The 72,089-nt window shown below is 38.7% G+C and overlaps 1 protein-coding gene across 8 annotated transcripts; it reads right to left on the bottom strand.

Moving 5' to 3' along the window:
* Positions 1–29,701: 29,701 nt before the first annotated feature.
* On the bottom strand, positions 29,702–70,210 carry Fmr1 (fragile X messenger ribonucleoprotein 1). Of its 8 annotated transcripts, XM_059250130.1 has the most exons (18): positions 69,918–70,210; positions 60,455–60,507; positions 56,793–56,886; positions 54,184–54,255; positions 53,621–53,769; positions 51,029–51,122; positions 50,826–50,942; positions 48,507–48,677; positions 48,319–48,397; positions 44,502–44,611; positions 42,514–42,648; positions 41,971–42,033; positions 39,688–39,774; positions 36,987–37,182; positions 35,322–35,504; positions 34,571–34,653; positions 33,929–33,965; positions 31,918–32,010 (listed from the first exon to the last, which is right to left on the bottom strand). In XM_059250130.1, the coding sequence occupies exons 1-17, from the start codon at positions 69,966–69,968 to the stop codon at positions 33,963–33,965; spliced, it is 1,740 nt and encodes a 579-aa protein (XP_059106113.1). In that variant the 5' UTR covers positions 69,969–70,210; the 3' UTR covers positions 31,918–32,010; positions 33,929–33,962. The 8 variants fall into 8 exon arrangements, with proteins under 8 accessions (XP_059106109.1, XP_059106111.1, XP_059106108.1 ...); XM_059250126.1 differs by lacking the exon at positions 33,929–33,965 and having other exon boundaries at positions 29,702–32,010; positions 35,322–35,468; positions 69,918–70,208; XM_059250128.1 differs by lacking the exon at positions 33,929–33,965 and having other exon boundaries at positions 29,702–32,010; positions 35,322–35,429; positions 69,918–70,208.
* Between the last annotated feature and the right edge of the window lie 1,879 nt (positions 70,211–72,089).

Genomic DNA, 72,089 nt, shown 5'->3' with positions numbered 1-72,089 from the left:
GATTATATGCCCTGTTGCATAGAGGTTGTGCAGTAACAGCCTTGCTCTTACCCATTTCCACTCCCTCAAAAAACTGCAAGGTCCATTGATTCCTGCACTATGGGGACGCCTATGGTGCTTGAGTCTGGAGAGACATTCCCTCTCGGACCTTTTTTCACAACCTTTAGAGGAATAGGGCCTCTGTAATCCTCCATGCAAAGCCTCTTCCAGAGCCCTCATTTTAGACCATTTGAACCTGGTTTATGTTGGCCCTTAGATTTATTACTAAGAAGGGGGAGATGTCAGGGACAAGGATAGAATCTCTAATTAGTGGAAAAATACAGACCCCCGATAAGACAGGGAACTAGATCATCTTACAGTCAGGTCGCCTAGCAACAAGACATTGAGTCAGAGCCCTTGACCCTTTCACCCTGTAAACATCCTATATAAACATCCTGTTAGCTTGCCCCACCTTATGCAGATGACAGCTTCTTGCTCCCCCCCCCCCACCGTGCAGGAACTATATAAACCCTCCTGGAGAAAAATAAAGTTGCACCTTGATCAGAATCTATACTTGGTGTATTTCCTTTGTATCTCATGTCCCTACATTCCTTCCTTAGGGTGGTCGAGTAGCCATTGTAGCCCTGCTGGCTGGGGCATGTATGTGTCTATTGATTTAGCTTATGGAAGAAATTTCCAAAGGGAGCATGGAATGCATTTGATAGTAGTCTCATCCTAGCTTGATCAAAGAGTGATGCCATTAGCAGAAGCTCATGGATTCTACACAAAAGTAGATTATGTTCATCAAAAAGCAGAATGCTTTATTTCCCAAAGCACCACTTGAAGTTCCATCTGTTGTGTAGAGCCGGTATTGCCATGTATTTTTAACACCTATTATCATTATGAAAGTTGCTTTAGTATTCCATTGAAGTATTTTTCATCATGGAGGAAGGCCATATCATATAATAAGCAGACTTCTTCATATGGTATCAAGTCTCAAAATTGAAAGTCCTGTTGAGCCTGCAGCTCAGGCAAAGCAGGAAGTAGAAATAACATAATATCCACTGGATGGGCAACCACTTGTCATTGCAGTTGGTTTGACTTCCATTTGAATATACCATTTTATATCACATGTCTTCATCTTGTCACCTTCTGTCAATTAACTTCATTTCTCAGTAACAAACTGTTCTAGTTTGATTTCTGTTGCTGTGATAAATAACATGACCAAAGGCAACTTGGGGAGAAAAGGGTTAATTTGGTTTATATGTTCAAATCAGACTCTATTATGAAGAGAATTCAGGACAGGAACCTGGAGGCAGGAACTTGAAGGCAGGAACTGAAGAAGAGGCCATGAATGAACATTGTATATTGGCTTGCTTAGCTTCCATTTCATACAACTCAGGGCCACCAGCCCAGGGATGACACTTCCTACAATGGGTTGGTCCCTTGTATATCAATGATCAATTAAGTAAATGTCCCCACAGACTGTGTACAGGCCAATCTGATGGAGACATTTGCTCAATTGAGGTTTCCTCTCCCCAGATGACTCTAGCTTATGTCAAGTTGACAAAAAATGAACCAACACACAAACGTTCCTTCTACAGCCTGATCTTTGAGGCTAGGGCTGGGACTCTGAACCTCAAATTTCTCTCTCACCAGTGCTTGGTTAGGTCCTGTAAATACAAAATTCTAGAACGTTGAAAGTTCCTGGTTCTTCACCTTGATAGGAGCACTTGAATACAGTTTCTGGATGATTACTTCATTGTTACCTCATACTCTTTGAACCAGTCTCATCATACCTCTTTAGACACTAGCATCAGCCCACTGGCTGTCACCTCAACCTCAGTGCTCCAAGTCCCAGCATCAAGAACTTCTGTCTTCAAGTTACAAAGGTACTGTTAATGCCAATCAGACAGTGTATGCTTTCCTTCCTTCCTTCATTGCTTCCTTTCTTCTTTCCCTTCTTCCCTCCCTCTCTCCTCTTTTCCTTCCTTCCTTTCTGAGACAGGGCCTCACTATGTACACTTGACTTGTCAAGAACTCATTATGTAAACTTGGCTGATTTGAACTCATAAAATCTACCTGCCTTTGCTTCTCAAGTGCTGGAATTAAAAGTATGTACCACCATACCCAGCAAGCGCCTCTTTCTTAAAGATCTGGGTCATAATTCTATAGGCCCCTTCTTTGAGCTTTGGAGTCCTCATATTTAGCTCCTCATCCCTTTATTCTTTTAGGCTGCAAGTTGGGAGACACTTCTTGCAATTCTATGTTACTTCAATGGTTCTTGGTCTGCATTTTTAGCCTCTTAATGTATTTTATCCAGCACCTATATTAAACTATTTAAATTAATGGTATTCTTTGTTTTCTTACTTGTTTAAGATAATATTTGGGATATTAATTCCTTATTAGATGTATAGTTGGCAAACATTTTTTCTCATCTGTAGTATGTCTCATTGTGTTCTTTCCTTTGCTTTACAAAGTTTTATTTTTTGTGGGTAAGTCCATTTGTCCATTTTAACTTTTGTAGTCTGGACTCTTCAAAAAAATTTTTTTGCAGCTCTCTAATTGAATCCAGGTCTTTTCACATGCTAGGAAATCATACTTCTACTAAGATTTATCCCCAGATAGTCCATATAATTTTGAGGTTCTACATAAAAAATGGCATGATGGATTTCCCATAACTTTATAGTTTTGAGTCTTACATTAAAATATTTAATCCACTTTGGTATGTATTTTTATCTAAGAGATAAGAGTCTGACTTTCTTCTTTACTACACAGAATTCCAAGTTTTAAATATTCCCCAAACATCATGTATTAAAAAGATTAGCTTTAGGGTCTAGCATGGTAGTACATGTTTGTACTCTCAGTGCTGAGGTGGCTGTGGGAAGAATCACAAGTTTGGGACCAGAGAGTAAATTTGTGGCTAGCCTAGGCTATAAAGGGAGGCTGACAGTGATATAAAATAGAAAGGAAAGTTAGCCCTTCTGTGCTGATATATTGTGTACCCTAATAAACTTGCTTAGGAAACAGAGGACAGAGCCAGCCACTAGTTTAGACATAGAGGTCAGGCAGTGGTAGCACACACCCTTAATCCTAGCACTTGGAAGGCAGAGATTTGTCTGGATCTCTGTGAGTTCAAGGCCACACTGGGAACAGAGCCAGGTGTGGTGGCACACACCTTTAATCCCAGCACTTGAGATCTCATGTCTTTGCTTGGGAAGAACACAGGTGTTTTTGTTTTTTTTGTTTTTTGTGGGTTTTTTTGGTTTTTCATGACATGGTTTCTCCATGTAGTTTTGGTGCCTGTCCTGGATCTCGCTCTGAAGATCAGGCTGGCCTTGAACTCAGAGAGATCCACCTAGCTCTGCCTCCTGAGTGCTGGGATTAAAGGTGTGAGCCACCACTGCCTGGCACAAGGACACACATCTTTAATCCCAGAAGTGATGTCTGGGCAGAGAAAGGTATATAAGGCATGAGGAAACAGGAACTCTTGCTCTTGAGGCTGAGGTTTTCATAGAGGTAAGAACGTGGCTGGCTTGTTCTGTTTCTCTGATCTTTAAGCAAGGTTTATTGGGATACACAATGTATCACCACACCCATCTCTAATGTGTGTTCTTGGTGCTTTGGTAAAAGATAAATTAGATGTAAGTGTTTGGATTTATTTCTGGGTTCTCTATTATGTTCCATTGTTTCTTCTATGTTAGTACCATGCTTTTTTTTTATTTTTGAGTTGTTAGAGCTTTGTAGTATTTAGAAGCTATGTAGTATGATGGCTCTAGTTTTGCTCTTTTGACTCAAGAGTGCTTTGAATATGTGTGGCTTCACATGAATATACACGTACATCACCTGATGGATAAAGAGCTAGGTATACGTATGGAGAATATTTCAGGAAGAAAAAGGAAAAAAATCCTGTTACTCATGGCAAAATGAATGGATCTAGGAACATTAAGTTAAGTGAAATAAGCTAGGCACCAAACAAGTGATCCCACTCACATGTGGAATGTAAAATAGCTGAATATGAAAAAAAAGTATAAGCATGATTAGTAGAGGTTGGAGAGAGCAGGAAGAAAGGCAAATAGAGAATGGTAGACCAAAAGACATGTAATTATAGTTAGATTATTAAGAGAAATGCATTTCAAGAGATGTATATATGGTACAGCAATATTATTATATATTGTGCACTTAAATGTAGAGTGGATTTAATGTGCTATTACCCAAAAAATAGTTAAAAATTATATGATGTGTTAAGCACCTAGAATTGACCCTTTCGTAAAAGGCACATATTTCAAATTATCTTATACATAACAAATGTTATCTAACCACTTGAAAAACATAAACATTGGACTGGCATGAAAACTAAGCAGGAAAGGGCTTTACCACCAGTCCCAATGATCTAAGTTTGATGGTTGGGTCCCACATAGTGGAAGAAAAGAACTAACTCACACAGGTTGTCTGTTGATCTGCATTCACATGCTGTGGTGCATGTGTGTTCATGTGTGCATACATATACACATTTAAAAAACATAAAAATTATTGATGTGATTTATCTTCCTGATCAGATATGATCAGATTCCCATGATCTGATCCTTCCTGATCCCTATGTCATAGAATTTGACTTAGTAAACTTATTGCTGGTTGGAATGTTGGATAAGGTGAAGCTAGTCACAGATACATAAACACTAAGGGATCAAAATAATTGGGGATAGCAGGTAATGTTTTATGGTATTGATTGTGAGGATTCTTGGCACAGGGGTCTCTACTTAAATTTGGCTACCAGTGTGGTAAATTGGTTCACATGTTTGAATAACATATCTAGGTATGGATATACTGTTTCTGATACCTAAAGAGAACAAACAGGCCACAAGCCTTGTTTGCAGCTGGTATCTTTGAGGCTAGTAGTTTTCCTTTATTGGGCTATAAAATATCCCTTCAGATTGCTGTTTCTATAGTGCTTAAATATGAGCTCCAGTGGCCTGACTCCAAGCTCTACCCTCATTTAGCTTCCAACAACATGTAGACAGCCTTTAAAGTGAGAGAACATACATCACAGTGAGAATATTTTCCTAGGTGAGGGCCATTGTCAAAGCATCATCAGTGTAATGGAATGTGCTCATGCATGCCATTACTGGGGCATTGGCATTAAGTATTGGGCACACACTTTGAGAAGGTTGTTTTATCAATACAGGCTTACATAACAGGCTCCTTAGTTTGGAATCTGCTAACTTACTACAAGAACTTCAGTCCATTAATAATAAATATACAAACAGATTTGATTTTATTGATAGTAAATGTGAATACTTAATGGATATAACAGTAACTCTCCAAGGTGATGACATTGCTGCTCAGACACTTTATAAGGAAGAAAGATTATCATTAACTGATAAAATAAGGTCTATGGAGTCATGTGTTTCAGAAGAACATAAAAAAGTTCTATGATTCCATGAGAAATCTGGAATCCCTTGAAAGAGAGGAGGTTCACTCCCTAGAACAGACCCTAGGTGCTTGTTTGCAAGCCCTGGAAGAAACTCTCAGTAAAGATAACAAGGGACCTAACAAGCAGAAGGGCAAGACCATATAGGTCGTAACATTTCCAAATGGCTCTCATACAATGGCTTATCCTGTCATCATCCAGCAAATGAGAGATTTTAAAACTATGAAGGAAGAGATAGTTATATATTTAATAAGACTATTTAGAAATTCATCTACAGGCAACTCCTATGAGTTCTGAAGAGGCTGATTCTGTGATTACATACCTATTAGAAGTTATGGCCATCATGGGAATACATGTACAAATTAAGACTGATAATGCCCCAGCATTTGTTTCAAATAAAATGAGTCAGGTTTTTTTTTGCATATTACAATATAAAGCATATTATAGGTATAACACACAATCCTACAGGCCAAGCAGTCACAGAAAGATCTAATCAAACTTTAAAGGATATACTAAATAAACACAAAAGGTAACAATGACTCCTAGAAATAGATTGCATAATGCTTTATTAACTGTGAATTTTCTCAATGCTGATGAGAAAGGGACAACAGCAGCAGAAAGACATTGGACAACAACAACAAAAAACTCCTGAGCTAAACCAATGGATTTGCTTCAAAGATGTGTTGACCTCAGAATGGAAACCAGGATACATCCTACATTGGGGAAGGATTTTTGCTTTTGTTTCCATGGGAGAAGAAAAGCTATGAATACCTTAGTTGGTTTAGTTATTAATAAAAATTTGATTCAAACAGAACCCCTTGATGAGGAGAAGTAGAAGTTCACCCACAAATGTGACATCTCTACAAGTTGTAAGAAAAACTTAACATGGGTTGGGGCAGGGTTCTGGTTTTTTTTTTTGTCTTACAGGATAATAAAAATACCCATCTTCCAAAAATCATAAGGCCTTGGATACCCAGACATCTACAGCAGAAGAAAATAATCTATTGGTACCAATCTACATAGGATAAAATATCACTGCCTACCATCTATATCTCTTTAATTCTAGAAAAGTTGTGGTCCCGATTCAATTATATATCAAGCTGGCTTTGGAGTTGAAATTTGTCCTCCTCCTTATCTAAACCCAAGCATATTGCTAAAAGAAAAAATCAAGAGATTCTATCTCATATCAAAAAAGCCACCTGATGTGAGACCAAAAAGACCAATAAAAAAAGACCATTGTCACCAAGATTCTATTTCTCTCCATACTTATTCTTGATTTCTCAGAATTCTTTCTTACATTTCTTCCTTACATTAATTAAAGATTACATGTTATGTCATCTTTAAATCCAAACTTTCCATTTTAATATTAATAATGTTCAAGTTTTTCACAGTAAAATAATTAAGTCTTCTCCAACAGCAATCTCTGAAGTCTCCAGAAAAAAAATGGGGCCCCACAAAAATGAGAACTCTATCTAGTCCAAAATAATGCCATGATACTCACAAGCATTACTCAGTGATCAACCTTGGAATAAATACTCTTCAAGACAGTTCTAAGATGAGATGGTCCATTATACTACACTTTGAGCCAGAATCTCACACAATCTTATCCATTTTGAGACTAGTGGCAGACTCTATGGCTAGCCCTATTGAGACCTAACAATCTGAGCTTTCTTACAAAACCCCACAGAGTATTGCCCCCTAAACAGCAGAAAATAATTATAAGAAAATGACAACCCCTCCAAAATGTTTCATTTTTCTCAGGGTTATGAGTGGATGGTTGTACAGTTGGGGGTGAAACAACAAAATTTGGACTCAGTATTCTTTTTTTGAAAAGAAAAAGGGGAATGGATAGGTATAGGATATTAAGGTAGATTATTGTATTTACTAGCAAACTAATTCAATAGAATATCAGCCATAGATAATTCGCACTGATATGGATTATTATATATTGTTACAAATGTAAACTATTTTTGTATTCCTATTTAAGATAATTTGTATATTGATACAGATATAAAACTATATTTGTTGTATTGTATACATATTCCTACTCCTGTTTGAAGTATTCTGTATTTTGATACAAATGTAAAATACTTGCCATACTATATGTATGTTCTAGCTCTGCTTAGTATATTTTGTATATTGATATATATTTAGGATTATTGTCATATTGTATATTGCAATTGTGTATTTCCCGAATGCTAGGATTAAAGGTGTGTGCCACCACCACCTGGTGCTTGTCATTTCTATAGTTATGTTAGGTTCTTCAGACCTACAAAAACATATGTCAGATGGATAGGTAATCTTGAAACACTTCATAGACCTAGAGAATATGGCATTTAAATGTTTTGATAACTTAGAATTCCATTGATGTGAGACATGGTTGCTTCTGGCAGCACCGATCTGATCCCGAGAGAATGTTGGGCTTCTGCGACATTTCCGTTTGATACAAAATGGCCTACTGGGCTAAGAACTGCCCTTGCTTTGACTGCTGACAGTATGAATACTGTCCCTTCTGAAAGAGCAGGACACAAGGAAAATCGACTATTTGAACTCTGCCAAGACAGGGTAAGATAGTCTTTCAAAAAACCTGCTTCTGAAAATGGTCTGACAGATACTCTAGGCCTGTAGCCAATTTGAATGCGCCAATGGTACGTAAAAACTATAGGTCTCCAGTCTTCCATCTGTCTCTGTCTACTCTTGCAAGACTCCTGAAAGTTGCTTGCGACTTTCTCCCATTTCTCAGGTGTTCCTTCTTAGGTCTTTGATGGGATTGACTAACAGTTATAATTACAAACTTCTTGTATCTTAGCTAAAATTAGATTCAGGTTCTTCAGGATAGAACACCTTTTAGAATGAGCTCTGTAACATACTATTTACCTATGCTCCAGACTACTCTGGATTTTAGTATGTGTTTCTTGTTTGGTGTTGTTCTTGTTGGTTGTAGTTTGTCTTGTCTAGGTAATTACCTCTTATTCCTTCTGGACAATATTTGATAATCGTTCCTATTGTATATAGTTTTGTATTAGGTTAGAACTTTCTTACTTAGACAAAAGGGGAGAAATGTAGTGGATAGCTGTTCCAGCTTTGACCTCGAAACACTGCCCCTAGTGTGGCAGCAAGTAACTGCCACACCTGCCTACGACCTGGTCCTAGGGTGTGGCCAAGAAGGACCACTTAAGACCCAAGATACATATGTGTTCGCTCTCTTAGCTCCTCATGGTCCTGGAGGCTGAATTTTCAGACCAAGTCAGAGTTCCCCAGAGAACTATGCTTGACTGTATCTCATCTCTCCTGGCTCCTGTAATTGACCCCTTATTGGTTGTAAGTTACCCCTGAAATAAACCTCTTTTAATTACCAGATAAACTATGTGGAATTGCCTCGTTAAATTTAGCAATAGTGAGTGTCAATGTGTGGCTAGCTAATGGCTTAGATTTCTCTTCCAGACTTAAAGGAAACAAGCTTAGGTTGATTTCATTACTTGGCTATTTTGAATGGTTCGGCAATAGACTTGGGAATGTAGTTATTGTTTCTGTATTCAGACTGCATTTCTTTCTGCTATATACCCAAAACCATCATTGATGTATCATATGACAATTTTGTTTTTGGATCTTGGGGAACTTCCAAATTGTTTTGTAGTTGCCCTACTCACCCATCAACAGTTTGTAATGGCTTCCTTTACTCTGTCTTGGCCAACACTCATTTTGTCGTGTGTGTGTGTGTGTGTGTGTGTGTGTGTGTGTGTGTTACATGTGCATATTACAGATGTGAGCACCTCAGTATGCATGCAGAGGCCAGAAGAAGACAGCAATGTCTTGTTCTATCACTCTTCACCTTGAGAAGGGGTCTCGCACTGAAACTACAACTAGGCTGTTGGCCAACAAGCCCCAGTGATCTTTCTGTCTCCAGTCCCCATAGCACTGGGAGTCACAGCATGTGCACAGACATGCCTGGATTTTTCACAAGTGTTTGAGTTTTGAACTAAACACTTCATGCTTGTGAACATGCTTCATGCTTCCTTATGGATACTGGAAGCTGAATCTAGATCCTCTGTAAGAGTAGCAAGTGCTCTTAATCACTGAACCATCTCTCTAGCCCCCACAAAATACTGTTTAGAAAGCTCAATATAAATACATTTGTTTTATGAATAAGAAAAGGAAGATCAGGCATGATGTGCACACATTTAATCCCAGCACTCAGGAAGCAGAGATAGGCAGATCGCTGTGAGGTAGAGTGGCCACCCTAGTCTTCATAGTGAATTCCAGCATAGCCAGATAGCCAGGGTTACATAGAGACTCTATCTCGAAAGAAAGAAAGAAAGAAAGAAAGAAAGAAAGAAAGAAAGAAAGAAAGAAAGAAAGAAAGAAAAAGGAAGAAAGGAAGGAAGAAAAGAGAGAGAGAGAGAGAGAGAGAGAGAGAGAGAGAGAGAGAGAGAGAAATATTCAGACTCAGGCCTGGTACTGTAAACCTGATCAAAAGCCTGCATGCTTAGATCATAGGCCTGAGGGAGAAACCTACTACCTAAATGATATTCTGTCATACTGGCTTCTATATATTTATTGTTTATACCTATAGATTTGTGCTGTTTGCAACCTTGGTAAGAGATGTTTCTTTTCCCATTGAGTAGTAGTTGATTTAGAGATTCATTACTGGTCAAATTCCTGAGAATAAGCAAACTTGAGTGTTCAGCTGTACATGGGAAATCTATATCAACCCTCCCCTGACAAAAGGTTCTGGCAACATTGTGGAAGCACACACAACATTGTGTGCTGGCTAGTTTTATGTTAACTTGACATAATCTAGAGTAACCAGATTAAAGAGAGCCTCAATTGAGAAAAAGCTTCCATAAGATTGGAATGTAGGCCTGCAGAGCATTTTCTTAATTAGTGATTGATGTGGGAGGGCCCAGTCCATTGTGGGAGTGGCCACTTATCTGCCCCAAGGCAGGTGGTCCTGGGTTATATAAGAGACCAGGTAGATTAAGCCATGAGGAGCAAGCCAGTAAGCAGCACTCTTCCATGATTTCTGCATCAGCTCCTGCCTCAGCTCCTGCCTTCAGGTTCCTGCCCTGTGTTGAGTTCCTGTCCTAACTTCCTTCAATGATGGACTATGATGTGGAAGCATAAGCCAAATAAATACTTTACTTTCCAACTTGTTTTGGTCATGGTGTTTTATCCCAGCAATAGTGACCCTAACCAGGACAAGGAGAGAGAAAGAACATAGGAATCAGAGAATGGATAACAGTGCTGTGAAATGCTGCTTTCAGGACACAGCATAGCCATTGTGCATATAAGCTCATAGCAGTTGTGGCTGCCTGTACAAGACCAAGCCAATAAATATTTTGATATAAATGGAGGAGAGGCTCTCAAGCCCCCCCCCCCCCCAGCTGAGGACCCACTCTAGCTCTTGGCAATTGATTGCTGCTGCAGGAGTGAGAGTCACATTTCTTTGGGGTGCTGCCACTGGTAGGTTCTCCATCCTCCAGTGGATGACCCCCATACTCATGCACACACAGGCAGTATCAGTTGGACTCAGTTGATTTTAAAATATAAATTAATTTAAAAAGGACATGAAGTTGGAAGGGAGATGTAATAGGGGAACCTGGGGAAAGTTTGAGGGGGAGTGAGAGGTGGATAAGATATATAGTATGTCTGAAATTATTGAAGAAGAAAATTATTTTTTTCAGTTTTAAAAATTTAAAGGTTTTCTGAATTTTTAAAAAAATCAAAATATAGCCGGGCGGTGGTGGCACACGCCTTTAATCCCAGCACTCGGGAGGCAGAGCCAGGCGAATCTCTGTGAATTCGAGGCCAGCCTGGGCTACCAAGTGAGTTCAAGGAGAGGCGCAAAGCTACACAGAGAAACCCTGTCTCAAAAAACAAAACAAAAAAACCCCAAAAAAACAAAACAAACAAACAAACAAAAACAAAAAATCAAAATATTATTTCCCCTTCCTCTCTTGCCCCATGTACCACTCCCCACTTGATCCCTCTCAAATTCATGGTCTCTATGGTAGTTTGAATAGGAATGGCCCCCATAGTCTCATATATTTGAATGCTTAGTCACCAGGGAGTAGAACTCTTTGAAAGAATTAGAGAAGGATTAGGAGGCATGGCCTTGTTGGAGGAAATATGTCACCATGGGTGGGCTTTGAGGTTTTGAAAGCCCATGCCAGGCTCAGTTCTCTCTCTGCTTGTCAATCAGGATGTAGCTCTCAGCTACTTTTCCAGCACCATGCCTGCCTACCACCATGCTCCCTGACATGATGATGGACTAGTTCTTTGAAACTGTAAGCAAGCCTCTAGCTAAATGCTTTCTTTTATAAGAGTTGCCTTGGTGAAGGTATTTCTTCATGTCAATGGAAGTGACTAAGAGAGTCTCCTTTTTTTGAGACAGTCTCTTTTTCTTTAACAGTTATTATTACATATATGCATATCTATAAATGCAGCCTCCAGAGCCCATTAATTGTTGCTTGTGTGTATATATTTTTAGAATTGACTACTTGGTATTCAATAACCAATTAGGGAGTCATGCCTGACTGGTTCTCCCTCTCTCAGGAGTGGTTAGTTGCTCACAGTTCTTTGCCAGGAGGTAAGCTCCATGAGATTTCCCCCTTTCATGATGGCATGTCTATTAGTGTTGTCATTGTTCAGGTCCTGTTTAGGCAGCCATATTGTTGAGGTAGCATGGGTGTAGTTTCCCCATCATTTCAAGGAGATACAGTTTCATAGGTTTCCCGGTCCTATGGCTCTTGCAGTCTTTCCACTCTTCTGTGATGTTCCTTGAGCCTTGGGCATAGTAAATACAGAAGGAGAGGGGCGAGGGAACAAAAACTAATACTAAGGATGCTTGAAGAAGTCACATTATTTTTAGTTACCTAAATTACATATAACACACGTGTGTGTGTGTGTGTGTGTGTGTGTGTGTGTGTGTGTATCCCCGTCCAGTCCACCTGTATGTGGCTTAAATGACATTGTACCATTTTGCTGCTGATGTTATCCCTACAAGCCATAGACTATGTAACAAAAACCCTAGTACTAAGCACAAAAACACCCCTCTCAAGTTGTTGATCAGGGAAGTCCAAGAGACTTCCCTAAACAATATAAGCTATTGCTGCTACTCTTGGTTACCACTCAGAAGTTGAAGGTTAAGTCCCTATTGCTGAAGACACCAAGCATGTTGGACATAGGATCAAGTTGGATCTGACCTGGAAGCCTCCTCCCTGGAGACTAGCTGTCATAGTACCAAGAAGGTACTATACAAGCTGCCAAGGGAGGGGAACAACCAATAGTCCCACCCAGCTGTGATGCCTATGAACCACAATGTCCTGCAAGGTGGTATATTCTTAAAGGTGCAATAGTGGCACTCATATCTTGTCAGGAATCAAGAACAGTCTAGTGGAACTGGTAACCAACTCAACCAGGGGTTGTGCTCCTGAATGCCTGAAGCATCCAATTCAGAAACAGCTGCACTCATATTTTGCTGCAGGCCTCAGGAATATATCATAAGAACTCAGCTGGTAATGGCAAAATGTAGATGAACAGTCTTATTAAATAAGAAACACAGAGCCAATTGCAGAGTTAAAAGCCCAAGAGGTCAGAGCCGAAGCTGAGAGCTGAGACTTAAAACCGCCTTTCTTACCCTTAGCTGTCACTGTCATCCTTCCCCTCAGAAAGAGACCTACTTCCTGTGTGTCTGTCCTTGTTATTGACTTTCTGTTCTGCTTTCTCATTGGTTGTAACCCCAACCACATGACCTCCTCATCACTGCCTGTCTATACAGACCTCCAGGTCTTCTATGGTTGGTATTGAGATTAAAGGCATATGTCTCCATGCTGGCTGTATCCTTGAACACACAGAGATCCACCTAGCTCTGCCTACGAAGTGCTGAGATTAAAGGCATGCGCCACCACTGCCCAGCTTCTGCTATGGCTTGCTATTAGCTCTGACCCCAGGCAACTTTATTGATTAACATACAAATAAAATCACATTTCAGTACAAAAAAAATCACCATATTTCCCCTTTTCTATTTTAATAAAAAGAAAAAAGGAGAAAAGTTATAACTAACATGAGAAAAACTATATACAAAAGTATAATAACTAAAAAAAAAAAAAGTATAATAACTATATACCATATATACAAGCAATAAATACCTAAACAATAGCTAGTTCATTTGCATTTGACAAATTCAGAGAAAATAATTCCATTATCTATCCTATTTTGGTAAGTCCAAAATGTACCTGATTCACTTTCTATCCTAACTTATATTACTAACAGAACTATCTTATAACGTCTTTCAAATTTTTCAATCTTTCAAGGGTGCAGATCTTGCCTTTAACAGCCTGATTATTCTCTTGCATGCTGTATTCACATTCTCAAAAGCCAAAGATTCGATTATTATCTGGCTGTCTTCTGAATTCAGGACCATTCTCTTTACTGCTGAAGTCAGTCTTCGTAAGAAATCTGTGAAAGATTCCTTTGGGCCTTGTATAACCTTTGTATATGACTCAGTTTTCTTTCCTGGTTCCTCAACTCTTTCCCATGCATTCAAGGCTGCCATTTGACATAGAACTAGGGTTTGGATATCATATAAACATTGTGTTTGTATTGCAGCATATCGGCCTTCTCCAACAAACTGATCCTGGAAGATTTGTGTACTTTTATCCCTCCATTGTTTTTCTATGTTTTTAGCTTCCTCTTTGAACCATATTTGCCACTGTAGCTGTGCTCCGGGTTCCAGAACAGAATGTGCCAGCTCCCACCAGTCCTATGATATAATCCTATTATAAGTTGACCATTAGTTTAACATTTGCTTTCATATGGGGAATGCATGCCATAAGATACTATTGCCTCCTTAAACCTTTGTAAATCTAACATTTCAACTGGAGTCCAAATATTTTGTGCATTCACTTGACCAGGTAGCTGCTGTACGGTTACCAGATAAATTAAGGGTGATTGTGTGAAAACAGGCTTTCTTTCTGTAACCTTATAATCCAATCCTGAAACAATTTCAATGTTAATTTCTTCTGTCTGAATCTGAATTTCTCTATAATTCATTTTAACAGGTTTAACAGGTTTTTCTACAGCTTTTATCCTGGCACTTAAATTGACTATCTTTTTAAATAGTAAAATAAAGATAAGAAAAGTAATAATGTGCATAATCCCATCAACATTAATCTTATATAGTTGTTCCATTTTCAGACTGCCTAAAGTGTTATCAAAGACCAATTTTCTTCCAATGTACAAATAAAACCCATTTTTTTTAAACGTGGAAAAAATTTATCTTTTAAATAGTGTTTTTCCTTTAAAATATCCGATATCTTAATTGACTTACCAAGTCTGCATAGATCAGTAGAAATCCGACGGAATTTCAAAACAGCTACCTAGTGTCTGAGGTGTGAATCCAGGAAGAGCGAGAACGAGAGAGAGAGAGAGAGAGAGAGAGAGAGAGAGAGAGAGAGAGAGAGAGAGAGAGAGAGAGAAAGCAAGAAAGCGTAGCCATGAGTTCTGGCTAAAAGCTTAAATCCAGCCATGTGTTCCCGCTTGAGACGAGTCAAGCCTGGGCTCTGGCTTCCTTAAGCTCTGACCACGTGAGTTGTTGTTTCAGCCAAAAGCAGCCTATCTGCAGTTGCGTGTAGCTACTGCAATTAGTGGTATCTCTGGCAGGCCTGAGTTATTTGTAGCACTGGCTTTAAGCAAGTAGCTCCAGCTGCGGGTAACCACTTGTAGCTACAGTCAGTTGGGCCTTGGGCCTAGGCCAAGCTAGGCCTGAGCTAGGAAGCCGGGCCTGCTGACGTGGGAAGCCAGGCCTGCCGTCAAGCCAAACTAAGCAGTTTTTAATGAATTCTTGCCATGTGGGTGCCAAATGTAGATGAATAGTCTTATTAAATAAGAAACACAGAGCCAATTGCAGAGTTAAAAATCCAAGAGTGTCAGGGACCAAACATGGACCATGGAAAAGTACTAGCTAGGCCAGAGAACAAGCCCCTGCCCTAAACCAGATGCCCCCAAAGATAAAGAACAGGTCAGGTAGGTCAAGTAGCATAGCAACAGAACAATGGGCCCTGACCAGTGACCTTATCACCTAGCACAACATCCTGCAACTTCCTGCAACCTCATGAATTACACATCCTCCTTCACCTGCATGTCTCCCCTCAACTGCACTCCTTCCCTCCTTCCTGCCCCCTCCCCCTCCCATGCTATATAAGCCTTGCTGAGGAGAATAAAATTTGCAGCTTGATCAGAATACTGTCTTGCTGTCTTCTTTCGTGTCTCCCCATCCCTTTCATTCTCAACCGCAGGTGGGTCGCCCCTGTTAAGACCCCACTGACCAGGGCAACTGGTGCCCGTGGGGCTTGACCCTTGCCTCATCGGGAGTTGAACGTCCTTCTCCAGGGAAGTCCAGATGTCTGGTGGAGATATTTTTGCTGATCGTCCGTTGAGACTGCCCAACTCCACGCCCTTTCTTGACGATCCAGAGGAGAGCGAGAAGAATGAGGTTAGTCTAAACTTAGACTTAACCATGGGACAAGGAAATTCTTCACATGATCTTTTCATTAAGGGCATTAAAGAGGCCTTCAAGACACGAGGAATAAGGGTTCGTAAAAAAAGACCTGAACAAATTCTTTAGTCACTTAGAGGACTGTTGTCCCTGGTTTCCCCAAGAAGGGACAATTGATAAAAAATGCTGGAAAAGGGTGGGCGACTGCCTTACTGACTACTACCATGTCTTTGGCCCAGACAAAGTCCCTGTTGTAGCCTTTTCCTATTGGAACCTTGTTAACGATATCCTCAGGATCCAAAGGACCTCCCCCTCCCCTGACATCGAGTCGGTTATTTTTCAGGGACGAAAAGTCATGAAAGAACAGTCTCATCCCCCCTCTCGTGCTGATTCACATCCTCACCACTCCCCTCAACCCCCTTCGAGAGAGCCCTCTATACAGGAGATTAAAAATATGGAAGAAGGAGCCCAATCACCCCCACCTCAGACAATCTACCCCTCCCTCCAGGATCTTGACCCTGTCCCCCTTAACCCTAGTGATGAGGTCGGTCAAAAAAAAAAGAGGCCGCCAAATATAATTCTGATTGGCCACCTCATGCATCCTTGGCCCCCTTAACACCCGTCTCACAAAAGCCACTCCCAACAAAGACACTATACAATCTTACTCAGCCCCCTCCTTATGATGCCCCTCCCATTGCCCCCTTTTGTGCCCCAATCATTGAGGCCCCTGCAGGTTCACTACCACACTCCCAATGCCGACCCCTGATGATCCAGAAATCCCCCCTAATCTTGTAACAGAATTACAGCACCTACAGGACACACTTCAGGCCCGCAGACAACACCTGGCCCTTCTAAAGGAACTACGCTCCCTTGATCAGGAGCTCTCTGAGCTCTACCTGGGCAAAACCTCGGCCTTCCCCCACATTTCCCTCACTCAAAAAACCTCGGCCACAGCCAGTTTTGGCTTTTCCCGTTACCTGAAGCCAGGCGAGTAGATCGGATCTGCCAAGTCTTCCTGAGATGGAGGAATTGCCTCCCCTTGAAGAGGAGGAGGGAGAGACCCCCCACGAGGAGGAGCCCCTGGTTACAGGCTCCAGGGCCGATCAGGGCCCCCACCCGGTCAGTCTTACCAAAAACTTAGCTTTCGCTTTGTTGAGCGCCTTAAATCAGCCTGTGCTCAGTATGGCCCCACCGTTCCCTTTACCCTTGCATTGCTTGAAAACCAGAGTAAGGCCTGGCTTACGCCAAATGATTGGTATTTTTTGACCCATGCTGCCCTGTCTGAGGGCGATTTTGTCTTATGGAAAACTGATTTTTCAAAAAACTGCTGCGAGACTGCCCAGAGCAATGCTGATGACCCTTCCTCAAAACATTGGACCATTAATAAACTACTTGGAAAAACTCCTTATGACAAAAACAATGTCCAGGCCACCTTTCCACCCAGCTTATTGGCCCAGATTCAGGTCTCCGGCCTTCAAGCCTGGAAACGGCTTCCCCAAAAAGGTGCTGCTACCACCTTATTGGCCAAGGTGCGTCAGGGACCAGACGAGCCCTATTGCAATTTTATATCCCATCTCAATGATGCTGCTGAGCACCTTCTGGGCTCAGGGGAAAGCGAAAGCACATTTGTTAAACACCTCGCCTTTGAAAATGCAAACCCAGCCTGTCAGGAGGTCCAACGCCCCCACAGAGATAGGGCCCCCCTTTCTGAGTACATCTGCCTTTGTGCTGGATTTGGCTCCACCCATGCCATAGGTTTGGCTATCGGTGCAGCCCTAAAGTTGGTGGGCGCCCAAGATTTGAGATCCCAACAAAGTCACCTTTGCTTCTCCTATAAACAACTAGGACATTTTGTGTGGGAATGCCCCAAGAGGATCCCTGCCCCCTGGGGGGGCACAGCCGTGATGACCCAGCCTGGGGTCACCACTCGGCCACTACCAACCACCCCATGTCCTAGATGTGGCCGTGGCCTTCATTGGGCGAGGGAATGAAAATCTAAAACCAAAGCTCATGGTTGCCCGCTCCCTCCCCTGCTCCCTCCCCGCCTGTCGGGAAACTTTCTTCGGGGCCAGCCCCTGGCCCCTCTGCTCTGGGGAGCACCCCATGGGGCCTCGCAGGCCGCTCCCCAACTGTCTGCTCTCTCCAATGGGCAACCCCAGGTAGCGCAGGCTTGGACCTCTGTGCCACTACCGACACAATACTAGACCTGTCCCAGGGCCCCCAAGTCATCCCTACCGGGATTTGGGGCCCCCTACCCCCAGACACCCATGCCCTTATCCTTGGCCATGCCTTATCCACCTTAAGGGGTGTCCAGGTCTACCCCAGAATTATTGATAATGACTATACAGGAGAAATTCAGATTTTGGACTCAGCACTCCAGGGTCTTGTTGCCATCCCCTGCGGCACTCGTCTTGCCCAGCTAGTTACCCTCCCCGCACTTTCCTCTGATAACCCCATTCAGTCCGCCCAGCCTCGAGGAGCTTCTCAGATTGGCTCATCAGAAGCTTATTGGATTCAGCCTATTTCCCACTCTTGACCCACACTTACCCTTAAGTTAGATGACAAAATATTCCAGGGAATTCTGGATACTGCTGCTGATGCCACTGTGATCTCCCAAGACCACTGGCCCATCTCCTGGCCCCTCACCCCCTCCCTCATTGACCTCAAGGACATAGGTCAATCCAACAATGCCCTCCAATCCTCTAAAGTTCTGACCTGGTCAGATGAGGAGGGTAACCAGTGTACTGTCACCCTCTTTGTGGTCCCTGGGCTCCCTGTCAACCTTTGGGGCCGAGATATTCTCTCCCAAATGAAAGTCATCCTCTGTAGCCCAAATGAGGTGGTTACCCAACAAATGTTACGCATGGGCTTCATCCCAGGAAAGGGTCTCGGTAAAATTCAACAGGGCCAAACCCAGCCCGTCACTCCCACTAATAAGACAGACAGGCTCGGTCTTGGTTTTGAGGTTTTTTTTTTTTATTATTGGTTTTTCGAGACAGGGTTTCTCTGTGTAGCTTTGCGTCTTTCCTGGAACTCGCTTTGTAGACCAGGCTGGCCTTGAACTCACAGAGATTCGCCTGGTGCTGGGATTAAAGGCGTGCGCCACCACCACCCAGCGGTTTTGAGGGTTTTTAATTGAGGCCACTGCTCCCCCTGTACACCATGCAGACAAAATCACTTGGCTTACCCACAAACCTGTGTGGGTAGACCAGTGGCCTCTGCCACAAGAGAAACTACAGGCAGCGGAGATATTGGTACAGGAACAGCTCGCCACCGGTCATATTGAACCATCTAATTCCCCCTGGAATATGCCCATCTTTGTCATAAAGAAAAAATCTGGGAAATGGAGACTTCTCCAAGACCTGCGAGCCGTTAATAAGGTTATGCAACCCATGGGCGCCCTCCAACCAGGTATGCCCTCACCCATCACCATCCCTGAGGCCTATCACAAAATGGTTATCGATTTAAAACATTGCTTCTTTACCATCCCCCTACACCCCAATGATCGAGCTTACTTTGCCTTTAGCCTCCCTCGGGTTAATTTTCAGAGCCCCATGCTCTGCTTTCATTGGCACGTCTTACCCCAGGGAATGGCAAATAGCCCGACTCTCTGCCAAAAGTTCGTGTCCCAGGTGGTCGATCCCATACGCCAAAAATGGCCCTCTACTTATATCTTACATTACATGGATGACCTTCTTTTGGCCGCCCCTAGCTCCTCCATCCTAGAAGCAACCTTCCAAGATCTGTCACAGGCCCTCTGTGCTGCTGGCTTACAGCTTGCCCCTGATAAGATCCAGGGCTCCATGCCCTTTAGTTATCTGGGCCTTGAATTGCATGTCAATCGAGTCTTAGTCCTGCGCATCCAGCTGCGCACAGATAACCTTACCACCCTTAATGATTTTCAAAAATTTCTCGGGGACATTCAATAGCTTTGACCATACTTAAAACTCCCTACCGCTGATCTTCTACACCTCTATGACATTCTTTGGGGCCCCAATGAACCCACCTCCCCCCTTCAATTGACCCTGGCGGCTGCCCATAAGGCCCTGTCACTAATCACCAGGGCCATTTCCTCCCAAACCTCTTTTCAGATTGATTAGTCCCTCCTGCTGGTTTTTGTTGTCTTATCTACTTCCCATGTACCCACTGGGGTCCTTTGGCAGAGTTCCCCTTCCACATTAAGGGCCCAAGATAAACTTAAGGGTCATTCCCTCTTATGGATTCATATGCCTGCCAGTCATACTAAGGTCATTCTCACCTATCCCCAACTTGTTTCTTCCCTAATCATGCACGGTCGCCAGACCTCGCACCAGATCTTTGGTAAGGACCCCGATTCCATCCTAACCCCCTACACCCGAGGACAAACTCAATTTTTGTTCCAGACACTGGATTGTTGGGGTGTTGCCTTCTTGGGGTTCCTGGGCCTTCTTGACAATCACCTCCCCAATGACCCAGTCCTTCATTTTGCATGCACTCATCCCTTTATCTTCCCAAAAATCATTTTCCCCAGCCCCTTACTGAGGCCCCGACCGTCTTTAACAATGGGTCAGCCAATGGCACTGCAGCTTATGCTTTTCAAGGTCACTCATTTCCTTTTCCTTCACCCTTTCATTCAGCTCAGCTGGTTGAACTCTTTGCTGTTCTGCAGGTTTTGCAGGATTTCCATGATTCCCCCCTTAACATTTACACTGATAGTGTGTACATCGCTTATTCAATTCCCCTTCTTGATACAGCCCCCTTCATTCAGCCCACCTCCAATGCCACTCCCCTTTTTGCTCAAATTCAACAAAAACTTAGAGAACGCCCCCATCCTGTTTTCATTGGCCACATTCGTGCTCATGGGGAGCTTCCTGGCCCCCTCACAGAGGGAAATGCCCTGGCTGATACAGTGACTCGACAGGTTTTTCCAGTCCTACAAGAGCCCATCCTGTCGGCTTCTTGCGCCGCCTCCACCATTTTAATGCCAAAACCCTTCAGTTAAAGTTCAAAATCACAAAACAAGCTAGAGAGATAGTTAAACAATGCCCTTCTTGTATAGTCTCCCATCCCGTCCCCCATGTTGGAGTTAACCCCCGTGGACTCCTGCCTAATATGATTTGGCAAATGAATTTCACACATGTTCCTGATTTCGGTAAACAAAAATATCTTCATGTTTCTGTTGACACATTCAGCGGATTTATTTTTGCCTCCCCTCATTCTGGTGAGGCTGTCAAGGATGTTATTGCTCACCTCCTGGTCTGCTTCTCTACCTTGAGTATCCCAAAACACATAAAAACAGACAATGGCCCAGCATACACCAGTGGAGGACTTAAACGGTTCTTCCAACAATTTAAAATCTCTCACACTACTGGTATCCCTTACAACCCTCAAGGTCAGGGCATTGTAGAATGGGCCCACCAGACCTTAAAAACATGGCTCTCTTGATTAAAGATGTCGGAGCTTTCCTTCATCTCCCCCCGAGACCGCCTGAGCCATACCCTCTTTGTTCTTAACTTCCTCACCCTGGATGGTGAAGGTCGATGAGCGGCTGACCACCATTGGCACCCCTCAGCAGATGCCAGCTGCCCTTTGGCCATGTGGCAAGACACCCTTACAGGCGTTTGGAATGGTCCAGATCCTGTACTTATCTGGGGCCATGGCTCCGCTTGCATCTTTGACCAGGCACATGATGCCGCGCGCTGGCTCCCTGAGTGCATGCTCCAATCTATAAATTTACCTAACATACCCAGGGAGTTGACTAGCCCCCCTGAGGACCCTCCTTCTTCTCTTCCAGATGCTAAAGCTACCATCAAAGACCGAGACCCCAAAGAGATGGAGACCACCCACAAAGATGCCCAGCGTGAGTCAGCTGGCTGTCTGGGGTCTCATACTCCTCCTTCTGAGCCTCAGCCTCTCTAGCCTTCCCCAAAACACCAATCGCCACCAGCCCTTAAACCATACCTGGCAGGTGCTGACAGGGTGGCAAGATGTTATCTGGCAAATTTCTCTAGTCACCCATGCCCCCTGGTGGCCTGACCTTTATCCTGACCTTTGTAAAATGGCCACTTTAACATCCCCCAATTGGCATGTTGATGATCAACCCCCTACCGAAAGGGCTCCCAAGCTTTTTGATTCTTATCATGACCCCAGGCCTCGACCCCTGGGTGTGCAAATCAGGCCCAGAGAAAAAGACTTGCCACCCTCAGTTTTTATGTTTGCCCTGGTCATCATCAGCCTCGCAATCTTCTCCACAAATGTAGGGGAGCCAGAGATCTTTTTTGCAAGTCCTGCGGAGGTAAAACTACTGGCAATGCCTATTGGCACCCCTCTTCTTCTTGGGATTTTATTACTGTTACCAGTAATTATTCCATTGGGCATATTAATACTTATCATGGCACCCCTGATTGTTCCTCCTGGTGCCAGCCCCTAAAAGTTACCTTCACCGAGGCTGGGAAGGCTCATTCGGCCTGGGAGGCAGGCCTCACTTGGGGCCTTCGCCTATTTCAAGAGGGAAGAGATACAGGTGCCACCTTTATCATCAAGCTTTTAAAGCAGCCTGTTAATTCCCCTAACCTGTTGCCATTGGTCCCAACTCTCTTCTTGGCAACAATGATTTACATACAATCAATATATCTCAGACATCCATGGGTTTTTCTCCCACGTTCCCACATCCCCCACCAACTACCAAAGATATAATTACCACCCTTATCACAAAAAAACTACCAGGTACTTAATACCTCCAAGCCTGATTTGGTTGACTCCTGATGGCTTTGCTATCATTCTGCCTCCCCATTTTATGAAGGACTGGCTGTTGATTTAGATTTCTCCCTAACCACTGACCCACACAACTGTCGCTGGCAATAGCCACCCACATCTCGCCTTACACTCTCCCAAGTTATGGGCTCAGGCTACTGCCTTGTCACCCAAGGCGCTACCATTCCCCCAGTTTATCAACCCCTTTGTAATATCACAGATAACCTAAATATCTTCCTTAAGTCTGGATATCTTCTCCCTGCCAATGATACTTGGTGGGCCTGTACTGATGGCCTAATACCATGTATTTCTCTTCATTTAAATAATTCCTTTGCCCCCTTATTCTGTATATTGGTTCAACTTATCCCTAGGCTAACCTATTATTCCCCAGATCAATTCTCGGCAAGATGGGAAGAGAAGACTCTGGCAGAGACGATTGCCCTCGCGCCCCCCCCCCCCATCGCTGGAAAAGGGAACCCGTGACTGCGGTCACTCTGGCTGTCTTCCTGGGGGTCGGGGCTGCAGGGGCCAGTACAGGCATAGCTTCCCTGGTTTTATTTAATCAACATTATTCAGAGCTTAGAATTTCCATAGATGAGGATATAGCGCAGCGTGAGCGAGGCATTTCCACCCTTGAATCCTCCCTCACCTCCCTTTCAGAGGTGGTCCTCCAAAACTGCCAAAGGCTCGACCTCCTCTTTTTACAGCCGCTCTTAAGGAAGAGTGCTGCTTTTATACTGATCACACAGGAGTAGCAAGGGATAGCATGGCCAAGGTCCGCGAAGGCTTAGAGAAGCACAAAAAAGAAAGAGATCAAGAGCTAGGCTGGTTCCAAAATTAGTTCTCTGCATCTCCCTGGCTAACCACCCTCCCGCCGTCCCTTCTGGGACCCTTGGTTGGCCTCATTCTTGTCTTGACATTCGGCCCTTGGGCCTTGTCTCGACTAACTCGATTTGTGCACGGTCAGCTGGCCGAACTTCAGGCAAAACAAATTCAGGTTCATTACCATCGCCTCGATCTTCCATGATCATGGTCTCGATGAACCAGATAAAGACTCCATATCAGCACAGGCTCCTCTGCTCAGGGGAGGATGCACCTGTGCCTGGAAGCTGGAGCCCACTGCATAGGGGATTGAGGGTGCAGCCAGGACTGCAGAAGGCAGGGAGACTAAAGTGCCCCACCATCCTGGGTGCCTTGGATGACATGCTCTATTGCATGGCAGTTATGCAGACCCTATACTCTTTCCTCCCAAATTCAAACCCACCCACCCCCTGTAAAAAACTGTATCATTCCAGCTTCCTTTGGGGCATGTGGGAACGCCTACATGGACCTACAGTCAACAATGGAACTTATCAGGGATAGAGCCTCTGTCACCCCTCCCTCATCATGGCAAAAACATTTGGGCCTCCTTTCTTTGTTTTGCTATATGTATAGAAGGGGGAGATGTCAGGAACTAAACATGGACCATGGAAAAGTACTAGCTAGGCCAGAGAACAAGCCCCTGCCCTAAACCAGATGCCCCCAAAGATAAAGAACAGGTCAGGTAGGTCAGGTAGCATAGCAACAGAACAATGGGCCCTGACTAGTGACCTTATCACCTAGCACAACATCCTGCAACCTCATGAACTGCACATCCTCCTTCACCTGCATGTATCCCCTCAACTGCACTCCTTCCCTCCTTCCTGCCCCCTCCCCCTCCCATGCTATATAAGCCTTGCTGAGAATAAAATTTGCAGCTTGATCAGAACACTGTCTTGCTGTCTTCTTTTGTGTCTCCCCATCCCTTTCATTCTCTCCCACAGGTGGGTCGCCCCCATTGAGACCCTGCTGGCTGGGGCACAAGAGGTCAGAGCCATAGCTGAGAGCTGAGACTTAAAACCACCTTTCTTACCCTTAGCTGTCACTGTCGTCCTTCCCCTCAGAAAGAGACCTACTTCCTGTGTGTCTGTCCTTGTTATTGACTTTCTGTTCTGCCTTCTCATTGGTTGTAACCCCAACCACATGACCTCCTCATCACTGCCTGTCTATACAGACCTCCAGGTCTTCTATGGTTGTTATTGAGATTAAAGGTGTGTGTCTCCATGCTGGCTGTATCCTTGAACACACAGAGATCCACCTAGCTCTGCCTCCCAAGTGCTGAGATTAAAGGCATGCGCCACCACTGCCCAGCTTCTGCTATGGCTTGCTATTAGCTCTGACCCCCAGGCAACTTTATTTATTAACATACATATAAATTCACATTTCAGTACAAATAAAAATATCACCATAGCCATAGCAAAGTCACTACCTGGAGGGATCAAGGAATTCCTCCAGAGGAAGCAAAATTCCAAGGAGCTTTTGGTGTTATTTGGCTTGTTATATATCAGCTGTATAATGTTATGAAAATCATGCGTGCCTTCATAGTTTTCCCAATTGATTTTTCCCTAAGAAGGGTTAATAGTGTGGACTGATCACTCTCTGGACATACACTCAAGGTATTTGGAGAACAGCCTCAGGAAAAGCTTTCTCTGGAATCAGATATCTCCCTTAGCCACTTTCAAGGACTAACAGTAATAACAGTCCACATGCAAGTCTCCTGATTTAAGGTAAATTCCACAAGGAGACATGGCCTATGTCAGGTGGATGTTAAGTAATAGTTTTACACAATTTAGCTCAGACCCTCCTTTCTTACAGCCTTACTAACTTTATAGACCTCTAAATCCTTACCTAACCACTTCTGGGAATATTTAGATAACCTTCTGCTCTAACAGCTATGCTCAGTCCAAACCCCAGTTCAAGCCTCCCTGTAATTATCATTATTGGCAGCATCTGTCCAGGTCCATCCCCAGATGGAGGGAAGTACTTTATCAGAGATACCTCTGTACTCTCTAAGAATAGACTTAGGCATCCAGGCTACCCATTTGAGAAGGCCTGGCGGATGTGCCAATTAAGCTTAACTTTCTCCTTTCCCAAATCTTACCTCTAGCTCCAGATCTCCCTCTATTACCACAGGCATCTAACTGTACACAGGTTGCCTAGCGACCGAGCACACTTTCCCCCACCTGCAAAAAAATGGCAGATAGCTTGGACAGATAGGAGTCACAGGAAAAAAGGAGACAGCTTTATTTTCTCTCATTGACCTAGCAACTTATAGAGTCTTAACATTTTCTACCAATCACATTTAAGACTATAGTAGAGGACATAAGATCCCTCTTCTTAGATATTACCCGAATTTAGCCTTTAGTTAATTCATTTTCCTATTGGTCACTTCCCTTTGGGATTGCAAATGATAATTAACGGTTACTGCCCCCCTCTATGTGATTCTTATCACCCTTCTGTTTGACCTTGGAAGCCTAGCTTTGCACTGCCAAGGGGATACTGCTTGTAAGTGTATATATACCAGGACTTCCAGGTCACAGGGACAGAGAAGAGAAAAGAGAATGGAAGAACTAGATGGGTAAGAAATTAAGAGGAACAAACTGAGATGGTGAAGAACTAGATTGAAGGGCTAGAAGAGAGTACTAGAGGACCAAGATGGAAGATGAGGAAGAGCCAGATGGGGAAGAACAAGATGAGAGAGAAAGGAGATGGGAGAGGAGCTGATATGATATGAACTAGATGCATGAGAACCTAGAAGGGGCAGAACTAAGATGAAGAAATTAAGATAGAACCTAGAGGGGACAACAGATAAATGTAGAGAAATTGGGCAAGAAAGGAGCTAAAAATGAGAGCAGAGTATAAGCTTGTAGAGAGAGAACTGACAGAATAATAAAGTGTATGGACTAAGGAATTTCGTGTACATAGATTCATTTTTTTTCTTCAAAGATTAATTATCAGCTGGTTGTAGATTCTTCCCAGACCCTGGGAGGGGACTATTGAGGGGCTGGACCCCCACAGTCCCCGATAATATTTGCTCCTTCCTTACAGGTCATCAGCCTAGCTAATCAGTCAGGCAAAAGTAAATCATGTATTAAAGCAGTGGTTCTCAACCTTCCTAATGCTGTAACCCTTTAATACAGTTCCTCATGTTTTGGTAACCCCCTAACCACAAAATTATTTTCATTGTTATTTCATAACTCTAATTTTGCTACTGAGCAGTGTCTTAGTTCCTAAGGCCATCAGACCCATAGGTTAAGAACCACTGCATTAAAACCACAAGTTTTCATTTCAGTTTCACTTACTTCATGGGTGTAACCTCTTCATCACATAACCATTCAAACCTCAATATATTGTATCGTCCACAGCTAAAAGTCCAACGCCCTGTTAAGTATAGTGAAGCCCCACAGGCCAAGACTTACTTTCCTACAAAGACCTCTGGGTGGTACATACTGCTCAAGTGTTCAAAGTTTAGGTTGTATCAGCTGTTTTAGTGGCAGTAGGGGGTGAAAGTGAAATCTTTCCCCCCTGAAATTATTTTCCCTTAAGATTTACAAGGGTTAAATTATTTCAACCTGCTTACGGTGGTAAGCTTTCCAAAGTCTTTGTACATAGTCATAGGTCATAAACATGTTCATCAGAGATTTTATCTCATTCACATTTATTTGTGATGGGTTTATGTACCTTAGCCCAATCTCAAACTTCTGATCCTTCCGCCTTCACTTCCTGAGGGCTGAATTACAGTTGTGTACCATACCCAGTTCATGTAGTATTGGAGAGGGAACTCAGGGCACCCTGAAAAGCTAGGCAAGCACTCCAACGGAGTACCTCTCCACCTCATTTTCATTTATTGCCACCAGTCCTAGGAGGGGTACTCATTTATGCAAGGCATGGCTCTGTTTGATCCCCTTTGTAGTTTCCAAAAGGCAAGGCATAGTTTGTCTCAAGTTAGGCATAATCTGTGAAGTAGTGGGTCAAAGCAAACCATACAAGAAATGAAGGTTTCATGAGGGGTAAGTTATTAGCAAAGGGTCAGCAGGAAGCAGCACATGGGTTCCATTCTCCCATGCCAACATAAAGGCATAGCTGACTACACTTGCACTCCAAAAGTGCTTCTCTGTGAGTCTATCTGCCCACAGAGCAAGAACTATGGCAGTCAAATTAGGACTTAGATGTCAATCAGCCTGAGCCTAGATGATAGCTTTTAGCAGACAGCTCTTTGTGAACACCAGCTGCTAGCAGTTGTAACCTTATGTGTCATGGGTTTTGCACTGCAGGACACTTAAGTCGCCAGCCTAGGATTTGGGCACAAAGCCCCTTCAGCAGTCAAGACTTGGATTCCTACCCTTAAGTGCAAATCTGATTACTTAGTTTTTCAAAGCTCTTCTCACATTCAACTTCAATTTGCTTTCTTATATCCTCAACAGTATCTTCTCACTCCCAAATTCTAAGTGCCCTAGTTATAACAAACTTGGAAGTTTCCTGAAAATAATGGGTTTTCAATGTGTAGATTAATGCTATAGCCAAACCTGTATCCCATGCCTAATTAAGTATGGTTTCACCTAACTCTGTGCATGTTGGCAGTGACAATACACTATGGATGGGAACTGTCCTTTAATTCAATGTTAACTTTCCCATTATATTTAAGAAGCTTTCTCCACATAAAACATGAATACAATATAAATGTGGAGTAAGAATGCTCACCCCGCTCCCCCATCCCCTTAACCTTAATCCCTGAATTGACAGCCCAAGAGATGAAAGTATCCAGTATCACATGGCTATTCTAAGCTCCAGTCAAATGTGGAATCCAGTTCCTGGTTTGCCTCCTGCCCGCCTTTCCCTTCAATTGCTTTGTGTGGTATCTGCTACACCAGCACATTCTAATGAGAAAGACTGATTCTCAGCACTCTATTCTTTTACACAGTATCTTACATGTTCTGACCTCTAGGGTAATCTAACAAGGATGCCTTAGAATTTACCAAAAGAACTTTGATCTTGAACAAATGGGTTCTAATTTTTCTACTCAGCATAAATCACCCAAATTCTGTACAATTTGATAATAAGTTTTCTTCGAGAATTCAGTCCCCGACTGGCTACCCATGCTCCAGTAGTTGGCCTTATAACCATGAACATACTGGTAACATTAAATGGAATCAGTCAGTGGATTTAAAAAAAAATACACGACCTTTGGAGGGAAAAGTGATAGTGAGGCATAGAGGGAGTAGGGGGAAGGGAATTAATGCAAAAAAAAAATCTCAAACTAATTCTGTTTTGCTTTCTTGAGTTCAGAGAGTGAGGTGCTTCCCACTAAGCCTGGGGGCTTGAGTTTGATCCCTGGGACACACCTTGGAAAAGAATCAATTTCAAAAAGTTGTACTTTGGCCTCTATATGCATACTGTGGCACACATGTATACATGTACACACACAATGAAATAAAAATGTATAAATAGCTTTTTTTACACTACAAAGGCCTGTGGCCTGCTTACTCCTCCACATTCAATGGCAGGGTGTGCTGATGCGTTCAAGGACATAAGTCAATGTTTAACATAGTGAATTTTATAATGGAATAGAATTTAATTATCTTTTGTCTTACATTTCTATTAAAAAGTTTTTTCATACAATATATTCTGATCATGGTTTTCCTGCCCCATTCTCACCTCTTGCCCATCCACCCAACTTGCACCCTTTCTCTCTCTCTTTAGAAAGCACACAAACTTTCACTTTTGTTTTTTTAAGAACATAAAAGCCAGGATCACACCCATATTAAATCTCAACTTTCAGGAGGTAAGGCAAAAGGACTGCCATGAGTTTGAGGTGAGCCATTCCAAGCCAGCTTAGGTTAGTGTGAGACCCTGTCACACTGATAAACAGGGGTAGAGATGGCAGTCAAGAGCACTTACTGCTGTGTATAAGACCTGGGTTTAGTTCCCAGCACCAATAAGGTGGCTCACAGCAACCTGTAACTCCAGTTTCAGGGAATTTGATTCCCTCTTCTGATCTCTTCAGATATCTACATTTACACTGCAGGCACACATGTGCGCACACGTGCATGCATGTACATATGTACACATACACACACACACACCCTAAAACAAACAAAATGATCATTTGCTTTGAGTGATAAATATCTCCTCCAGCCCCAACACATTATTTTTGCCATTTATGTCAAAATTTAAAAACGGAGCAAACATCTGTCAGACTAACATTTTGCTTTTTCATAAGTGCAACTTTTTAATAAAAATTTACATCTAGATAAGATAAACAATCTTCAGATTTTTGAAACTTTAATAAGATTTTAAAAACATGACTTTAAACTGAAAAACATACACATTTTGCACACAAATATTGTAATATGAATCAACTCCAACTCCATTTGAAAACATGTGAATCAAATTACAGTTTTAGAAGTTAGTATTCACATTTAAGCAAGTTAGCGCCTTGCTGAATTCAGCCTTTGTAAAAAAGAGACTTAGTGCATATTTTAACGGTACATTGTGACTGTACCATTTGTTGGTTTTTCACCTTATTAAAGATTATGTTCTTGAAAGTTGGTAAATAACGGCTAACCTCCTATGACATATGTAATTTCCAATTGTAAGTTACATTTTGTAACAGAACACTTTCTATAGATTTCTTTCCTATCTTAAAATTTAAAAGCAATCATTGTAAGGATTGCGTCAACATCAATTTAGCAGAGGAAGATCAAACTTTATTGAAACTGCTTGCATACAAAATATATTGCACTATAACCAAACAAATGTCAACATAAAATCCAATCTGTTGTCGCTAATATGTACAGAGAATATTGCCCAAGAGCAGTTACATTACAAGGTCATTCTACCTTGGTTAATTATCTACAGTATTTTAAACTGAACAGCTTACAGATGGTGTGTGCAAGGTACCAATTCCTGTTTTCAAATACTATACATTTCCAGAATAAATAACTAGAAATCAACATTAATGTTTGGCAATACCTTGTAAAAGATCTTTTAATATTTGTGAAATCATGTGCAGTTTGTTACCATTTTATATGCTTATTTGTATGCAAGGAAAAGTAAATGAAAAACGAAAATTCAAAGAAATTCACAAAGTACATCAGAGGCAGAACTTCGGTTTGTACGGCTCTGTACAGATTCAGTGGTACCCCTACTCAGAGTTATTTTTTAAGAAAAATATAACATCTCAGAGTGAAGGTCCTTCACATATTTTTCTTCAGTAAATTTCATTAAGAGAAAAAAACTTAAAGATTCAACACATCAAAAAAGAAAAAAAAAAGTATTAACCAATCCTAGGTCTGCTTTTCAAAGTTACAAAAAATTTAACCTGCTCTCAATGTTTCTTAGACAAAGTACCTCTACTTCTGAGAGTTTTTATGTGTTCATGAAAATGACCTTCATATCTCCCCAAAATAAGCTTTAACATAAAATATGAATGAAAAACAAAATTTGGGGAGGACAAAAGAAAAAGTCTCTAGTTGAAATTCGTCATCAGGCCAAAGAGCAGGCATATCCTACTAACTTTCGACCAAGAGATTTGCAAATAGCTGAAAACATTTTTAGCCTCTCCCAAATGAAAAGATAGTGATTTCTTCTCCTGTCCATACAGAAAAATTATACATCCTTTCCAATAACACTATTTGTCATACTTCAGTGCAACAAAACAAAAACAAAAAAACAAGTCTTATTCTTTATACTGCCTAAGCTGATGTTTATGTAAAGAAAAAAATATGGAAAGCATGCATTCTTCTATAAAGTACTAATGTTTGACAGAGTTTGCTACATCTTTAACATTTAGTGTTTCCAACTTATCTTCCCTGAACTCTGCATCCAAATATAATATTCCTACCTGCCAAGATATAAAAAAGGCACAGATCATACAACTTTTTTTTTGCTAATGAAAATGACATATGTCACATCACACACATTTCAGGGTCCACTAAAATACTGGAAAAGTGGACCAAAACATAAACTGACACAGGACATGAAATGGCACAGCATTTCATGGAGACTTTATATGAGACTGAAGACAAAGATCTAGTATGATTACCACAAATGTGATTTACTCAGAAAGACTGAAACGTACTGTGGAGTTATAGCCCAATGCAGGAGAATGGTCCTAGTTAATAAAGATCACTGCTTAGTATTTTTAAAAAATAAAAGTAAAATCCTGCCCTGAAGTGTTAAGTGTACTTAAAAGTTATACTTCAAATTTCAAGATCTTTTTGTGCAAATCTGGAAGATTGTTTTTTATGGCCAATATCAAAATAATTCTTTGCAGAATTTGTGTTCCTTTCATGCTCTGTGCCATCTTGCCTACTATTTGTCTTTGGCCTAACAAAGTTTTCTAAAATGGGGTAAGAATTACGGAAATGGTAGAGGAAATATAACTTCGGAATTATGCAGTTTAGGGTACTCCATTCATGAGTGGTTGCTGCCCATCCATGCTGTCTGGCTTCTCTTTCTTCTGGTTACGATCTTTACCCGTGCGCAGCCGGTTACCTTCACTGGAGGCATTCTGTAATGGTTTAGTATGGACAATCTTTTCATTATTGCAATCAATTCTAATCTAAAACAAGTTTATATATATAAACATACATACACACACACACACACACACACACACACACCAGATCTTATGTGAATGGCCTGACAAGAAATATTAAGCCTGAAATGTGAATTCCACATGTTAAAGGGGGAAATACAGGCAGATGGATCTCTGAGTTCTAGGCCAGCCAGAGCTACATAAGTGAGGCCCTATCTTAATAAAAGAGGGTATGAAGATGAAAATAGAACTGTAAGAAATGAAAACACAGTAAGCTCTTTATTGGTTTAGGTTTTTCAAACACTGTTCTTTAGCTGGAAAGCAGTGATCATCTCACTGTCAAATTTAAGAAAAAAAGTCTAACTTTGTATTCTCCTATTTTGTGGGAGCCCACAGTGACTCCAGCTTGTGGCTTAATTCCATCTTGACTTAAAAGTCAGAAAATTCAAGCTTGTTTTTGCTCCTTAAGGCTGAATAACAGGATGATTGGCCAAAGGCACGGCTACTAGATGTTTTGAGAGTTAAGGAAGTGTTTTCACTTATTTGTTCCTTGAACCATGGTAAGGATGTCTTTTGCCTCCCTTGTTTTGGGTATAAAGAGGCTACGAGAAATAAATTTGGGATTACTACAGTATTCACTGAGAATTCTATTCTATCTCCCAATTTTATCTTCTATCTCTTGTCTCTTTCTTTCTTAATCCTTGCTCCCCTATTCAGGTACTGTTCAATAGATTGGCTGGTCCCTACACTATTTTATAGTCTTTAAAGCAAAATAAAATAGTGAGGCCATTTATAACACTATTATTGGCTAATAGAAGATACATACAGTATATGCAGAGTATACAGCATACCACATGAACACACACACACACAGCACAACTCACAATAACATACTTCAAAAAGAATGGTTTATTCTCAACAACTGTGAAAACCAAGACAGAGACAAAATGTCTTATTGCAGCTTCATCAGAATGAGAACTCAACCAACTCATTCGTGAGCTAAATTTAGTTCCCACCCTTACATCTATCATAAGTATCAGTAAGCTTTTCTATACCAAAATCTCCACCTGATTCTTTAGAAACCTCCTTTGTAGCTGCTTCAAAGTCTAAATAATGGGGGCTGGGAAGATGGCTCAGAGGTTAAGAGCCCCTGTTGTTATTGCAGAGGATCTGGGTTCAGTTCCCAGTGCCCAATGGTGGCTCACAACTACCTGTAACTCCAGTTCCAGGGGATCCAATGCCTGATGCACCTATATACTCATACACATAAAATAAATAATTTAATAAATAAAAAGACATTTAAAAATTCTAAATAATGTTCTAGCATAAATTTTTGGTCCTAGTTTTTTATCAGTCTAATATCAACTGTAGAAAAATAGTAATGTTACTTTCTAGGAACTTGTACTTCAGTAAGAAGAGTCAAATGGCCTATAACTTGAATGCTGAAGAATAGAATGATAAGAGGAAATCTGAAAACAATGATTTGTAGAACTAGAATCCTAGGAAGGTATAAAGATTAATGTAATTTAAAAATAACATTCTAAGGGGCATAAACTAATTTAAGTGTTAATGCTGAATATTACTAGCCTTTTCTATTCTGGTCCTTCAGAAACTACCATTTAGTTAACACTCCCTTGATTTGGTATAAATTCTAAAGAACATTCTACTATAAAGATTTTTAGTTAAAATTAGCTAATAATGTGTATTGGTTTCTAGTCAGAAAGGAACTCTTACTACTTGGTTTAAAAATTTAGAGTTAACAATTACAGATAAAATGAAAGAGAACATGAATTCTGAGAATCAGATACCGAAGTCTGAATGAATATCAATCACTCCACCATATACTAGCTAAGTGACTGTGGTCACTGAACTGCTGCTTCTGTTTACTTACCTATAAATTAGACAAAACTTCTTATCTCAGTAGATTACTGTAAGATTAGGTGAGATAAAATACACATGAAGCACTTAGTAAAGGTGCCTGGATGTGTTCAGGAAGTAAATTTGAAATTATTTAACAACTGGTTAAGCATTGACAAAGCTACTTGAGAAGGAATCCTCAGATTAGTCTAGACTATGCATGTAAACAAATAGCTGACCTATGGGTCAGGGAAACTAGCTAGACACCATTAGCCCTATCTTATCATGACTATGAGACAGATAAAGACAACATGCCATTCCTGCAGTTAAAGGGAGAAGGGACCTGACTTGGGTCACTTAGAACATTTCACTCAGAATATTTTTTTGAGAGGGTTGGAGAACCACCAACATGGTCTGAAAATTATAATGTGGCTGCCAAAGTGTTCATAAATATTTAAGACCACATGTTCTCCATGTTCTCTGGAGAAATCTTCATATTTATATATTTGTCACAAAGAACTAAGATTGTTCACAATTGTAATGTTGAAGAATAAATATCTAATATACTACAAATTTATCATTGTTGGACATGTTTGAAAATAAAGTAAAATAACCTCTCAACTCTCAAATGTCCACATTCAAACTACTTAGATGGAAAGAATCACCTAAGTTTTACCTGCAGGGATCCATCAGCTGTTCTTCCTTTCGTCTCTCTTGGATTACGTGGACGATTATCTGTTCGGGAATGATCGTCGTTTCCTGTATGAATATTTTTAGAATATCAACAGTTAGTGACTCTAAAACATTTGCTCAAAATTCTCTATTTTCAGATTCCCCATTTAGACCAACCATAGAAGCTAAAATGTAATGAAGAGTCTACCAATTCCAAGTATACAACAATTAATAATCTATTCTAACAAGAAACAAAATATTCTGAAGGTTATTATCTTATGAATCACGAGGTCAATCTGGATTAACAATCAGATGCTGATTAGAAACCCAAATAGTATGAATTAGTTATCATTATTTATTCATAGCTTCCATAAATCACAAGAAGGTATCTATTCTGTTACTATACAAACAAAAAAGTAATTATTTGCTAATATGATAAGCACAAGACAAATTATACCACCAAGATCTTTTACTTAGCTTCAAACAGTTAACAGTTTACTTTTAATCTTTATTTCTCTTTAAAAAATATTACATCGTTATTAATTTATTTTTGGGTGTGTATGTGTTGGGGTACATATACCACAGCTTACATGTAGAAGCCAGAGGATAAAATAGCAAGAGTCGTTTCACTCCTTTCACCTTGTGGGTCCTGCGGACTGAACTAGGGTTTCAGGCTTGGCAGCCAAGTACCTTTATCTACTGAGCCATCTCACTGGCCCTTAACCTTTACTTCTCAGTTATGTAAAGCACTATACCTTTGAAGCCTCCTCCTCTTCCTCTTCCTCCTTGTCCTCTTCCTCCTCCTCCACGCCGTCGTCCGTCTCCTCTGCGCAGAAAGCTCTCCCTCTCTTCCTCTGTTGGAGCTAATGACCAATCACTGAGTTCATCTCTGTGGTCAGATTCTGTTTCAGAAGCATTTGATGCTTCAGAATTAGTTCCTATCGAGAGTTAAAAGTTATATACCATTGTCTGACTTTAAAAAAAGGTTAACAGAAGCTTCCAGAGATGAAGTTTCAGGGGTGATTCAATATTCTTCCCAATTTAGAAGCCTACCAAAGAATATACTCATCTTCTATACTTAAAAACAAGTTATTTTAAATTCAAAATGAAGGGCTTGCTATATCCGAAGTAATTTTGGGTGTAATTTTTTTTTTTTTTTAAAGAAAAGGTGTTTTGTTAGCTACCTAAGTTCAGACCTGAATGTGCCATGTCTTTAAATAGCTGCAATCATGGAGGGGAAATTGTCTAAAACAACGGAAACACTTTGATAATCAAAACTTCAATAATGAGAGCTTTTAATATTAGGCACAGGGACAAAAGGATGTCATTTTGGCCAACTCTAAAAGGGGCCAATAAAGGCCACCATGGTATTTATGCCTCAGAGAAGGGTCTCTTGTGGGATTATCCCCAATGAAAGGGGATATGCATTCCTGATGCATGGCCCACAATCTTCCCTCCCACTCCCAGTGGACTGACTGAACAAAGGATGACTATAAAACAATTCATTATGTCTGAGGGGTTAATGACATAGAGGATGGGAGTGGGGGAAAAGAGATCCACAGTGAGGTGGAAAATTCATTGTTCAAAAGAACAAACTGTTGGGAGGAGGGTCAAGGGTTAGGTTCAAGGTTGGCCTTATGAGTAGGTGTCTCTTCCCCACTCTGGAATATCAACTCTACTACCTCTCTCTCTTCCTCTGTTGGAGCTAATGACCAATTATAGCTTCACCATTATAGCGTCACTCCTGTGGATCTTGAAGGCTTTTCCATCTTAAAGAGTTCCCTTTTGAAATGCAAATATTTGTGAGATGGATTATACCTTTACCATCATTAGCAAGTTATATAGTAGATACACAGTCAAGCAAGAAAGACAGTAGGAACTCGTAGGTGGGCACTGGGTTCATTGAAAGTTACTGGGAAAAAAGAAAGAAGCACGGATAGAAGAGCTGGGAAGGCAAAGAGACACTTCGCCTACTTCTTGACTGTGCCTAGGGCTGACTTTGGCCATGCCACTCAAAATCACCTTATGAGCCATAGGATGCAGACCCCTGATTTACACAGTCCATCCAGCAAGTATGACCAGCACATGCCTGACAAAAAATGAGCCACAGTACACAAATGAAAAAAGTTTTGGCTGTACAATAATAAAATCAGGAGAGGTCTTAGGTCATCAACATACAAGGGCTTAAGCAGATTTATTCTCAATCAGAATATGGACAGAATTCACAAATGCCCTGTGAACTACGTGTGTCATTAGCAGGCTTTTATTCTACGTGTCTCTTGAAACACAATTTGACCCACTGTGAGTTGGGAACCATGTAGTGAGAAATTGTTATAATGGAGTTCTAATGAATAGTAGAGATTAGCAGCTATTAAGTCTAGGAACAGATAAAGTTACTGAGGAAAATGCTTAGTTTGTACCTGAAGTATATCCAGGACCGCGTCTGCCGTGCCCCCTATTTCTGTAAGGTCTACTACCTCGACCCATTCCTTGACCATCATCAGTCACATAGCCTTTTTCCTTATCTGTACGATTTGGTGGTGGTCTAGAACTAGCTCCAATTTGTCGCAACTGCTCATCAATTTGTAATCTCTCCAAACGCAACTGGTCTACTTCCTATTTAAAATATACAAGATAACAGTAAAGATAATTTGACATTTTACTTAGTAATACCTTTCTCCTTTTCACCAGATAAAAAAGTATACTGGAAATATTTCAATTTCAGTTCTAAATTTATAGTAAACACTGTTAACACAGAATTATCAGGAAATTGAATGGTCTTAAAAAGAAAGATTACTATTGATACACTTACTGATGGCAAGACTTAGAGATATAACAAAAACACTCATTTTAAAGTTATACTGAATAAATTTCAGGTTGAGTGATTTGGCACTACTATTCAATTAGTCTATGGATAAGGCAGAGATATGTTAGTTTGGGGACTTTTTGATGTAAGATTGACTAACTAACAACAATACTAAAAAGTATGAAAATACAGATAAATGACATACATTTAAGGTTTAATCAACTAACCTTTAAAATCACATTATAAATAAGCTAAATGAAATTATTTTTTCAGTTAATATTTTAATTTACAAAGTATTATGCTTGGGGTATTTTTTAAAGAACATGTATTATTTTTGGATATAATTATTCAGTTAAGGACCACTTATTTTGAGTGAATTAAAAATGCTAATATTCCTTTATATGAAGGGTGAAAACCCTAGGTCTCACATCAAAACACCTAGATCTTACCTCATGTCTCTTAAAATACTAAAACTCTGCTTAAACTAATACAACAAACAATATAAACTGAGTTGAACAAAATAAATCAACTCCAAAATCCACTGATAGACCCTTATACACAGGTGTGTAATAACTTGGGTTCTGTCAAATCCAGATGAAACTTCATTTTAACCCTTGCCTTTCTAATTTACCCATGAGCATCTCACTTATTAGCTACAAGGAATAAGATCTGTAACTACAGCAAATATTCAATGTATCAGTCAAGACGAGGTCATAAAAACTAAGTTGTCAAAATCTTGGTTCTGACATCTGGGAAAGAAAAGGTCAGATTGAGAAAGAATCCACAGTGAATTTTACTTGTTCTCTAAACCAGAATCTATAATAAACTTGGTAGGAAAAAAAGAAAGACTATAGCTGAATGAGTGGCTTCCTCTCAAAGTATATTTCTAGCTCATGGAATGTGTTATCTAGATATTGCATAACAGAATGGATTCCAGGGTTATTTACTTAGGCAAAGCAGTCAGTTTTGGTGAGATGCCAGACCCAACCAAAAGATGACTTGGTGATAGAAAGAATGGCAACAGGACAGCTGCCAATAATCAGACAAGATATTCAATAGAGAAAAATAAATCAAAATATCTAAGAAAGAGCATTAATTGAAAAAACAAGGGACATGATACAATGCAGCCCTTTCTACCTAGGTCATAATAAATATTTTAGCTAAGATTATAAAGGAAAACACATACAACAGATTGCACATAAAACACACTGTCCAACAAAAAATAAGTAAGCAAATCAAAGTGGCATCCTACCCATGCAAACCTTGCTGGATGAAACCTTCCCACTTTTACTTATTAACTGACCACTAAGAATGAACGAAATGACCAGGTACTGCACCTTTTTTCCTTTCACTCTTACTTAATAGCAGACTCATTCACATTTTATTCTTTAAGTCAGCAAACACATCTTAAGATAGTATCATAAATAAAATAGAAGTTAGGTTATTTTGTAGACTTTTTCAAAAGACCTATATAATAATTCTGGTTATGTATTTTTTTCAGAAATATGATATTATAAAAATGAGAACACTTAAGATTTCATTTCATTAAATTTTATGACATTTGTGCCAAAGGGAATTTGAAAAAGCATTTAGTGTAGGCCAGTGACTTGCCTAAAGTCACATAGCTAGTTCACAGCTGTATTGCCAATCCCGTGCTCTTTCCATTAATAGCCTCCGGGTTCCTACTTCCCAGCTTGCAAGCTAAAGGAGGCATAACAGTAACAATAATCAGATGAGCATATACAAGACATTAGTAGTTTATACTTTGATTAACATAATAGAGAAAAGTATGAAGAGTAAACATTTAAACAGAGGACTTTATGAAATGCTAGGATTTCCTTAATATATGATATAAGGACAAGGGCAAGTGCTATAGACACAAAATTTAGATGGGAAAACATCCACAAAATCTAGAAGGTTCAACTATATTAAAAGGATACACACACACACACACACACACACACATACACACATACACACACACACACACACTCACACACACAATTTAGGTATATATCTATATCTATCTACATATAGATAGATAGATATAGATATAGTCTAAGGGTTTAACAGAAGAATAATCATAAATATAGGAATGTATTAAGAACTGGGATATTAGCCCTAAGATTTACAAAGAAAAAATTTACAAAAAAAAAAATCAAGAAATGAACTAAAACAATGTATTTATTATTTTTTTCAAGGTCATACATTGTTATGCATAGCTTAGAAAGATCATAGTTTTGGAAGGATTTACTCTAAAGCTTTTAATAATTTAGCACAAGAAGATTAGAAGTTAAAAGTCATCCTGTTCTCACCTTTAAATAGTTCAAGTGATAATCCAAAAGAACAGTGGCATTAGCGATGCTGTCTTTTGTTCCCACAAAAACAAATGGTACCATACCCTGAAAAAGAAATTGTAATAGTGAACCTAGAGAACTAGTGATGGTCAATCTTAAACAAAACAAAACAAAACACACATACATCCGCACACACACACACACCCCTAATGACTAAATCCCTAGCATAGGCTCTGGTAAGCAATAAGCACACAAATATCTGTTTAAAATAGAAATCGATATGTAAAACCAAGTTTCACATCTGAAGAGCAGATCAATATAGTGCTTCCTTAAATACCAGATTGTTTTAAAAGACTACCATTAATGTTGGCAAAATAACAAATACATAACTAAAAATTATATAAGCTTTACTAGGAGATGTGTATTGTAAATGAGATGAATATTTATGCTTTAATTCACTTACTACAAGTTATATCTAAATCAAATTCAGTTTAAAATCAGATACCAGGGATACAAATGTAAAAAATAAACTCAATTTTGCTAACCAAATCAATAGAATTCAAATCATGAACAAAAATTAGAATAAATTAAAATACACACCAAGTAACCTGTACAAGAACAACAGAAATCAAGCCAAAATCATAAGCATAATATTTAATAAATCCATATAAATTTCAAAAATATATTATGAAAAAAATCTTATAAAGTTCAATCATGAGAAAAACTCTGATCTTCTATGTATATCACTTTAATAGAGGATAATTTTAAAGGTACAATCTAAATATTTGTACTTCTCATTAGCATAAAAGAAGAAAAAAAAACCCAAACCATTCCATATCACAACCAGTAGGGAAGCCTAGCTACAGGTGTACAAAGAGGGGACAATTAAGACACATTCTAAGTTGAGAACAGTTCAATTATTTTGTTACTGAAGAAATATACATGGTTATTGGTATTCACATATGACTAATGAAAAGTATTACAGTTATAAGTGTTTGGCAAAGCTAAAAGGTATAGGAGGCCAAGAAGCTGTCCCTTGAGCAAAGTGTCACTCTTTTCTAAAGAACATTTTCTTGGTACATTGGATATTGTTGGGATGCTTACATTAATATACAGTAGGTTCAAGATAAGAAGGGAATGAAACAGAATTTTCTTTATCCCTGTATATGAATGATACTGTTGATGAAGAACAATTCTGAACCATCAGAAAACACTGCTTGTAGGCTGATTATCAACTAGTAGGCAAGGCACTGCCTCCTAGAAGCAATGACTATGTGAACTATCAAGTGCCGTTGAAAACATGTAAGGATTTTCTCTTCTGTACTATGATATATGAAAATCATACCCCACCCCCCAAAAATATATTATTCTTTTTCTCACTAGCACAGTCACAAAGGCATTAACTGTATTATTTCCAAGTGCCAAATAGCAAGTGATGGAATACTACATACATGTTTCCCAAGTATTCACCAAAATAGGCTTTAAATTTTGTGTTGCAGATTTAATTAGGCTGAATTTGAAAAACATCACTTAAAACTATTTTCTCTTACAACATGGTACAAAGTGATGGAGTACACAGGGACTACTCTAATAAAGTGCCTCATGAGAAGATCTGAATAAACTGAAAAAATAGAATATAAATACTGTTCTAAGATGAGAAGTGGGATGCACAGCAGAAAGAAATATCCATCCAATACACTTGTAGTTATAGTTCTCTGTATAAAATGTCATTTTTGCTTTTAGTCTCTTCTAAGTCATACCATCCTTATTATAAGCAATTCTCAAAGGGCAGGTAAGGGACCCTGACCTCAAGGAGCTTACAATGTGGTTGGGGAGACCAACAAGAAAACATCTAATAACATTATGCTCTGGCTGAGCACACAGGAGCATGGAGCAGGTGGGAGACATGTGGTAAGTAGACAAGGAAAGCTTCACACACAATAGGGTCAAGAAAGAACAGTCCTAGTAGAATGAACCCACAATCAGATTTCTAGTATACACATCTAGAAGCAGCAAAGAGTATGATAAATTTCAGAGAATTCCAAGACCTTCAGTATAGCTCAAACTTCCCTAAAAGACACAGGGGGAAGACTGATGGGAAACGACATTGGACATTTAAGGGAAGATCTTCTAAGTGGAATGAAGTTGTTTGAGATTTAGACCAGGGCCGTGGATCCAAATACCCACAAACACTCCTCCACCAGCCCCCAACCATGAGGCTCATTTGTAGTCTTTCTTAACAAGGGGAATAAACATTAAAATATCAACTTAAAATGTATTTTTCAAGGAATAGTTTCCTACCTGCCAAGCCTTGGGTTCAGGTTTCTGGGGTTCCCCTGCTACAACTGATGAAACCACTAACACCTAAAGCAGTATAAGGAATGCAAGTGATGTGATTAACTATAATGAACGATACACAGAAGCCTGAACGCAGGACTTTCACTGCAGGACTTCTAAATGCATTTCTAAATAGTTAGGTTAGTTCAAATAGTGAAAACTAGTTTCTGAAATATGGCTTTAAGAAGTAACTAGCATATCTAATAGAAGGTACACTTTGACTTACAACACCTGCAAAATTTAAGGAGCTATTATAGAATGGAAAAAAAGTCCACCCTCAACAGAAAAACGTGACCCCATTAGGTTTACAGCTTAAGGTTTGTCACTGTGAATAAATCAAAAAATATGCATTACTTTGGTTTGTAATCTCATATGGTATTAATCATATGTGAAAACATAAAATATGAGTAGCCTACAAATCTAACCAGAGAAAACAGCCCAAATACCAAATGTGGCATCTGAGCCAAAGATATTTAGTGTGGTTAGAGGTGACAAATTAATTCTTACCCTCTGGACTTTTGTACTGTTAGGTTGAGAAAAATGGGTGCTGTTTTCCTTTGTATCTAAATGTTTCTTTTCTTCAGAGGAATTAGGTCCAACCCTTGAATTATTGGAAGGTAGGGAATTTGGTGGCATAATTTCCTTGATAAAAACATAAAACACAAAAGATAAAAAAAGTACCAATTTTAAGATTATTTAGTTTCATTACTCTGTCAATGACTTCTTTTTGTTAAGCACAGTCATTTAATTATTTATAAAGATATCTTATAATTCTACATATTAGGAACAAACAAAATGTTTAAAGTTCACCTTTTCCTGTTAAGGATGATGTTTAAGAATGCAAAATACTATAAAGTGTTTTGACACATAAAATTACAGGAGGGAAAATTATGCAATTAAAAACCAAATCAGGGGCTAGAGGAGATGGCTTAGAAGAACATGGACTTTGGTTTCCAGCACCCATGTCAGACAGCTCACAACTGCCTACAACTCCAGCTTGAGGGGATCTATTCTCTTATGGTTTCTCTTTCTCTCTGAGGGGACCCCATTCTCTCTTATGTTCTATCTTCATTCTTTCTTGTGCTCTATCTTCATCCTCTCTTGTGCTCTCTCTCTCTCTCCCTCTCTGACACACACACACACACACACTCTTTAATGGATAAAAATAAATCTTAAAAAAACACTAAATGGATTTAACTTCAATTAAAATAAACTTTTGCAAAAGAACTACTTAATGTGAAAATTATGACCCTGTGTGTAGATTGTGTCTTTTTTTGAAGACTTTTAAATTTTTATTGTTTGACTATTCCATGAATTGATATGATGCATTTAAGTCACTGTTACCCATTCTCCTATTTTGCATTCCACTCTTGCACCAACAGAAACTGTTTTCTCAAGAAGTCACCTCCTGACATTGTCTTCTTTTTATATGTTGGTCCACCGAGTTTAGTTAAGAGCTACCTGCCTGAGCACAGGAAGGAAGTTATTCGATGGAGCAAGGACAATTTTTCTGTAGCTATAGCACTGAAGGAAAGGACAGACTTTCAAAAATGACCACTAATTGCCAATAGTCCCTCTGAAGGGGTGCATTTTACATCAATTATTTTTATTATTTCTTTTTCTTTGAGATACAGACATTCATTTCATTTTTGTAAAATATACTTAAGATGTTTAGCTGAAGCAACACAGATAAAGCAGACAGTGAATTGGCAGGAAAGTAAAAGTAGTTTTAGATAGATGATAAACTGCACTTTTTTAAAATTTAAAGGTAAAGTGGATAGTATATTGAGAGTACAATTGCATCATGTTCTCCCTTCCCACACTCTATAAATACTTCAAAGGTTACTACCAATAAGCATATATCCATGTAGATAAGAATGAGGGTTATAAAAGTCAAATATAAGGATGCTGGGGAAAGTGATCATATGTGCAGAAAAAGCACACACAGAATGAACACACTTACTACACAACCCTCAAACAAAAGCATTTACAAAGGTTTTCCACACATATTATTTAATTGTCATTAATGGCTGACCTAGTGATACATGTTTATAATAGCAAACTCATGACCACCCATTGTAAGATTACAAAATAAGACAAATATAGGTTAAAATGACTAATGTCTAGCATTAGAAAACATGGGTGGAAGTGGTACACGCCTTTATTCCCAGCACTTGTGAGGGGGAGGCAGGTGGTTCTCTGTGACTTCAAGGCCATCCTGCCTACAGAGTGAGTCCCACGATTGCCAGAGCTACACAGAGAAACTCTGTCTTGAAAAACCAAAAAACCAAACCAAAACAGATTAAGTCTACTGCCCATAGTATCAAGCATGTCATAATCAGAATATTTTTATTGATGCTCAGCAGGCCCAAACAGGACAAAAAGGACAATAAAATATATGGGTATAATACAGGGGCTTCTACATTAGTAAGTCAAATAAAACAACAGAAAACTCACTCTCTTTAGACAAAGCAGAAACAAGCACTATTACATACCTCTTCTTGTGGGACATTTTTCTCATTTTCAGCCTCAATTCTCACCCTCACAACTCCTGACTTGTCCACAATCTCTTGAATCAGTTTTCCATTTTTTCCTATTACTTTGCCTAAGAAATAAATAATTCATGTTTGGCTTAAAGAAGACATCACTCAAATCCTGCAAGCACACTCCACTATAAACTCTTATACATTCATATATACATATTGGATTATAAGATTCAAAACAGAAGCTTTTTAAGATGATAGTTTAATTATAAATTAGTCCTTTTGATTAGGTTATTATTTAAACTCCTTTGGTCAGGTACTACAGTTGATTAATACTTGTGAATTGATTGAATCATTTTGAAATTTTAAAGGTAATTCAAAGAGAACCTTTTATTTCACATAAGAGTGTATACTTTTGCCGGGCGGTGGTGGCACATGCCTTTAATACAGCACTCGGGAGGCAGAGCCAGTCGGATCTCTGTGAGTTCGAGGCCAGCCTGGTCTACAAAGCTACATAGAGAAATCCTGTCTCGAAAAAACAAAACAAAACAAAAAAAGAGTGTATACTTTAAACTTGCTGGTACTGTGCTATTTACCATTAGGTAACGCTCTACAAAAGGGATTAAGAAAAAGAAAGGTAATAAATGTATTTGCTCATTTGACAATGTCAATTCTTATCTAGCTCTGATTCACATTTCCTCATTTATACACATTAACTATTTTTTTTAGAATTGTGTATGGCACATTTGCAAACAATGTTAAGTTGCAAATGATATTCTTAAGTTTCAAAGGAGCTTAGGAAGCTATCTAAGTATCAAAAAGGAATAAAAATTCTTCAGGTCAATGTTACTAACAGAATATATATTTCTATGCATTAGTCACAATTCGGAGCAGCATATTCATAGGTAAAGCATACTTTCAGATAACTCAAAACTCCGATGAAAATGCTTAGAAGTACTCTTTAGAAACATCTGTTGAAACTCAGAAGTGGAATCAAGTACTAGTAATAAATAGCACTTGATTGTTTACCTCATTTTGTAAAATTCAATTATATACAAAACTGGGACATGATCACTTTCATAGCCACCATCATACATCACTGTAAAGTAAGAATTTACAAATTAAGCACTAGTAATTCTAGAAACCCGTGTATGAGGTATACCAGATTATAAGGGTTCAGCCATGAAACTTAAAGCACTTATATAAACCATGACGGAAGTGCTGCTATATGCTTGTTCTACCTCCTAACCTGAGGGAAAACTGGTGAAAAGTGAAGTCAAAAGTTGCTTTCAGCTAGTCTAAATAAGAATCTAGTAAAAGATCTTCTTGCAGAAGGGTTCACGGATCTTATAATCAGAGCCACAGTTTTGAGATTCTTTTTTTTTTATTTTATAATTTAATTTAATTTTACATATCAGCCACGGATTCCCTTGTTCTCCCCCCTCCCGCCCCAGTTTTGACATTCTTGCTGTGTGGCTTCTTCATTCCTCCGCCATGAGCTCTTTTGTCTGGTCAGTGGTTAGAGAACAGAATTCATGCTACTAAATCAGGATTCCTAATTTAAATCTGTTATTACTTCTGCTTCACTCTTGTTCAATTGAATACCATGTATGTATAGAAAACCTACCTCGAGTCTTCCCAGTTTGTTTGTCCTGTATAATCCTTATATATTCATGAATGTTGATTTTAATAAAAATGTAAATTAGCATAAAGAAAAGTGGGATTTTAGCATGTTTCTATTAAGAAAATATCTTGACTACCCTAAGGACTGATGACTAAACAAACTCATTGTAAAAGTGTATAAAGAACAAGCAAATTTTTAAGGAAGATAAATTGGTGTACCTACTGAAGAGGGCTTGTGAAAAACAGTAATAAATCAGAAGGCGAGACTCATGTAATACTGATTACAACACCTCCCTCAACTCCTGCCTAGCAAACCTTAGGGAAAATGCTTTCTGAAGAAGTCCAGAATTCCCAGTGTTACGGCATGCCTCTGCAAAACAGAATTCTCTTATTTACTAAAAGTATAACAAGAGAACTCAATTAGACTGATTCACTGCAACAGGCTTTCTGGTGAAAATAACTTCAAATATCCTCTTCATTCAATGCAAGACTACAGATATAATCTCTCTTTCCTTTTTGGTAACAGTCTAATCCTATATTGCAGTTACTTCCAAATTCCAAAGGAACAATTCACTACAATTCTGTTTTAATGAAATGGAGTAGTTAAAAAAAAAAAAAAGAACATAGTTTCCTACTTTGCCTAGAACTGTACTGGGTACTATGCATACCCACACGTCAATTAAGCTGCTAGACCATTACCACATTCATATACGTAATAAGTGAAGAAAAAGGACTCTACTCTCAAGAGCTAAATCAGATATCCAAAGTCACATAGCTACCAAATACATCTAAGCATTTCACCTACCATAGCATCATCAAAATAAACTTTAATGGACACCCATGATTCTAACATAATCACTTCATCCTGTGCTATGCATGTAACTTCTATACAACTGGTATATATGCTACCATGGTAACACTACATTCACATACTTCTGTTTTAGTATATCTGTGAGCTACTAATTTTGCTAATATTTGTACTTTACCTTAAAGCTGTTTTTTTTAATGGGAAAAAAATACCATGACTCTTGGATACTTTTTGGAGTTAGGGTCTTGCTATGTGTACCCCCATGCTGTCCTTGAATTTGTGATCCTTCTGTCTCCTGAATGCTGGGCTATTACTAGTACTTTTAAAATGACACTGGAATGCCGCGGTGGTGGTGGTGGTGGTGGTGGTGGTGGTGGTGGTGGTGGTGGTGGTGGTGGTGGTGGTGATGGTGATGGTGGTAGTGGTGCACACCTTTAATCCCAGCACTCAGGAGGCAGAGGCAGGCAATTTCTGTGAGTTTCAGGCCAGCCTGGTTTATAGAGCGAGTTCTAGGACAGTTAGATCTGTGTTACACAGAGAAATCCTGTCTTGAAAAAAACAAACATATATATGTGTATGCGTGTGCATGTGTGTGTGTGTGTGTGTGCGTGTGTGAAACACTGGAAAATTATTATGATTCTGTTTTGACAAAATGCAGCCTATGAATCTTTTAAACTATGTACATAAAATACATAGGAAGTTTGTTCATTTTAAACTCCTACAAGAGATTGAGGCGACATGCCCCAATCTCATTTATAAATTCAATGAATTCAAAACACATTTTGGGTTTTTTGTTATTGTTGTTTTTATATAGAGCTATACCTGGTTTTGGTATGTATGTTCTACCAAACAGCAAAATTATTTAGAAATGCCAGTGAAGAGTTCCTATGCTAACATCCATCACACTGATGATGAAGAAACTATATTAACCAATTTAAAAGGACGAGTTACCACCACTAACTCCATAAAATCCCAAGGATATTTGGAGTTAATTTACCTTTCAAACTTAATAGATCTAAGTAAGCCACATCCAGATATTGAATTCAGAGATAACTGACATGAATGCTATCATTTTATCAAATACCACCAAACTATAAAGGTCTCAATTCTCATTCATTCTGAAAAAAAAAATTTAATGCTATGATAAAAAATATGCTATGAGAAGGCTAGGTAAAATTTATCTTTTCATTTATAGATCTGAACTAGCAAAGTATTTCTTGTATATCTTCTGAAAATAGAATCTTATATATTTTCTATACACTATAGGAACAGGTTACATTCCAAAGATTGTTCCAATTAGATTACACTTTTCAGTGATGGAAAGAGATTTAACTGGTACAGAAGTTGTGTACAGAATTTTATTTTTGTGGTATATATCAATGGTTACTTTTGACTTACCTACTAAGTTACGTGGAACTTGTATGACATCTTCAGCAAATTCCAGAAAGCTTCTAGCCTTTTTCACTGCATCTTGATCCTAATAAAGAGGGGTGAATGGGCGTAACATCAAGATAAAAAAATTTGCTATTTGAAATACTGTTTGTTTGCTTTTGGGGGGCAACTGGATTATATAGTGAAATATTTACCTCTCCATAAATATGAAATGTGCAGGTATCCTCATCTAAATCAATAGCAGTGACCCCAGGTACTTTTCTAGCTTGCTGAATATTAGCACCATGAGTACCAATAGCTAGACCCATCAGATCTTCTCTTACGATAAACTGTTCATGAAATCTTGAGGCAAGCTGCCTTGAACTCTGAAGAGAAATGTACAACTGATGAACATGCTTTATCAATTATGAAGACAATTTCATTTAGGTCAGCCATGTAAATTATCTTGACCCTATATATAAGGGTCCTATAAATTGCTTTATTTGAAAACTAATTTTAAAATCACACATAAGATATTTTTAAAACTAATTCTAAAATCACACATAAGTTCTTTTTAGGCTACTGAAGGTCTATGCCATTTAAATATTTTTTTTTCTTAACAGGAAAGAACTTGTTGACAGTTTTTCAAGGTTACTTTTGAAAACCTATTTGCAAGGCTGCCTTTGTTATTCAATGATATCCACAATGTAATAATTAAGAAGCAGACAAAATAATCCCAATTAAAAAACAGCTCACTTGGTCTGACAGACTCAATGCAATTTAAGTAACAAAATTAAAAATACCATCTTTAAGAAAAAAATTATTCACTGCACTTTTATTATGGATATATTAGTACTTTTTCTAGAAATGGTGTCATGTTCATAATGCATCACCAGATATGAGGGATCTAAACATTTTGCTGAAATGTGGCATTAAAACAATACACTCCCCACACCCAAGGAAAGCAATTCTAAAACTTTCTGGTTTATCAGTTAAGTGAACACTTACAGAATACAGAATTCTCAAATTTGTTTCATATATGTGCTCAGAGTCTGTAAGACAGTGATCTGGATCCACAAGCTTGATGAACTCTTTAAAATATTCAGTGATGACAAAACTAAGTTCCAATGATAGCCCACACATGTGGATAATCACTATCTTTAAGTAGCATATCAAAATTGAATGTTTAGTTCTAGCATGCCATTAATGACAACCGAACAGATTAGTGGCTCATGTTGAAAAATGGGTACTTCTTATAAGGATATATGAACCCCTTTAATATTAGTAGTGAATAAAATAGGCATGCACACTAGTTTATAATTATTCAACACACCTGATAATTTGAATGAATGAATATATCTAATGTAAGCAATTTTAAAAGAAGAATAGTTATTTTTAAAGATAACACTAGTAAAATGTACAAAATCTAGGATTTTTCAAGAAGTCACGTTTTTGGATCTTGATTCATTAGCCTGGTTCATTCTTCCCACTGATAATTTATGGATACACATAAACCAAAGTTATGGCAAAGAGCATTCAAGAAGAATTAGATGCTTAAGAAGAAGTGTATGAGTACATTTTCATAATACTCACAATTAAATTAAGAAGGCTGCTGTGGCCTAAAAGTTATGAGAAAATCACTAAACAAACCACAAAATTGTGAACATGGGGGAAATCAAGAAAGAATGAGCAAAAAAACAAAACAAAACAAAACAAAACAAAAACGATCAGACCTCAGTGGTCATTTAGAAAACAAAAGTAAATTTTTCCTTTCCTGTTAAGAGTTCATCAATCACACATCAAATTGGAAAGTGGCAATTTTCATATCCTTGACTACCTTTTCTCTTAAACTGCAATTTGAAACTTCCCCTTTCTTTTGCTACATCAACTGATGATTCCCCCTAACGAAATGAATAATGATGAGGGTGTCTTCAATTTGACAGCAATCTATTTGCGTTGGCACATTAAAATAAAATCCATTTAGTTTCTATAGTAATGGATGGAAGTACTAGATAGTTATCAATGAAAATAAATGTATGGTGATGGCAATTATTGGAGGATTAATAAAAGTAGATAAAATGCACCTTAACAGACGAAATAGTAAGTTAGGGAAATAGCCTCTGGCAGGAATCTGAAGACAGGAGTTTTAAAGAGTGACAACCAATTAGAATGAAGAAGTTCTATACCCTTTTAAACAGAGATAAACATACATAATGAAAGGAATAAGATTAGATATTTAAACACTCTCTAGTACTTTAATGATAACATGTTATATAGAAGTATTGTCTCACTCTATAGCAGCTTTGACAAACTTTTGGTAAAAATGAATTGTCCCAAAATTTCCTTAAAATACATGGCTGTTGTGTAATTTCAAAACAACAGGCATGAAAACTTTAGTATGATTATACTTTGTATAATTTAATTTTCTAAACTAGAGGAAAATAGAAAATAAACAAGCTGCCCATATTTGAACTTGAGAAACATGTAGTTATTTCTAGACAGCTTTACCAGCAGTGCTAGGGAAATGAACATACCTCCAGTTGCTTACTGGCTTCTTCATTTCTCAGTATGAGAGACAGCTTAGTGCGCAGACTTCGAAAGTGCATGTCAATCAACATGTGTGCTCGCTTTGAGGTGACTTCATTGATGGACTGAGTGATTTAAAGTTAACAACACTGTTACCAAAGCAAATGCCCCAAATGGAATAAACCAAACTCTACCATTCAAAAACACTCACCAAAATGACCAGCTGATAATTTTCTGGATCATATGTTACAGAGAAGGCACCAACTGCCTTCTTAAAATCCTTATGTGCTGATTCTTTGGCACACCTAGAAATAAAAAAAAATATTCATCATTAACATAATAATCACCAATCTCTAGCACAAATATATACAGATAGAATTACACTAAGAATCAAAGATTTATACTAAATTTCTTTTATTATAAAATGCTTGATTTACAAGTTACGTTCTTTTATATACATCTTTGAAATAGTCAAAGCAAACACTTGATAAAATAAAAGGTAAAAAAGCAGCTAATTAAAAAATTTTTAAATGTTTTTTGAGAATTTTATACATGGCACTGTATCTATATCACCTCCATCTCCTGAGTCTCCCTAGCTAATTTTAAAACATTTACTTACTCATGTGTTTCTGTATGTGCACATGCATGATGTGTGTGAGCATATATATGATATGTCTGAGCACATGTGGTCCATGGCATGCATGTGGAGGTAAAGTGACAACTTATTAGTTGGTTCTCTACTTCCACTATGTGAAACCCAGGGATCAAACTCAGGTTGTCAGGTGTGGCAGCAAGTATACCTACAGAGTCATCTCATGAGCCCTAGATTTTCATCCCCTCACCCCTTTTGAGATATGGTCTTATCAAGTTATCCTAGGTTAGCCTTAAATTCAATTATGTAACTGAAGCTGGCCCTTACCTCATAAGTGTTGAGATTACAAGCATGTACCACCACACCTGGTGAAACAGCTATGCTTTTAAGGAATAGCTGTTAGGGTTAGATTGCTGAAGAAGGCACATTTAGGGAAATCACTGTCTTCTGTATAATTCCTGATTTTGTTTACAAATAAGCCAGTATTTTTCATGGGCCAAACTGAAACTTATGGAGATTAGCTACAGGGTGTTGTGGAATATTATTTTAGGATGTGCTGCATTCTTTTATGTTGCATTTGTTTAACTCCGTGAAGCTGTGTTATTTTGCCTGTCTAAAACACTTGATTGTTTTAATAAAGAGCTGAACAGCCAATAGCATGGCAGGAAAAAGGATAAGCAGGGTTGGCAGGCAAAGAGAATAAATAGAAGAAGAAATCTGGGAGGAGAAGATAGGGGAACCAGAGAAAAAGGAGAAGAGGATGCAGGGGGCCAGCCACCCAGCCAAACATGGAATAAGAAGTAAAGAAAAGATACACAGAAACAGAGAAAGGTAAAGCCCAGAGGCAAAAGGTAGATGGGATAATTTAAGTTATGAAAAGCTGGCTAAAACACCAGGCCAAGCTCCAGGAGTCCAGTCGAAGAGAGAGAAGAGGGATTCTATGAGTAAGGGCATCAAGATCATGATGGGGAAACCTACAAGAGACAACCAAATCAAACTAGTGGGAACTCATGAACTTTAGACAAACAGCTGTGGAGCCTGCATGGGACTGGACTAGGCCCTCTGCATATGGGAGACAGTTTTGTAGCTTGATCTGCTTAAGGGGCGCCTTGGGAGTAGGATCAAGATCCATCCCTGGTGCATGGGTGGGCTTTTTGGAGCCCAATAACTATAATGGGACACCTTGCACAGCCTTGAGGCAGGGGGAGGGGCTTGGATCTGCCTCTACTAAATGTGCCTGGCTCTTCTGACTCTCCATGGGAGGCCTTACCTTCTTGTAGGAGGGAGTGCGGGTGGGTTGATGAGGGGGAAAGCTGGAGGGGCAGGAGGAGGGAGATCTTTGATTGTTATATAAAATGAATAAAACATTTAAAAAAATAAATAAAAGCTGGCTAGAAACAAGCCAAGCTAAGGCTGGGCAATTATAAGAAAGAATAAGTCTCCGTGTATATTTACTTGAGAGCTGGGAGGTGGGTCCCCCAAAGAGTAAGGAGTAAAAAACAACCAACTACAACAGGGTATCTGAATGTCTCTTGCTCTTTTTTCTTTTAAAGAAAAGTAGCTAAGTATGTTGAAAGAGAGCAGGAAATATATAACAATGACTTGCATATATCATTTCTAGAATTAAAAAGAGGATTTCTATGTATTCTGAACAATAATATGACATTTGTCTATGGTGAAAGTCCACATCAGACTTACTGTACCTTTAGAAAAAAATCAATCTCTTATCTGAAGTGTTTAACATCAGTCTAAATAAAAGATTATAGACAGGACTTTTCCAAGCCTCTTGGGCTTCAATTTAGTATGTATTTTTCTGAAAATATTTTATCTAATAGGGAAAACATCAAGAGAAAACTTTGTAGTCTTAAATTTTGATAGAATTATCATTTTGTCATTTTCAAAATCTTAAAAGATTATGAAAAAGTTGGTTTAGAGAACTTGATGTATATTATACACTTTAGCCATATATAAGGTAAGCTTAAACAAATACAAGACTTGCTTGATTATACAACTAGGAAAAAACACTTTTTTCCTTTTGTACTGCAACCACACTACTTTTGACGAAGTTCACTGAATTTAAAATTAACACTCCGAATTACTAACTTGAATGCATACACATGTACACATTTGTATACATGTACATTTTTAAAAATATATACTCTTGCATGTTCCCAACATTTTTCATATAGCATGTTTTGTATATCAACTTACATTTGTCGTAAATCTTCTGGCACCTCCAGTTTGATCTTATGGAAAGTATCTTTTGTAGCAGGTTTGTTGGGATTAACAGATCGCAGACGCTCAATTGTGACAATTTCATTATATGTAGCATCACATGCTGCATATTCTATCACATAAAACTGAGAGAAATAAACAAAGTCATTCTTAGCTATATTTTTAAAAGAACAGAAAAATATAATACCTTTTCTTATTTTTTTGAAACAGGTACTCATAATAGCCCAGGCTAACCTAGTACTTACTATGCAGCCAAGGATGACCTTGAACCCCCGTTCCTCCTGACTTAGCTACTTGAGTGCTAGGATTAAGGGCACGGATCACCATGACCAGCTCCTATTATCATTTTGAAATAGAAATTCTCAGAGGAGGGGGAACTTTAGTCAATGGAAACACATAGTATCTAGTAAACCTATAATAAAGACATTTTCATAAAATGACTTAAAATCAGGTAGTAAATAAAAATAGATATCCAAATAAAAATGTAGTACCTGGGTTTAGAAAACATAAATAGTATGAACAAATATGCATTTTCCTACCTCACCCTTTATCATCCTCACTTTAGCTAACCACCAACAGCAAGGCTCTTTTTCATTTGCTCTGGAATAAACCTACACAAAAATTACAAAACAGAATATGTATGATTAACATAATTCAGAACCAGCATACATCAGACACTGAGGAAATCTCACTTATCTTGAAATCATATACCACATGTCTTCAACCAAACTGTACCTATATACTAACCTAGACAAAGATATGTAATTGGAAGCAACCTGAGAACTCACTGTTAAAAGCACTTTGCTTACCTCTTTGCTCTATGTTAGTAATACTTAGTACTTCAATATGGACACTTGAGAAAAGCTGACATCCATAATACAGATTTTTTCTGTAGGTACTTAATGAGCTACAAAATTGTATCTGAAATCATTTAAACATCATTTTGTTTTATTCAATGAGTAGAACTAATCCAAAGTTACAGATACAACTACCTGTTCACTAAGTTCACTTTTCACTCAGCCCACTAGGGTCCTGGCCTCTATCTTTCTTGAAGGATACTCTGCTTTTCCAACTCCTTTTCTCCATAAAAAGGACAGATCTATGCTGGCAATCTTCTGAATACCATTTTTCTGGCTCTCACACACAATTATAATAATTATCTCTTGCGAAACCACTCCAAAGTTCAGTTGCAATGTGTAGCATGGAATCTTTTGTGAAGACACTAGCATATAAGTGTTAATAGAACTTAAGTGTCGTGACATGCTGTGCCATCTCACTAGCTCCTCAAATAAGTTTTATGAGGCATCTCATTGTACCTTACACATCATGCAACTAAGTAAAAACAAAACAAAACAAAATGGTTTTCTTTACTCCTCCAAAACCTTTACGTAGAAACATACAAAATAAATAAATAAAAAACAAAAAAATAAACAAACTGACCCTTGCTTTTACACAGCCTGCAGCCCACAGGGACGCTGACAGAAGAGGGTTTTTGAAAAAGAACAAATACATTTATTTACTTGGTGATGTAAGTGTATGGGTGCACATGTGGAGGTCAGAGGACAACCCTCAGGTGCCTATTTTCTTCTACCATGTAAGTTCTGGGGATCTAACTCAGATCATCAGCCTTGGTGGCAAGTACCCTTATCTGCTGAGCCATATCAGCAGCCTAAAGACCTGTAGGTTTAGATAACATCTTTATAACTAAGATCTCTTGCAAAGCCAAGCCCAGGAGACACTAAGTACATTTTTAGGCAAATAAATGTTATTCTATTTTCTCATTTAAATTGTAGAGAGAACATAAGTTTGGACATTCAGAGACCTTCTCCAACTAGACTCTGAAATCATACTGCTGCCCCTGCATTATCTTCCATTTCGTTTTCTCTTCCTTCATTTGATTTTTTACTTGTTATGACATTAGCTATTCCAGCTAGAATGTAATCTTATAAAAGGCAGGAGACTGCCCTGTTTTGATGTGCCTCTGACATCCAGAGCAGAAAAGTAGCATTTAAGGACCTAACTTCATTTTGATTATTTCTAACAAGTACCTATTTATTTGCTTTCTTCATACTACAAATACAAATGAAATTGCAAAAAAAAAAAAAAATGTCATTATGCTAAGTCCTGCAGAAGAAAAAAAAAAACTGCTCAAAATGAGGCCTGTGAAACAGGAGGCAAGAGACCACAAAAACTGTAAGAGTGTAAGTACAAAGTATAATACAAAACCAATTTTCAATGAGTAGAGAATCACAAATTCAATGATTTTGATCAAGTCTCAACAGCACCTTTTATTCTAAGAGCTCAATGGTAGATAAACAGGTAGTTCACAGTATGCCCCATAAAAGGACATTTGGGCTATAAATGTGATCTAAAAGATACAGGTTTGAAAAGTATATATCAGAAAGATTCACCACTACCAAAATAAATTTTAGGTTACTAATCTATTAAATAGACTTTTGTTTATTTGTTTTTTGAGACAGGGTCTCTTTCTGTAAGTTGGCTGTCATAGAACTCACTCACTAACTCACTCACTATATAGACCTGGTGGGCCTCGAACTCATAGGAGTCCATCTGCCTCTGTCTCCTGAGTGCTGGTATTAAAGGCATGTGCCACCACACCTGGCTCTAGAATTATTTCTTAAATTTGTTTTTGGAGGTAAGGATCACAAGTACATAGAAATGGCCTCTAACTTGCTATATATCTGACAACAAACTATGAACTCCTGATCCTCCAGCCTCTACCTCCTAAGTGCTAGTACTATAGGCATGAATCACCATCATGCCTTGTTAGAATTATTACTTTCCTTTGTAAAACTATTATTACAAATTTATTTTGTTTAAAAAGTGGACAGTAACAAGTGAAACAAGTATTACCTAAACAAAGATTTAGAGATGGAGGCAAGAGTATACTAATGAGTAAAGGAATTTGGGACAGTGACAAGATAATCTCTGAGACTGTTGCTGAAATAGTCCAATATAAGCACCATATAACATTTCAAATTATTAATTAAAAGGGATACTCAAAAGAATATGCCCATTTCAATTCTAACACTCAAGGTAATTTAAAGCAAGGTATTCTAAAAGCCCAAGCAAATTAAATAAACATATGCCTTTAATCTTTAGTTATTTCATGGCTGGGGGAACTCACCTCAACTTCATCACTTTCATTTATATCTTTATTATAACCTACAGGTGGTGGGAATCTCACATCATGGAATGGAATCTGTCTGTCCGGCTGCCAGCTGCAAATAAACAAAAGTATCAGCATTTGACATGCTTCTGGTATTTAATGGAAACAGTGACCATGCTGCAATCAACTTTGGTTAAATGTGACTCTTTCTTGTTTTAAAGAAGCAAATGCCTTCAAAGGGCCAGTTTTTGCTGAGTGGTGCATAATAGCATTGTACAGACATTTTAAGAAAGTCTACATGCAGCATAGCAGCCTGTGCTTCCATACAGAATTTCTCTAAACAGCAGATCAAAACTATTATTCAAAAGGATTTTCATCTAATAATTTCAACTCTAAGACTTTTAAAATCTAAGTCCACAATAGGAATTCCTTTGATGCTTAAATTAGTATTGGTAATTGTTAGTAATATCATCAACACAGTTCTACTTGCAAAATAATTACAACCACATTCCATAACCACAGAAGCTGTCCTCTACTTCCCAAGCAAAATGGCAGTCAGCATATTAGCAATTCTCAACTCACTTTTCCCCCTTTAAATTTTAGATCCCACGAGGTGGTCTATTCTTGCCATGGGTAGCTGGATGCTGATCGGTATGATGTATAAACATGGACGGGTTTGGTGGGGGGGGGGTGTCTCCTAAACCACAGAAACCCAATGGAGACAGCCTACAGGAGTTCAATTAAATTGTCTACATTTCTTAATCTAAAATAATACTGAATAGTTTTAAGATACCAATACATTTTTTGCTTTTACTTGCAAAGACAGAAAATACTAAGCAACAAATTTTATAAAGACACTGGATAATTCAATCACTAGAGCAGTCACTTTTTTTCATATGAAAACACCAAGATCTGTTCTGTGTAAAACACCTATTTTTTTTTTAGATTAATTGAAAACTGTCTGTGCTTATTTATATGCCTGTATGTCGGTGCATATGTATGCACAAAGGCCAGAAGAGAGTATCAGATCCCCCGGAACTAGAGTTTCAGGTGCTAGGAACTGAATTCCAGTCCTCTGTAAGAGCAGCGAACATCCTTAACTGCTGAGTAACCTTTCAGACTCATTAAATGCCTATATTTTGATACAAGACATTTTAGTAAAACACTATTGAGGAATACTAATTTGTCTTTTTTTTTTCCTTTCTGTTTATAAAAAAGAACTATTATATAAGAGGACAAATAAGTCAGAATTTGTGGAAATCTGTTAAATGATGTGCTGTGGGATAAAGCTCTTGTATACTGGTTTAATAAAACACTGACTGGCAAGTAGCCAGGCAGGAAGTATAGGCAGGGTGAGCAGACTACAAGAATTCTGGGAAGAGGAAGGGCAGAGTCAGGAGTCACCAGCCAGACACAGAGGAAGCAAGATGTCAAGGCAGAACTGAGAAAAGGTACCAAGCCACGTTGCTAAATATAGATAAGAATTATGGGTTAATTTAATTGTAAGAGCTAGTCAGTAGTAAGCCTGAGCTAATGACCAAGCAGTTATAATTAATATTAAGTTTCTGAGTGATTATTTCATAAGTGGGCCATGGGACTATGGAAGTCTGGCAGGTCTCGAGAAAACATACAACTACAATGATGAAATTACTCTTCTCTGTGACTTATGAATATATCAGAAAAAATTTAATTAAAACAGAACATCCTTTTTATACCTTGATAACTAGTGACTTTTAACATGTTACAAATTGATTGGTAAATTTCACCTGCAAGGCATAGAATGCAAAATACAAATTTCTTGGTTCCAAAGAAGTGATAATGACTTTAATTCTTTACATACACAGAGATTCAAATCTACTGTTCAAAGGCATTAAATATGGAAGGTTAAAAACTAAGCAACCTAAACAAGATATTCTTCCTCTCTTCCTCAATGAAAGGATCCTACTCTATAAAATACTGAATGTGTTTTCTTTCATATATTCTTGATGAATCTTTTTCTTCCTTCACCCCCTTTTTTAGATGGAAAGCCAAAAAAAGAAACACATGAAGAAAAATAAGGAGTCTGCTTAATAGTTTATGGTCCACAGGACAAAATAAGAGTAGTAAATCAAAATGCTCATTTTGGAAAACAGTGTTTCACTAGTGAAGAAAATAAGCAGATAAAAGTATAATCACAATGAGGCTGGAAGTATGACTTAGCTGTTAAGAGTGCTTGTTGAAGACCTGAGTTGATTCTCAGCACCCTTGTTGGGCAACTTATAACCATCTCTAACTCCAGTTCCAGAGGGGATATGATACTTCTAGCCTCCATCAACATCTGCACTCATACTGAACACACTCACACATAGATATACATACATGCACAAAATTAAAGATAAAAATAATAGTTTAATTACTAAAAGATTATTCCCCAAATTATCAATGATTCCTTCAGTAGAGGTATGATATTATAGTTGTCTATTGTGTAATGATGGATACTTAAGAAAGTAAAAAGGCAATTATGGAAGTTTTGTCTTTAGGCATTCTGAGAAAGGTATTCTATTATTTAAACTTGTATTGTAGACTAGCATTTTTATTAGTCTAGAGCACGGAACATGGTTTATTACTCAATCCTTTCATCTATGTCCTTCTAAACATGTCCTATTCCTTGTTAAAAGTATCTGTGCTTACAGTCTAATTTCAGATTTTTCTAGACAGTGAATTGCAGGTCTGGTCTTAATACTTTAGAAGCAAGGCATTTGTGTTTACTGCTCAGTATCTCTGTGTCACAGACTGCATTTTGGGAGATTTCCTAAGATATAATTTATAAACCACATAATTCACCAATTTAAATGTACAATTCAACAGTTTATAGTATGTTCTCAGATAAATACAATTATTGTTAGTGAATTGTAGAACATTTTTATCACCACAATAGAAAGTCTTTACTTTAGTTACAGCCTCTCTCCCACCTCCTAATAAGTTCTAAGCAATCACTATACTACTTTATTATCTACAGATTTTCAGCCTGCTTTGGATGTACTTAATTATCATGGTATGGAAGAGCTAAATGTTACTCTCTAGTTAGCAAAATCCTAGCATCAGCACCAAATATATATTTACTTTAGTGTCTCAACTGATTACTACTAAAAAAAAGACCTTTATTAGCACTCAAATTTAGTGAATAGATTTTTTTCCAATAAAATGATAGCATCTATACTCTTCTAGTATTGTTTTATGATCTAGAAACAGAAAGCAATAAAGATTACCTGTCATTATTATGAAAAATAAAAATAACCTAATGTAGAAACATAATTTCTGGCAAAACAAACTATATAATTAAAAAATACTGTAAAACTTCAACCATTTTTTGTTGTAAATATCCACAAATTCCTACATTTTCAACTTTCAATAAAATTACCAATACTCCAGCTATTTAAATTCTCAGCTAATAGTAGAGAAGAATGTGCCTTTTTTTCACAATCAAATGAACATAAGGAAGAATAAACATTATACATTAAGGAGCTCTGAAGTCATTTGGAGGGCCTTCCATTGATTTAATACTGAGTTCTTTAGAAACTTGTTTGGTAATAGGAAAAACACTCAAATCAGACTTCATTTTTAAGAAAATGAGAAAAAAAATGAATGGGTATAAAATATTCAAAGTCTTCAACATTATGATTATATAGTGAGAAACTTACTTGTTTTCAAATGCAACTGTTATAGAATCTTCATGAACATCTTTTACAAATGCCTGGAAGAAAAATACAACAAATTAACTAAAGTTTAAGCTTGGAGACCATTTAAGTTAAATTTTAGAGATATTTAAGAATAAAATGAGTCCCAGGTGGTGGTGGCACATGTCTTTAATTCCAGTACTCAGGAAGCAGAGGCAGGCGGATCTCTGATTTCTGAGTTCCAGGCCAGCCTGGTCTACAGAGCAAGTTTCAGGACAGCCAGAGCTACACAGAGAAACTCTGTCTTGAAAAGCAAAAAAAAAACAAAAAAAACAAAACAAAAACAAACAAAAAAACCACACAAAACAAAACAAAAAATTGGAATAAAATAGATCTTTGATTGAAAAATCAGTTTCTGGTATTCACTTATTCACCATAACTATTTTGCCAGATACTATATATTAGGTTTTAGGAATATAGATAGTTACAACACTAAATAAGAAAAACTGCCTTAGAGTTTAGCATCTTAAAGAGATAGCTACACTGGCCATTACAACTCAGTGTTGAGTATGAAGTTAGAGGTACATTTAAGGCTATATTTTTAAAAATTAAGAAACTTGTTCTAGAATCACTTGCCTAGTAGTAAAGATAAGCTTTAACTTCTCCATAAGTGCTCTATTGTCATTTTCCCCTTTTCACTTATCTATCTTCTATTTGCTTTTTAGGTTTCAAATCAGACTGAAAGTACAACTAAGTTAAATTTAGTATATGGACTATTATCTTGGAAATACTTAGAATGTGCTCAATGAACATCTATTAAGTGGACTGGTGCCTAAGATATTCCTCTCCAAGTCTGGGTAAAAGATCTCTTTGTTGGCAGTGCTGTTACTTTGATAAGGGAGTTATACTACAAAGGTGAGGTTTCTACTGACCCTTAAGTATAAGGAAGAATTAGTCAAAGACAGTGGAGAATGGAGAAGCAAGAATGAAATTGTACATAACGAAAAGCAGCTTGAGACTGGAAATAAGTTATCAATAAGAAAGCTGAGACAATGAATAGGATTTTTAACCCATGACGTATATGTATGAGGGTAGGATAGATATCTACAAGGCAAGCAATAAATGTTCATTTGAGAAGACAGCAGCACCAGGGAACCCTGCTCACATTGGGTGACAGACAAAGTTAATTCCCCAGGATTCATTTCACCAATATGGCCTTGGCGGCACACCTTGGTGATTCACCTGCTTTTATGGAAATTTCAACCCAAACTGCAAAAGAAATATTAGAAGCCAAGCAAGCAATATGTATATGAGGGATAAAATCCCTATGGGGAGCCCCTGAATAATATGAAGCCAAAGATACAATGGAGACCCCAGACAGTTGGAAATTAAAGGAACAGGGAATGAGTCCAAAAGCTGCAGGAAACAAGCACAACAATATATAAGGACACACACACACACACACACACACACGTACTTACATACATAGATATATTATATATGTAGATGAATTTCTAAAATGGTCTTATTAAATAAAAAACACGGAGCCAGATATAGGGGTGAAAGCCTGAGAGAGAGATCAGGGAAATAGGGAAAGCCACAGCTAACCTTATCTCACCAACATGGCAGCTTCCAAATGCGAGTTACTTCCTGTCTACCCATGCCTATATGCCTTGCTGTTCTACCATCTGATTTGTTTTCTCTGTCCAGCTACATCACTTCTTCTTCCTGCCCAGCTCTGTCACTTCCTGTCTGTCTGTACAGACCTCCAGACCTCCATGGTTAACTAGTGTTGGATTTTTTTTTTTTTTTTTTTTTTTTTGGTTTTTCGAGACAGGGTTTCTCTGTGTAGCTTTGCGCCTTTCCTGGAACTCACTTGGTAGCCCAGGCTGGCCTTGATAGTGATGGAATTTAAGGCATGGTGCCACCATACCTGGCTCTGTTTCCAGTGTGGTCTTGAACTCACAAAGATCCAGACAGATTCCTGCCTGCCAAGTGATAGGATTAAAGGTGTGTGCTACCATTGCCTGACTTCTTAGTTTACTTATAATGGCTGTTCCTATTCCTCTGATCTCCAGGCAAGCTTTATTCATTAAAGCACAAATAAAATATCACCATATATACCCAAATAGTTACAGGTTTAACTGATGAGGAACCCAAATTTTCTTCCCACCCATCTGATCTTGCTTATTTCCCAGATTTATTTAAATTACTAAAATTTCTATAGAACATTTTAACAACTCTAGTTCAATACTACTCATCATACTTTAGAATATACCCTGTTTCATAAGCAAGCATGCTTTTAGTATGCTAAGAGATTGTTTGTCCTATTTAACAACAAAGGCGTCTGATTTTGAATTAAAAGTTGTGTAAATTGTTCACTCAGGTTCTTGGTTTTATATACTACAGAATAAAATTATGGAGAAGGGGAAGGATACCCATTTCATGCCCAGGCGTCCTTTGTCCTCATATAATAGCTAATACCAAGTTAATAATATTATTTCTGGGGGAGATCATTAGATTCCAAACTAAAACCAAGACTTCCATTATCTTTCGTTTACTAAGGAAAGGTAATTGCTTCCTCATCCTTGTTGAAAGTTGTATGATGTTTGTTTGTACACCTTGGCAACAGCACAACAACACTAGTTCTTTACAGGGCATTATATACAGAAAATGTTAAACTCTTTAGACAACAAACTGAACTTTGGTACAGCTGGGTGAAGAATTGCCCTTTGCAAAGCAAAGTCTTTGCCTAAAACTGTGCTGTATGTGGCAACCAGAAATAATCTGTGGCTATTTACATTAAAACTGATTACAATTAAATTGAGTCAACCATTCACTTGCCACATTTTGAGTGTTCAAGAGCTATGGATAGCTCAGTGGCTATTGTAGCAAATTCTACTTATTTAATACATTTACAAGTGTTAAAAGTTTTCAAACCAACCATAAAAGCACTCTTTAAAAGTCAGCCTTCGTCTTACGACTATATGACTGTATTCTTTTTTCTCCTTACTTGCCTAAGTTATTATCCAGTTTAATCATATGCATTCAGTACATTTGCCCATTTCCTAAAAATGAAGCATTCTCTCAAAGGAGAGCTGTAAATGGTATAACTAAAAGGAGAGAAAGGAAAAAAGGAAAAAAAAGAAATGTTTTCACAGTCCTTGAATGTAATTCCAGATGAAGTGTCAGAAATAGTTTGAGTAATCATCATATCCCAACAGGGCCACTGCCTCTGAGTTAATGAGGCTTATATATGTATGGATATTGGCGTGATTGTTTCAAAATCAGTCATTTTTAGTCACTGTTTGTATATTAACTGAATATAGAAGGCATGTAATACCTTCTGGTTGCTGCATTACTAAGTAGATAAAGGAATCTCACCAGTGAACTCTGGCCTGCACACATACTTAGGACAATACATCCTGTCAGTTTTAAAGTCTTTTTATCAAACCTTCCCTCCACAGGTTTCATATATTCCATATATTTCATATAATGTGTTTTCATTATACTTCTTAAAACGATGCTTTTTATCTCTGCCTCTCAACTCATTTACTAGGTTCCTCTAGAGAGCTATCAACTCACCTACCAACTTGGATAACTTCATTTTGCTATGATTCTTTGCTATCATGCTAAGTTGGTGTTTGTAAAAACTGCAGGCTGATAAGATTTCTGTGATATATTCAAGGGAAGATTGGATGAATGCCCAAAGAGTGCTTCACTGCATCTGACAGTTAGGGCTATTACTGGGATCAGAGAACTTAAGAGGTTGAGTTTTGTTGTGAATTAAACACAGGCTCAAAATCTTGGTTGGCTCTATCATATAATGGCTGCAGGATCTGGGAATCTGAGATTCCTCATTTTTAAAGTAAGGACACAGAGTAGCCTCTTAAAGTTGTAATGAAATTATTCACATATGTAATTTTCATAAAAGATAAAAAACATAAATGCCTTTGTACTTCAGAATGCTAAATTCTCCACCTGTACTTGGAAAAAAAAAAAGGCTTTAATGGGTCTATCAAACCAGAAGCTCTTATGGGCATGACTAAAGATTGATGTTCTCCACAGGATGTCAGGCACTTAATAGTGCTAATGTTTTCCTTAGGAGAGATGAGATTTAGCCACTCATAATTATGATAGGATCCACTGACTGCTATTTGGAAAAAGTAAACTAAAGTCATAAAGGTCAAATAGAGGCTTAAAGATAAGATAGAAAAAGAAAGGGATATTTCCACAAAGTTACTAAATACTATATGGCTACTTTGACTCTGGGAAGAGAAAAAAATGACAAAAGACTTTAGGGTTTGGAGAAAAAAGTGATTAAAAAAAAAGCAGTGACCAAACACACTAAGGTTGTTCACCAGGGGAAAAACAAAGTTTAAGTCATCATAGCCCGAACTATCTAATTCAAACACTGCTTTATTAAACTGAAGCACAAAAGACAGAAAGTTCAGTGCTATTTGGGTAAACTTTTATTCTCCCTGACTCCTTCAATACATCTTAGGTTTTAAGATGTGTGAAGAAGTCATACTAGGGGTTAGAAAAATGGCTCCATGAAGAGCACTGGCTGCTCTTCCAGAGGATTCTGGTTCAATTCCCAGCACCTACCAAAACACCCATACATATAAAATAAAGTAACTTAAAAAGATAACAAACTATCTTAAAAACAGGGAAGAACTGGTCACAAGAGGTCATTTTACAAGCTGTAGTACTCTAACCACCACTTAAATGTTACATTATCAGTAGAGACCTATAACAGAATGTGTAACACAGAGAAAGCTTAATAGTATTTTAAAATATCCCTCCTAGAGATGGTACAGGGGCATATAAAACATATGATTCAAACTCAAGCCTTCATATATACATTGAGTTTTTATTCCCTCCCTTTACATGTAGGCACTAGCAATGTAAAGGAATGAACAATAAAGCTTAACAACAGTTCTTCCACAAATTCTAAGGAAAATATGATTCACTCTGACCAAAGACAACCTAAGCACAAAGAAAACAGTATCCACTGACTTGTTTTCCTGAAGTTTATTTGCTGTTCATATAAGTTACATACTTTTCAAGTTTAGTGAGTTCCTTGAGTAAGAAAAAAAAAAAAAACAAATGTCACAGCAGGGTCAAAGACTTGTAACTTCATCTTTCCTTAATAAGAATTTATAGGAAAAAGTTCATGATATCTCAAACTAGAAGGGTTAATAAAAAAGAAAACTGATATATAAACTGGAGATTTATGACATCTTAGTGTCCACAGTTAAAATTCATTGTAGAACAATTGTAGTTATGAGATGTTAAGGCAATGTCCTAATAACAACTATGAGCAAAGATAATGAAATTGAAAAGTGGCCAGGAAATAGAATACATTTAACTTCTTCAAGCTATATTTCATCATTTCATTGTCAAAAGTCTGATTTCAAATCCCAGATCCAAAACTTTCAGCACCCTGACAAGCATTAGTAATTATTTATCTCATCTCCCTATATATCTACATCCTAATGTAAATGAGAACAGTGGGAGAAAGTTAAGTAATGGAGGCAAAGCAGTGCTTAGGACTCCACACCTGGTAACTATTACCATAACCATGATCACAATCATCTCCTAGAGTGGGCCAGAATCTGAACTCCCAAGTACTACACTGTTAGATTTTGCACGTAATTAAAATGTTGAGGTTATCAGAATATGTGAGTATGGAAATGGAAAATGCATATTTCCAAGGTGGGGTGATGGTTTCACAAAGACACTAAACCTTAAAAAGGTATGTAGATGTGGGAGGATAAACTGTGGTAATTTATATCATTCATTTTTTTCAACATTCAAATTAACATCCATACTCAAAGTTTGCTGGCTTTCAGAGCAAACCATGAATGTGAGTTTATTTGCATTTATGCAGGCTTATAAATTTCTAAAGCTTGTGAAACTTCATTTGTGATATAACATTGATTGCTACCAGTCAATGTATCTAAAAATGACATGCTGGGCACTAATGACTTCAAGAAAACCTTTTTTTTTAAAGATAGGTTCTCACTATGTATCCCTGGCTGGCATGGAACTTAAGAGATCCCTGAGTCTCTGCCTCCTAGGTGCTGGGATTACAGGTGTGAGCCCCCATGCTTGGCATTAAAAACATCTTGACTGTACTGTACATTGTATATTAATTAACTACTACCTATGGTAACAATACTCTGTTAATGGGAGTCTTTTCTCAGATGCCAAGCTTAAAACTAAGATACTTAAGTATAATATAGCAATATATTTATGAATTTGCATAATTACACATAATATTGAATTAGATATTAGCCATTATAATTTGAAATAAAAAGTTTTGTATCGGGCTAGAGAGATGACTCAGCAGTTAAGAGGACTGGCTGCTCTTGTAGAGGAGCTGGGTTCAATTCCCAGGACCCACATGGCAGCTACAAACGTCTGTAACTCCAGATCCAGGGGATCTGACACCTTCACACCAATGCACATAAAACAAAGTTAAATAAATTATTTAAAAAAATTTGTATCATGTCTCCCACATGATTTACTAATTTTCAGACTAGAATACTAAACCTAGAAATCTTTGTATATAGAGTTCTTCCATATCTGAATGGCACCTATTCTACATCTAAAGTGAAGTTAATTCATTATCATTCTCAGCACACCAAAACTGTAATACACAAAAAAATTACATAGGGGCAGGTGCTCCTAGAATAAAGATATATTGCAATGTATTGCAACATTATTGGTTTAAGCAATGCTTTGTAAAGATCATATGAGATACAAATCAAAGTGTCTTCATATTTTAAATAACATGCCTGAAGGGCTCAAAAACTGGTACATGTCACCAACTTTTTCTAGGTTAAAGAAATACCAAAGCTTAAAGTAGAGGCTCTGGTGATTACTAAATCTAACTTTCAACTTTAAAAAATAAACACCAAAAAAAGGGCCTGGTCTTGAGATGGCTCAGCAGGTAAATGCTTGCAGACCTGAGTTCTATCCCCAGTAGCCACATGGTGGAGAGACAACCAACCTCTCTAAGTTTCCCTCTGACCTCTGCAACTGTGACACGGGATACACACAGGCACCCACCCAACCAAACACAGTCACAAATAAATCTAAAAGTTTAAAAAATTAAACACCAAAAGAAAAACATTGAACTGGTTGGCCCTTAGTACGTCAGAAGTATGATTTGTGAATTTCAGATCTTGGCTGTAGTGATCTTTCAAAGAATCAAATCATTCCCAGCATATGTTCTACAAAGTTATTCTGCAAACTTAATGGGCTCAGGGTATGTGCAACTATCCTTCAAAATACAGTAGCTCTGGTAAGCAAACCAAAGAATGAATTCAATTACACTGAATTTGATTTGTTTGGCTTTAAAATTTTATTTCTATCAATTTCATGAACAAAGTTCCCAATTTTTCTATAATGGGCTTTATTTCTCATCTTTGTCATCTATTTCACTAGAAAGCAACTTAGTATGCCCACTTTACTTTTTCTGGTCACAGTCAACAGTCTAAGTGATGTAAAATTTAAACCTATTTCAGTACAGTCAATATTCTTCCCTTAATATAGACCAGTTGAAATGATTTTTTAAAAAACAAGTTTAAACACAATAGCAATTCATCAACATATATTTTTTCAAAGTATTATATTTCCCCTCAAAGAATAAAAGGATAATCCATAATCCATTCCTTTTTGTTCACCTTCAAATTAAGATGTCGCTGAAAAACAAAATCAAGAAAAAAATAAGGGGATTAATAGCAAAAACAGAGTACTTAAAAAAATATTCCAGTCAGTTTGTAAGCAAAATTACTGGAGCCAATAAATCCTTCAAGAGTAGGATGGGCTACTTGTCCTCGATGGCAAGCCAACTTCATTAAAAGCCACTAACAGTGGACTCAACTCTAAGCTGGTATTAGAGATGAACAAAAATACTACTTAACTATTATCCCTTGCTCATCTGTGTCTCAGTGCCCCAACTCTAGCAACTAAAACCGTCACTCTAGAATCTAGAAATCTAATGCAAACTAACCAAAACTAACTGGAACAATTTTTTATTATAGCAAATTGAAAATAAATGCCCTGGTAAAATTAATTACATAAATGCTGTGTGTGTTATTTATGTCTCCTTCTACACTACAACAAAAGGGTATTTTCTTGCTATAAATCAGTATTTTACAAGTGTACCTCGTTCATGAAATTTACCTCTAATGTCTCCATAAACTTGATAAAAGCATAACTTATTAAAGTCACTTTCCTGAGTCTAGCCAAGTATGTCCCATTTGAAATGTCAGTTATTCCACAATAAACTTAAAACTGTTGGATAATGGTAATAGCTATTTTCCATGCTTCCTTCCATTACTAAAATATTCTAGTGAGGTAGGGCCTTACAGAGGTTATAAACACTCAAGAAAGGAAAATTTACAATATTGCTAGATCTACATTTATGCAGTATCAACAATCGCACCACAGCTACATATAAATATTTTAAGGTTCCTTCCAAAGCATACGATGTTATCTGATATTCAATGGTATAAAAACTCTCAGTAATTCCATTAATGCCTATTTAAAACCCCAACTATATAGTCCCCTACAACATCGCAAAAGTCAAAGCGAACATACTCGTTTCTGCACTTCAGAGAACAGAACAAATACTCCAGTCATGGTAAAATTCACTAGCAATCATAAGTCCCAGTTAATATCCCTAAGTTCTATCGCATATATTCTGGTCCTTGAGAACTTAAACACAGAGAAAATTTTTAAATGAGCAGACTTGTTAATATTTTTAAAGCAGAGACATGGGTATCCCTGAATTTCTCCCACTTAGAAAGAGGTTAGGAGGCTGTGGATATTCCCTTTGGCCAGAATCTTTAATGGCTCTCTCGGTTGTCATGGTCTTCCAGAAACTTTTAAGTCTAAAAACCTCCTTCGAAATTCACAAAGAGAGGCCACTAAAAATCAGTTGCCATTGTGATTCCGGGCTGACTACTACTTCTTCCTCGCTCAGAACTGGGGAGCTCTCCAAAGTCTGGATTGTGGACCAAAACCCAGGAGCCCAAGACTCCCAACGGCCGCCCAGGCGAGGCAGGAGACAGCCAGGCTAAGGCGGCCCGGCTCCTCACCGCTTCCCGCGTGTCAGGCCCGGAACCCACTGAGAGAGGATTATTTGGGAAAGCAGGGATAAGCCACTGCCACCTCACGCGGCACCGGTCCTAGGGCCGAATACCCTGGCCTCGAATTCCTGATTCGCTGAGTTCAGTCGGTGAATGGCCCTCAGCTCCCCGCGCTCCTTCGCGTGCCGCTGAGCAGGCGCCGGGCCTGAGGCGGGAGTCGGAGCGCGGAGGATAGCTACAGGCCCCGAGTCCGCCGCTTCCCTCACAACCCACTGCCCGCCGCGCCCACCGGGCCTGCCGCACCCGCGGGGCCTGCCCGCCGCCGCACGGGACACAAGGGAGGGAAGAAGGCCGAGGACCAGGCCTGTCCGGTAGCCGATTACCTTGTAGAAAGCGCCATTGGAGCCCCGCACTTCCACCACCAGCTCCTCCATCTTCTCGGTCCTCGCGCCGGGAGCCCGCCTACGAGAGGTGGGCTGCAGGCGCTCGAGGCCCAGCCGCTGCCGCCGCCGCCGCGTTACCGCTCGCCCCCCGGCAGCGGCGCCGCCGTCACTGCCACCGCCCGCGCTCGCCGTCCGTTGGCTTCACAGCCCGCCCTCTCAGGCGCGGCCCCTCACCGGAAGTGAAACCGAAACGCTGCCTAGCGCCTGACTGACTGAGGCCGAGGGCTCTGCCGGCGCCTCGTGTAAACAGTCAAACCACGTCACGTGTCCCGCGACGCCCCGCCCCACAGTGGGCTCGGCCCCCTCCGCTCCGCCCTTGCCTCCCGGACGCCGAGAACGCGCATGCGCCCTTCTGGGAACCTGCCCAGGGTAACAGGGCAGATTTTATGGCGCGCTTGGTGGAAGGCGGGAAAGCACAGAGGGTGGTGATAGGTCGCGCTGCCTTTGGTCAGCTGGCTGGGAATAGAGACGTTTTCTGTAGAGGATGAAGCGAGGACGTGGAAACAGGCATGCAGAAAATGGGGTCTGAGAGGGCTGGAGGGGCTTTGGGTAGACTTTTCTCCACAACAGCTTTGACCGGATTGATCTGGAGGTCGGAGCGGGAGTGGCGTTCAAGAAAAGCGATAAATTCCATTGCAGAACACTTTGATCTTTGATCTAGACCAGTGGTAACCACATTGACCCTGACTTCTGGGACCCGTACAAACAGAAAGCAAAGTAAACCGCTATACTACCAAGCGATTTGAGGAAGTATTGTACATCCCGTATTTTTTTGAGGGACAATGTCGTAGTCAGGACTTCAAGAAATGTTATCTTTTTCTCAGTGCTGGACCACACACTTGACTTTCACACTTTTACTTGGTATTCGAAATAAAAGAGAGAATGTGTTAAACACTTCTAATTTCCTTAAGGTTTGCTTCTACCTCTTCTATGTGTGCTCTGTACCAAAGGTAAAGCAATCCTGGAACCTACATTTTTGTGCCCTTTCCATGCATCTCTCTTCCTTTGCCTTCTATTACCAGAACCAAGCCTAACTTGTTTTTCTTCTGGCCTCTGTACTGGACTTGTATCCAGCCTGACCCATGTTCCCTTAATCTAGAAGGCTTGCATCCAACTGAGAAGTTCATTTAATGCCTAACAAGTGCCAAGTACTGTTTTAAGTGCTAGTGAGTCACAATGAGGCAAAAAAGAAAAAAGTCATTGAAATTGGAATCTACAGGACTAGATGAATAAAATTTAACTTCCCAACTGTAAATGTGGGGCTGGAGAGAAGGCTCCAGTGGTTAAAGCGTTTGCCATGCAAGCACAAAATTCTGAATTTTTTAAGCCCTAGAATCCCTATAAAGCTGGGTTTAGCAGTGTCTGTATATATTCAAAGTAACCACTCACACAGAATTGAGTCTCAGGAAATTTACAGATCAGGGTGCCTTAAACAGCTGCAACCAACAAAAAGAGAGTCCCTATCACTAGGTAAAAGGCAAGGATTGGCACTGGAGGTTCTCCTCTGGCTTCCACACATGTGCTGTGGCATATGTGTGTGCCCATACTCATACACACAAATGCATACACACACATCAAGAAAAAATGTAAATGTGGAATTACAACTATGATGGTCTTATAATGTGTGGATGTACCTTTTTATAGTTGGATATGAACCTGTCTGTGGTGTGGGAGAGGTGACCACAGAAGCAAGATGGAGTGTGACAGGGAAGACTTATTTGTAAATGTGCACTTGGAGGAAAAAGGGTGAATTGCCCCAGGCTATGTATTAGTACTAGAATGAAAGGCATGTTGGGCTTCCAGTTCCCAGCCTGCCCCAGCCAGAACAATGTTAATGCTGTTGGAACTCCAGCTTTAAGGCAGTGGATCAAGAGCCACATTCCTTGAGGCTACAGCATACAAAAATGATCCACTTAACTAGGGTCTTTGGAGTATCCACAATATATTAAGAACCCAGGAGGGCTGAAAACAAATCTCGTCATAGGTTAGATGGGAGCATAACATTAGTTTTAACTCCAGTATAGTAAAAGGGGATATATTGATTGCAAAGATTATATCTTCCAAGTGTAACATACGCAGTTTGCCCAGGGCTTTAATACATGTCAGTACGTC

Source organism: Peromyscus eremicus, chromosome X (assembly GCF_949786415.1).
Source record: "Peromyscus eremicus chromosome X, PerEre_H2_v1, whole genome shotgun sequence".
Taxonomy (NCBI): Eukaryota; Metazoa; Chordata; class Mammalia; order Rodentia; family Cricetidae; genus Peromyscus; species Peromyscus eremicus.
This window is presented reverse-complemented; position numbering and strand designations above follow the sequence as displayed.

Coding starts and splice junctions, on each gene's coding strand:
- Fmr1 (XM_059250125.1), bottom strand. CDS start 69,968: ATGGAGGAGCTGGTGGTGGAAGTGCGGGGCTCCAATGGCGCTTTCTAC. Junction 48,398..48,506: donor CATTTCATATTTATGGAGAG/GTAAATATTTCA, acceptor CCTCTTTATTAG/GATCAAGATGCAGTGAAAAA. Junction 32,011..34,570: donor CAGCTGATGGATCCCTGCAG/GTAAAACTTAGG, acceptor AAACCATTACAG/AATGCCTCCAGTGAAGGTAA.